Here is a 72,089-nt window from a genome sequence, read left to right on the forward strand (position 1 = left end):
GAAGAAAAATGTGATAAAAGATTCTTTAGGAGGCTGAGCGTCTAAAGGTTAGGCTACTATAAGAGAGTTAAATGTGTGTTGTTTCATGCTTGAGATTCAGTTGAAGAGAACCAATTAGAAGATCATTTAGTTTCTGTCACACCTGAACCTGAGCACCAAGAGAGAAACATCAAGATGACCCTGACAACAGCAAATAAATGTAGACAGATTTCTTCATTTCTTATCCTCTGCCGCCCTCTTAAGGCCAATTTGTGGTACAGCAGCACATATTTTATACACATAGTAAAAGCCTTTATAACTGGATCATGTCCAGTGAAGAAACACTCCCAAAAATATTAGATATATAGACATATAGACAGTATTCTTCCTGCTCAAAGTGAGGCTGAGGTGGTACTTCCATTTCCCCAAGCTGTTCTCCCAGAGAACATTTTGAGCATCAAACACCTCAGAAAATTGTGTCACAAAAACACCTGTCAGACTTTGATGAGGGGAGGAATAAATATGACCACCGCTTCATTGTATGTGTAGGAAAAACTCGTAGACACAGTGTTAAACCAAACGCACACAAAAAAGGTCTCCGACAGTCAAACACTAAAACCAATCAGAGCTCACCATAGGGATATTTAGTGTCCAGCCGGTCGTCTGCAGAGCGGGACCATGGCAGCAGGTCATCATCACAGCCGTTTGGCATCCCGTTATAACCGATCCCCACGATCTTATTCTCCTGGTTCACTATACAGGCGCCCACCTGCACACAAAACACAGGTGCTACTGTTACAGACGCTTTCTGTGGTTTCTACAAGCAGCTGTGACGAATAGGCTTAGACTGATTAAAATCACATGGAGGGTATATAATCCATAATCTTTGTAGCTCATACAGAGATATCAGTTTTCAAACTCCTTGAAGCATGTATAAAACAAAAAAGACATTTTGTGTGTATTGTGTATAAACTACAGACTACACACTACAGAGGGCTGTAAATCACCAGTTTCATCACGTTACCATATTACATCAATTCTTTGGACAGCAAATTTTTGCTTTCACACATAGTCCACAAATATGAATTAATAGATACAATCAATTTATCGTTTTTCTAGTCTTCTGACTACTCAGAGCACTTTTACACCTACACATTCACACACTGATGGCAGAGGTCACTATGTAAAGTGACTCACATCAGAAGTAACTAACCCCATTTATACGCATTCATACGCCGCCCCCGATCAGCGGGAGTAAGCCTGTCTCGACAAGGACACATCGGACATTTGGCAAAAGGAGCTGGGGATTGAACCCCAGACCTTCCAGTCGAGAGACTACCGGCTCTACCAAATGAGCCACAGCCACCCTACTCCCACTACCATAGTGAAGGATGGAAAGCGAGTGGTTACCGTTTTTTTAGTCTGAATAGGATCTTGTGTGGCTATCGTACAAGGACTATATATAACTACACACACACCTGAGAACTGGGGTCTTTACTCCTCTGTGCTGACAGGAAAGCCACAGCCATGAAGTACTCTGGCCACTCCAGGTAGTCCTCTCTCTTTCTGGTCGTGCTGCTGCAGGATAAACACACAACGACACAACAGGGGTATGAAATACAAGAGGACATGAATCACACTGTCTGGATTCTTGTGTTTTTATTTAACTTGTGTCTTCTCCTGAGAAGGAGCTCAACGTACAGTGGGTACGGAAAGTATTCAGACCCCTTTACATTTTTCACTCTTTGTTTCATTGCAGCCATTTGCTAAAATCAAAAAAGTTCATTTTATTTCTCATTAATGTACACTCAGCACCCCATCGTGACAGAAAAAAAACAGAAATGTAGACATTTTTGCAAATTCATTAAAAAAGAAAAACTGAAATATCACATGGTCATAAGTATTCAGACCCTTTGCTCAGTATTGAGTAGAAGCACCCTTTTGAGCTAGTACAGCCATGAGTCTTCTTGGGAATGATGCAACAAGTTTTTCACACCTGGATTTGGGGATCCTCTGCCATTCTTCCTTGCAGATCCTCTCCAGTTCTGTCAGGTTGGATGATGAACGTTGGTGGACAGCCATTTTCAGGTCTCTCCAGAGATGCTCAATTGGGTTTAGGTCAGGGCTCTGGCTGGGCCAGTCAAGAATGGTCACAGTTGTTCCGAAGCCACTCCTTTGTTATTTTAGCTGTGTGCTTAGGGTCATTGTCTTGTTGGAAGGTGAACCGTCGGCCCAGTCTGAGGTCCTGAGCACTCTGGAAGAGGTTTTCTTCCAGGATATCTCTTGGCCGCATTCATCTTTCCTTCAATTGCAACCAGTCGTCCTGTCCCTGCAGCTGAAAAACACCCCCATAGCATGATGCTGCCACCACCATGTTTCACTGTTGGGATTGTATTGGGCAGGTGATGAGCAGTGCCTGGTTTTCTCCACACATACCACTTAGAATTAAAGCCAAAAATTTCAATCTTGGTCTCATCAGACCAGAGAAACTTCTTTCTCATAGTCTGGGAGTCCTTCATGTGTTTTTCGGCAAACTCTGTGCAGGCTTTCATATGTCTTGCACTGAGTCGGGCCACTCTGCCATAAAGTCCCGACTGGTGGAGGGCTGCAGTGATAGTTGACTTTGTGGAACTTTCTCCCATCTCTCTACTGCATCTCTGGAGCTCAGCCACAGTGATCTTTGGGTTCTTCTTTACCTCTCTCACCAAGGCTCTTCTCCCACGATTGCTCAGTTTGGTTGGACGGCCAGGTCTAGGAAGAGTTCTGGTCATCCCAAACTTCTTCCATTTAAGGATTATGGAGGCCACTGTGATCTTAAGAACCTTGAGTGCTGCAGAAATTCTTTTGTAACCTTGGCCAGATCTGTGCCTTGCCACAATTCTGTCTCTGAGCTCCTTGGGCAGTTCCTTCGACCTCATGATTCTCATTTGCTCTAACATGCACTGTGAGCTGTAAGGTCTTATATAGACAGGTGTGTGCCTTTCCTAATCAAGTCCAATCCGTTTAATTAAACACAGCTGGACTCCAATGAAGGAGCAGAACCATCTCAAGGAGGATCAGAAGAAATGGACAGCATCTGAGTTAAATATGAGTGTCACAGCAAAGGGTCTGAATACTTATGACCATGTGATATTTCAGTTTTTCTTTTTTAATAAATTTGCAAAAATTTCTACATTTCTGTTTTTTTTCTGTCGAGATGGGGTGCTGAGTGTACATTAAGGAGAAATAAAATGAACTTTTTTGATTTTAGCAAATGGCTGCAATGACACAGAGTGAAAAATGTAAAGGGGTCTGAATACTTTCCGTACCCACTGTATATAAATGTCTCCTCTCTAAAAGGCACCAGGGGAGCAGACTGCAAAACCTGCCTGCTGTTCTTTGTGCACAAGATTTGCTCAGAAATAAGTAAATGGGGCCACATTTTACTAAATTAAAATCATGGTGTATTGAAGAAGACTAGAAACTAGAGATTGAGGCAATGCACTCGGAAATTCGGAATCGTTTTACTGAGGGAATAAATCAATTTATAAGTAGGAACATTTTATCACAGACTTCACCATCAGACTGCTTTTCACAACCAGTGGAGTCGCACCCTTCTGGACATCAGAAAGAATGCAGGTTGAGGCACAAGGTTTTAATTTTAGATAATAAGAACACATTTAGAATTAACATCTTTATTTGTGTATTTCATGACAGTACAGTCATAAAACACACTGAATGCATAGTAAATATTTAAATGTTTGTACTTCTACTGGACTGTGGTACGGTTTTATTTCCGCTTTTATTAAAAATAAATGAGACACATTCTTCCTCCAACCTTACAAAAAATGTGAAGTTTACCATCAAGACTGTTTGAATATGTAGATGCTGTTGACAGAATACTTGATAAATGTGTCAGACAGCAGGATAAAGTTTAAGTTTTTACCCGTTCAGAAGAGCAGGCTTCGCCTGCTGAATGTCCTCCATCCTTTTCCAGTTAAAACTCAGAAGTTAGTCGATGTTTTCCCTGCTTCTCCTGCGACTGTGGCTGTGGTGGAGTCAGACACGCCGCACTGTCTCCTATGTCAACAGGAACCCGGAAGGAAACTCCCGCGCTTTTTCATCGTTTTTTTTAAGCCCTGAACTATGCCTGCCAGGAACAAACAATGAAAGCTTAGCTATAAAAAAAAAACAAAAAAAACTCAGTAACAACCATAGTGATACAAAAAGTGTAGCATTTACTTCCAATAATCACACACTCTGTTTAAGGGACGTAAAAACAACAGGAAAGTAGGTTTGTCCTGCCTGGTAAGGTAAACTCGGGGACATATTTTACATTGTAGTTTCACCATTGGTTCCATTGGTTCGCATCATCGCATACGCTTGCTGCATTCATGTAGTGTCGGACACATCGGAAAAAAGAGTTGCCCGGTTGTAAAATGCACATGAACACCTGCTCAGTGCTCAAGCCGGAACAACAACTTGGTAAAGAATCCGACCTCGACCCTCTGCTGCATATCATCCCCCACTCTCACCTCCCAACATGTCCTTTCTCTCTTAAGCTGTCCTATCCACTAAACGCAAAAACGGCCCCAAAAACCACAAATAGCCTACTTTTAGCATGTGATAAAATTGGTAGGCCTAATTGTCAAATGATTATCCAGTATATATTCAAGAAGTTTGTTTGAGGCGTCTGGTGGTTGCGCACACCCCATGTGTGAAGGCTGGTTCTCCGGCTGGTCAGCCCGGGTTTGGGCCCGGCCTGTGGCTCATTTGCCACGTGCCCCTTTGCAGCACCCGCTCTTTCTCTCTCCCCAATTTCTGACTCTACCCGCTTTCCTGTCTTTAAATAAACCTTTAAAAATGTAGGCCTATATAGGCTATTCTAAAAGCAGAGTAGTATCAAAGTGCAGAAGCCCCGGGTGTGACAAAGAAAGCCCGGGGTTCAAGCAGCAAGTGTTAAACATCCATAAAACATCAACAAGCTATTACATAATGTGTTTCTGTAAATACATCCTCTTTTATCAGATTTCATCACATTCTCTAAAACATGAAGTCAGGGATCAGTCATCTGGAGCATTTTGAACATGTTACCGTTCAATATGTCAATCATTTTTCAAAAATGGAAGACAGATCAAATTGATTTTTCATTGAAAGAAAACAACCTGAACTAAATCATCCTGTTTACACGATGAAAGGAGAAACACATTTTAACAAGCTGCAGTTTAAAGAGTGAAGAATTTTATTGTTTGGAGGACTGAACTTTTTTTTTTTTTTTTTTTACTGTAGCCCTAAATGTAATTTAATTCAAACAATATTTGTTCTTTAGAAGTTAGAATCACGTTTAGGTATTGTCCAGTTTATTAATCATAAAACACCAAAAACAAGCAGATAGATACATTTAATAAAAATACAATTTTAATATGAAATCAACATAAAAGCGTGTGCTTAAGTTTGACGTTATTTTTTGTGATGATTTATTTAATACAAAATATTGATTGTAATTGAGTAATAAATTATATTTTGATGTTTCACTTACAAAAACTTTGACCAATGTGACTCAGATTTTTTATTTAGAAAACCTCTTTTAGGAAGATTGAGACAATAAAGTCGATATCTTTACTCTAAAGTTCTCAGAGGAGATTTAAAGGTGAGAGCAGGTGTTGACTTCAGTTCTACATTGAAGAGGTGAACTTGTTTTCACTGTGTACCGGTAATCGGATAACAAAGATGTTAACTTGCAGTTCATTCTGTCAATTAATAACTGAAGGTGTTGGCAGAAAAAAAAACAAATTTTTAAAACAAATGTACATACAACAGAACCCTAAAGGAAGGGGGAATACAAAAGATCGGATGTGATTTAGTGAGGGGTCATTTTGTTGTTGTTTTTTAAAGATATTTATTGGATATCAAAACACGTTACAAAAATGAGAATCGAACACCAGGTGGAAGACAAACCATAGATATAAGGAATATTTAAAGTAAAGAATATAAACGAAAAGAAAAAAAACAAGACACCAAATTCCATGAACACATTTTTTTATTTTATTGTTTTAGCATGATTACAACAAGGATTGTCACAATACCAGAATCATAACTTCCATACAAGTCTAGTAAAAATCAAATTATATCATTATGTTTCAATACCATGGCAACTAAAATAATCATCCTCAGGCCATATATCGGATAATGTCGGGTTTTTAATTAACAAGAATTTCAGGTTAATACCCTGCACACGGTCTAAATTACACAAATACATCGACAACTATTCAGTAGCAAAATGTTGACAATGTTTTTATGCTCTCCGGTCCAGTTCAGACTGACTGTTCAAGGTGGGACATTTACGCCCCTGTGACGTTTCTCCTTCACTATGAATGATAAGGAGGTGTAACGGGGGGACGAAGTGATCCCACCTCTGTGCCGCCATTGGAGGTAGTAAAGGAGGCGATACAGGTGTGAGACAGGATCAGCGGAGCCAGAAGGGGAGAGCAGCCAGTGTGTGTGTGTCTGTTTGTATCTGTGTGTGTGATTTCAGAAAGAGACACCAATATCATGCTGTTGCTGAATAACCATGAAAGGACAAGACGTTATGACGATGGAGCTACATTATGGCGCTGCTGCCCAACTGAAAAAGGCTTCCTTCTGTTTGGAAGAGACGGAAATGTAACTTAATGCCAGAAGAACTTAAAAATCACCAGACGACTTGTTTAATTGAATTGACTCCCACTGCTTTCTGTCTTTTGCTCGCTGCAGCCTTTGGTTACAAATATGACTGACAGCTGACGATGTTGATCGTCCCTATATGTTTTTCTTCTGAAATTGCGTTTAATCACGCAAGTTTCTGTGCGATCTTGTGTCTGTGAAATCGTTACTTCAAACGGCAGGTGTGTGGTCTCCCACGCTCTGGCAGAGTCGTCTAGTGTGCGCGTTCTGAGGATTATAATATTAAAAATCCCTAGAAACTGCCCGTATGTCTGTGTTTTTAAAATCAGTTAAGAATTTGAAATCGTCTAGTGTGTGGCCATCTTTAGTTGCATAAAACCAAACAATAAAACAAGAATCACATTCAGTGGAAATTAAATTTGTCACTTTTTGTGCCTTGACAGCAAGCTTAAAATCTACCCGTTTCCAAAATAAAAAGATTTACTGAAAACTTCCAGCGTTAATGTTAAAGGTCCCATAAATTAATTTCAAAGTGCCTTGTTTGAAGGAGAAAGAAAAGCAGGTGTCAGGTGTTCCCCTGTGCAGACAGGCGGGAGCGTGCCTATGTTCCCACATTTCCTTTTTCATAAATTTGTATCAGATTTTATCCCCCTTTCTTCCAATGTGGTAGCCAATTACACCCAATTTATTATCCAGTGGCAATGAACTACATATGGAATGTAGCTTTTAGCTAAATCTGGTGCGCCCATCTCTTTGTTTATTGCAAACATTTAATGTAAGTGCACATTGTCCTTTTAAATAAACAAACTAAACTAAGTAGCACAGAGGCCTCGCATTGACTAGCTTCCAGTCAGATCAGTCGAATGAAGCGCAGCAACTGGACGCAAACCATAGTTTGCAGTGCATCAATACCTCTGGAAAGCCGGGTTGGCATAGAGAGGGGGTGCTCCTGGGATGCTCGGAGTCACTTTCCAGCCCTCTGGAGGCGTCATAGGCTCATGGATAGAAATGTGGGAACATAGGGCTGACCCCCTGACAGACATGACACGATCTGATCCACAAAGATTAAAAATCAACAGCCCCCCTGTTTCCTTCACCCCTACGTGATTTTTAAAGAAAAAAAGCAGGACATATAGACCCTCCACCACCGACCGTAAAATTATCTTGAATCAAAATATCAAAAGACACCGAAGTCGAGGTGCCCTTGAGTTTTTCTTTGGACAAAGCAGGGGGCAAGAAGACCTGCAGGAACGAGGCATCAAAATCCCTTTCAGTCTCCTCCTCTTTCCCCTCTTCCTCTCCTCGTTCAGCAGCTCCCCTAAGTGGGCCGTTTCCTTTATGTCTCTTGGGTCGGTTGGTTCGACATTTAACTGCTGGTAATGGAACTGAAATTAATGACAATCTCAGTCCTCTTGGGCACGAACAGCCTGCAAGAACACACAGAGAGAAGAAAACAACACACACACAAAGTCACACGTGGAAAAACACAGAAGACATGCAAAAAGATGCATTGCACCCATATTTTAAATTTCTGCACACTCAGTTGAATGGATGCACCGGTGTTCACCGTGGACCACATGCGGGACCCATAACATCTATTTCACATTGCTGTTGCCGGTCACTGTAGCTGCACCCCGTTTAATCTCAGATGCATCCCAAGTCATTTTTTTCTAGATCCAGGGCTACTTTACATAAATGTGATGTTTAATATAACATATTCTCAAAAAGAGTGCAGAAAAGAGTATAAAGCAGCTTCATTACGTGCAGACAAAGATCAAACAGGTAATGTAAACGTCATCACCTGCTCCCGCTCGCTGGCGGTGAATTTTCCTGAATATTTCCTGCTCATTTTAAACATCAGCTCATTGCTAAGAGGCTTGCATGACAAACTCTGGGTAAAGTCGGGGTGAATAGTTCAGCTGTTTGTTGTTCACACATACAGCTCACCTGTTTGGTGCATGTGTGAACACACCAATAATGAATTCAGGAACATTTAAAGTGATGATGCAAAGGACAGAAGTAGCTGTTTTTAGATATGCACTCCTTTTTTAAAAAATTTTTTAGAGACAATACACTTACGATACAACACAAGAGACAATTACAGTGAGCACAGGCCAGAAAAGGGGTATATTCATGTTTAACTTGAGGTTAAAGATTTTACTGAGGTGCTCGAATTGGATGTTCGTGGCTATCTCAACGAACCGCAATATAGTGGCGAGGCAGTTGCTGCAGCCGCCACAGCCGAGTGCATTCTGGGAGTTGAGCCAAAAAGACACTTTCTGCCTTTTCTCGGTCAAGAAGGCACCCACCTTCAAAACGTATCTCACATTTCTACTACATATATGACCTAATGTCAATACAGATTCACGTTTCAACGGGTGAAGTATCCCTTTAACAAGTTGGCACAGGTGATGAAAGTTTAGAAAAGATTTGGTGCAACAAAAGAGGTCCATTACAAAGACAACATAAAAAAATAGTACTCATGTATCTGAGTGTTGTTCTTCAAGGTAAGAAAGCAGAGTAGTTGACTTACCTGTGCTGAATTTTTGCCACGTCCAGCATCTTTTTGGAGGCTTTAAACTCATCCCTGTCTTTGTACTTATCAGAGAGATAAATCACTTCCTTTATACCTGGACAGAGGGAGGAAACAGGACTGTAAAATTTTGTTTTACTGTGTGGTGCAATCATATTTACAGGTACTATAAAAATAAAAAATGTTTTGATGTTAACACACACACCTCCCTGGATGATGAGCTTGGCACACTCGTTGCAGGGAAACAGAGTCACGTACATGCTGCATCCTTTCACATCAGCACTGTTAGTGTTCATGATGGCGTTCAGCTCTGCGTGGCACACTGAGAGACACACAAAAGAAGAAGACTTCAAACTTGCTGGTAAATCATTGCAAACAAGGACACGGATAGCTCTAGCTACAGGTCTTAAATTAAAGCTTTGGAGAGAAGCAGGAACAAAGTATGGGAACATGTCTCCTGAAGAAGACAAAGAAGTAGAAAAATATGATAAAAGATTCTTTAGGAGACAGTTTTACAATGAAATCTAATACGTCAACAAAACTTAAGACCTGCAAACTCACTTTAATATGTGACTCAAATGATTTTACAGCCTTTCTCTTTCAAACAAGTGAGAACAAAGTTTAACCAAACTGCGAGTAACTCAGAAAAGTCTAAATAATCTGTAAACTGTTTGAATTGACTTTAAAATGTGTTGTCTGAATTGCTCAACAAGCATAATTTGACGCGTTTAGATCTTCTGAGGGATAAATGGGAAACAGACTTGGATGAACCAATTTCAGAAGCAGTTTGGCACAAAATAATACAGTCAATTTTCTCCCCTTCCATATGTCTTAGACATGCTGTTATTCAATTCAAAATTGCACACAGTCTACATTGGTCTAAAGCCAGGCTTTCTAAGATAAACGCAGACATAGATCCCACATGTGAGTGATGCAAGCGGGCGCCAGCCACTCTGTTACATATGTTTAGGACATGCCCAAAACTCACATTTTGGCAAACCATCTTTGAGACTTTCTCTAAGATAGGGAAAACAGTGGAACCATCTCCAGTCATTGCACTATTTGGTGTGGCCCCAGTAGAAGCCCCTCTAAATAGATGGGAAATCAACATGCTCACCTTTTACTCTCCTAGCCAGGAGACTGGTACTATTTCAATGGAAAGACCCTATCCCACCGTTGATAATACAACATTAAAGTGTAACAGTTAAACACTGAAAGCTAGAATTATGTCTGGGGGGCTGTCCTCCCACAGAATATTTTTAAGCATCAAACACCTTGGCTCTGTTTACACGGCAACAATTTCAGCTGAAAACGGTAACCTTTTGTTGCGTTTGGTTGATGGTTTGCAAATTTTGTTCTGATATGTTTTTTTTTTAAACTAAACTAGTAGTGCCTTAAATAATAAGATTTGTAACAACTGTAGGTATAATAAGCTAAAGCTTCAGCCTAAACCTTTTCCGTCAAAATGTTCTTCTTGTCTTTTCATGAATGCACATGCCTTTGAAAATTTTGTATTTATTTTTTTATTCTAGCATTTCCTAATGGAAAACTGTATATGTTGACCGAAATAAATTACTACTACTACTATTACTACTGAATCAACAATGGAAGAAAGTAGTCGGCTAACATTAAGTGAGTAGTCGGCCTGTGGAAATCCCTGCTAGAATACGTCGGCATGCCAAAGCTTTTAATGAAAATGCTGAAACTAAGGCATGAGGGCATTGATTATGAAACTAAAACGATTTAAACGTAGGCTATATCGTACAAGATGTTGATGGAGAAAGAGGAAGAAAAACAGAAGACAGAGAACATTAAAGTACGCACAGAAACAAAAATAGAACATCTGATCAAAAAACCTGCTGCTTGCCGGCAGGTCTAACTCTCAGATCGACCAGTAAGATGATTGAAATCCACTGCAGTCTGCTAACACCAGGGACACTGGAAGTCTTTTTTAGTTGGGGGTGCTGAGAGAAGTAAATCTATTTGATGACGTCATACTAAGTGCTGCGCAAAATCCCATTTTATTTATAATTTTGTAAATTCAGTATCAACAGCAGCTCATACAGATTAAACAACATTTCAACAGACATCAACCCTCACACTGAAAGTTAAGGAGTGGCATAAGACCAGTTTATAGTCCCTCTCAAGTACGGACCCACTGTTATCTATAAATACAGGTTTTTTACATAATAAGGGAGAGAAAATGGTGATCTAATGTTTAGTAAATAAACCTTAAGTGCAGTTTTAATGAAAAGACTCCTACATTCAAAGGTGAGCAGTGGAGCTGTGCACTGTGTCTTTAGGCTAATTGGAAGAAGTCAGAAGTTGTTCTACCTCTGAATGCATGCACATCTATCAAGAAGCTTAAAATGGCTTTGAGTTGTATCACTCTGCAGGAGGTATTAAAAAACATGCATACTGTTTAGGCTGTAGGCTACTTTGAATGCTGCCGGCAGGCCAGTCTTGTGTTGCGGCGGCCGGCGACGCCCCCGGCGGCCAGCGGCCGCAGCAGCCAAGACACAAGACCGGCCTGTTGGCAGCAGCCGTCTCGCCGCTATATTTATATTTTTTCGCCATTATCAGCTTTCTCCATAGAGCCTGTTAGCATAGCTTCCAAGCAATATGGCGGACGTTAAGATTCGATTCTGGGACTTTTCAGACTAAGAAATACAAAGATTTCCCATCTCAGGAGGAAATGAGGGCTGGATGCACGACCATTCAAAAATACTACCAGGTTTCTAATGATACAAAGCTTAATGCAAATGGGTGAAGTATCCCTTTAAGGACAATTCAGTGATTGTTGGATTTTTGTATGGGGCATGTCAACAACAGGAACCCAGGAAAATGAACTTCTTCTTCTCCTTTCTCTTTCTTCATCTTTCGTGATTCTGCCAGCACATTTTTATCTTGCAAAGGACTGATTACGATGACAAACTGCCTCCACATCGGCGTAATGAAAACACTTGTCAGACTTTGACGAGGGCTGTGGGCAGAAAGAAATATAATGGAGGTGGTGGACCAGTGGCTACTTTGTTTTAGGCCCAATATGTAGAAAAAACCTGTACACAGTGTTAAACCAATACAAAAAAAGTGTCAGACAGTCAAATATTAAAATAAATCAGATCTCACCGTAGAAATGTTTATTTTTCAGTTTATCTTCTTCAGTGCGGGCCCATGGCAGCTTGTCATCATCACAGCCGTTTGGCATCCCGTTATGACCGATCCCCACGATCTTGTTCTCCTGGTTCACTATACAGGCGCCCACCTGCACACACAACACAGGTGCTACTGTTACAGACGCTTTCTGTGGTTAGTCTGAAAAAGACATTGAGTGTAGTGTGTATAAACGATAGTGACTACACACTACTCACACACACAGAGCTGTAAATCACCAGTTTCATCATGATACCATATTTAAATTCTTTGGATAACGATTACATTTTTACTTTCACACAAAGTCCACAAATAGGAATTAATAGATACAATCAATTTATCGCTCAGTCACACTACTTTAGTGAAGGGTAGAAAGCAAGGGGTTACCTTTTTTGTTATCTGTATAGGATCTTCTTTTGCGATCGTATAAGGATTTTAAAAAATCGCAGAATATGGTAGTTAAATAAATGTGGGTGTTCTGTCCAGGTGTAATCTATGTGGTGGGATTTACAAATTATAGAAGTATCTTTAAAATGATGATGTTGATCGATTTGATCGCTGTCAAACCAATCAGTGTATTGATCCAGATCGATGGATAGACACACACACCACACACACACACACACACACACACACACACACACACACACACACACACACACACACACACACACACACACACACACCTGAGTATTGGGGTCTTTACTCCTCTGTGCAGCCAGGAGAGCCACAGCCATGAAGTACTCAGAATCCTCCAGGTAGTTCTTTCTCCTTCAGGTCAAAACAGATGTATAAAATACAAGAGGACATGAATCACACAGTCTGGATTCTTACCTTTTAATTCAGCTTGTCTGTATATCAGACAATGATTTGTGACAAAATAACCTTAAAACAGTCATCTAAAAAACAGTCATCTCATGAGAAAAAGCTTTTGTGAATCATTTCCAGTAAAATCTTCAACATGTCTCCTCTCTAACAGACACCAGGGGAGCAGCCTGCAGTTTAATTAGGTTAATATTATATAAGATATAGAATATCTGTTGCCAGCTCTCACTCTAAAATCGTACATCTTGGTGAGGAGATGTGTGCTATTACTTTTCTTGGTGATAAAATGTTACAGTGATTTTATCACTCAATGTGTAACACCGCTGCTCAGGCACTCTAATGGTCTGATTCCGGAGACTTACGGGGTATCTCATTTATGATGGAAACATGTTCCTGTGGTGGTTAGAATTTGTATTAAGTTGTATTAAGATGGAGATTTCATACCATTTAACCCTCAGGTGGTGCTGCAGAAACAATAATACACACTTATCTTTTGTTGTCTTTTTAAACTTGATGAATAACTTCTTCAACAAAATTTTCCAGAAATACTTGCATTTGGTTCTTATTGCTCCACCCTTTGGCTGCTTGTAATACACTTTTGCCTTTTAAGAGAAAGCTTAAATTGTATATTTAAGTTTAATATATAACAGAAAGGCTTTGTTCATGTTTTCATTTTTTCAAATCGAAACAATTTCTAGTATCTAGTAAAACTGTAAACATTGCATAAGGAACAGTAAAAAAACAAAACGTAAAAGTTATATTAATAGCCAGGCTTTTATTAACTTCGGCCTATGAAATGATCCTGCCTTTATTTGGGACAGGCGTCAATAAGAGACAGGACTTTGATTATTTTCCATAAAAAGTTGTGCACACCGAAGTTTAGAAAGATTATAAAATTGTAAATTTAGAGCAGAAATAATATTCAACTGTGTACAATCAGTATCGAATGCTGTGCTGGTCTATGCTGGTTGTTACCCAGTTGTAAGAGCCATCCTTTTCCAGATGAAATCAAAGAAGTGAATCGATGTTGTCCCTGCTTCTCCTGCGATGTTGCTGTGTTTGAGTCAGACACTCAACACTGTCTCACATATATAGGTGCTATGCACATGAGGTCACAGCGGGTGGAGTCGCCAGCGAGTGGATGCCAATAGTTGACCTGGAACTGTGAGTATTCCAGTTTCTGAGTTTTATATCCCTGATGTTCCTAGATGCCACAGGGCTAAAAGAAAAAGTATATTTATGGCAAAAATTGTGAATAAATGTGTGTCATTGACTATTTGAAGAGCCACAGTTACCTCAATGTTTGTCAATGTTTGCACAATTGGGCTTGAATTAAAATAAAAAATGCCCCCTTTAAAATGATACCAAACACACGAAAACTGTATGTTGACCGTAATAAATTACTACTACTACTGAATCAACAAAGGAAGAAAGTAGTCGGCTAACATTAAGTGAGTAGTCGGCTGTTTGGCCGACAGCTGGCGCCTGTGGAAATCCCTGCTAGAATACGTCGACATGCCAAAGCTTTTAATGAAAATGCTGAAACTAAGGCATGAGGGCATTGATTATGAAACTAAAACGATTTAAACGTAGGCTATATCGTACAAGATGTTGATGGAGAAAGAGGAAGAAAAACAGAAGACAGAGAACATTAAAGTACGCACAGAAACAAAAACAGAACATTTGATCAGAAAACCTGCTGCTTGCCGGCAGGTCTAACTCTCAGATTGACCAGTAAGATGATTGAAATCCACTGCAGTCTGCTAACACCAGGGACACTGGAAGTCTTTTTTAGTTGGGGGTGCTGAGAGAAGTAAATCTATTTGATGACGTCATACTAAGTGCTGCGCAAAATCCCATTTTATTTATAATTTTGTAAATTCAGTATCAACAGCAGCTCATACAGATTAAACAACATTTCAACAGACATCAACCCTCACACTGAAAGTTAAGGAGTGGCATAAGACCAGTTTATAGTCCCTCTCAAGTACGGACCCACTGTTATCTATAAATACAGGTTTTTTACATAATAAGGGAGAGAAAATGGTGATCTAATGTTTAGTAAATAAACCTTAAGTGCAGTTTTAATGAAAAGACTCCTACATTCAAAGGTGAGCAGTGGAGCTGTGCACTGTGTCTTTAGGCTAATTGGAAGAAGTCAGAAGTTGTTCTACCTCTGAATGCATGCACATCTATCAAGAAGCTTAAAATGGCTTTGAGTTGTATCACTCTGCAGGAGGTATTAAAAAACATGCATACTGTTTAGGCTGTAGGCTACTTTGAATGCTGCCGACAGGCCAGTCTTGTGTTGCGGCGGCCGGCGACGCCCCCGGCGGCCAGCGGCCGCAGCAGCCAAGACACAAGACCGGCCTGTTGGCAGCAGCCGTCTCGCCGCTATATTTATATTTTTTCGCCATTATCAGCTTTCTCCATAGAGCCTGTTAGCATAGCTTCCAAGCAATATAGCGGACGTTAAGATTCGATTCTGGGACTTTTCAGACTAAGAAATACAAAGATTTCCCATCTCAGTTTAAAGAGTGAATCATTTTATAGTTTGGAGGACTGAACTTTCTTCAGCCCGGACTTTCTTTTACTGTAAATGTTATTTCATTCAAACAATATTTGTTCTTTAGAAGTTAGAATCACGTTTGTTCAGTTTATTGCCAAGTTTATAATCATAAAACACCAAAAACAGGCAGATGGATACATTTAATAAAAATACATTTTTAATATGAAAGTAAAATAAAAATGTGCTTAAGTCATGACATTAGATCAAACAAGAAAAATTATTATTTATATTAGATTATTTGCAGTCTGTTGTAGAGGATTCAGAGTTCTTCAGCAGGCTGGAGGTGCTCTTCATCCTACACACACACACACACACACACACACACACACACACACACACACACACACACACACACACACACACACACACCTGAGTATTGGGGTCTTTACTCCTCTGTGCAGCCAGGAGAGCCACAGCCATGAAGTACTCAGAATCCTCCAGGTAGTTCTTTCTCCTTCAGGTCAAAACAGATGTATAAAATACAAGAGGACATGAATCACACAGTCTGGATTCTTACCTTTTAATTCAGCTTGTCTGTATATCAGACAATGATTTGTGACAAAATAACCTTAAAACAGTCATCTAAAAAACAGTCATCTCATGAGAAAAAGCTTTTGTGAATCATTTCCAGTAAAATCTTCAACATGTCTCCTCTCTAACAGACACCAGGGGAGCAGCCTGCAGTTTAATTAGGTTAATATTATATAAGATATAGAATATCTGTTGCCAGCTCTCACTCTAAAATCGTACATCTTGGTGAGGAGATGTGTGCTATTACTTTTCTTGGTGATAAAATGTTACAGTGATTTTATCACTCAATGTGTAACACCGCTGCTCAGGCACTCTAATGGTCTGATTCCGGAGACTTACGGGGTATCTCATTTATGATGGAAACATGTTCCTGTGGTGGTTAGAATTTGTATTAAGTTGTATTAAGATGGAGATTTCATACCATTTAACCCTCAGGTGGTGCTGCAGAAACAATAATACACACTTATCTTTTGTTGTCTTTTTAAACTTGATGAATAACTTCTTCAACAAAATTTTCCAGAAATACTTGCATTTGGTTCTTATTGCTCCACCCTTTGGCTGCTTGTAATACACTTTTGCCTTTTAAGAGAAAGCTTAAATTGTATATTTAAGTTTAATATATAACAGAAAGGCTTTGTTCATGTTTTCATTTTTTCAAATCGAAACAATTTCTAGTATCTAGTAAAACTGTAAACATTGCATAAGGAACAGTAAAAAAACAAAACGTAAAAGTTCTATTAATAGCCAGGCTTTTATTAACTTCGGCCTATGAAATGATCCTGCCTTTATTTGGGACAGGCGTCAATAAGAGACAGGACTTTGATTATTTTCCATAAAAAGTTGTGCACACCGAAGTTTAGAAAGATTATAAAGTGAGTAGTTGGCTACTCAAGACAATAAACCCAACAATAATCCTCTTCGCTGATGTTGATTGAATTAAGTTAAAAATGTTTGGGGGAAAAAATAGCTGAAATTATCATGTAAGATTTGACACAACTATCAACAAAAATGGTCAGTTTTACTTTGTCATTAAGCCTGCACCAGGTGTGGTTCATCTGGGTGTGTTTGTCAAACAGATAGGCTTTGTTTATTAGTTCAACGCCCTGTTATTAACATTGGTCACGCAAAAGAAATGTGTATCTCTGCTCAGGGCAGGTTGGTAAGCAATGCAAATCAGTATGTAAATTAGCAATGCCTACATCCTCCTCTGTGATATCTGCAAGACAAAACAAGTGAAGCCCATGACACACAAGGGCCCTTTTTCAAACCCTAGGGTAGAAATACAGCGGCAGGCTTTGGGACAAACTTCCCTCTCTCACACGGAAACAGGAACTGTATGTTACCATGGTTACTCAGCGGTATCTTGCGGGAACAGCTTTTTTTTGTAGCTAATGCATTTTGTACAAATATTTATGTAGCCTAGATTATTGTTCTTCTTCTTTAGTAAATTATATTAGTGTAGATTTATAACAAAACTATTAGATTGAGCCTACATTGTTTAATGTAATTTATAATTTCAGTTAAGTTACTGTAATTTTTAGAACAGGGTGTCCTAAATTAATGCAAAGACAAGGATAATATTGTTGAACATCAGAGCAGCAAAAAGTGTCTTCTTTTGTTGTTGAATTGAGATTTCACAAAGACATAAAAAGTAGAAAAATAAGAAATAAATATTAACAGCGAAAAGTTGTCTGCAACATGATTTAATATTCTTTTGTTTTTGCAACAGTCCCTGTAAATATAAAACACTTTACAATAAATAAACATATATTTGATCCTCAGTACACATTTGAAGTTGTTAACGTCTGTATGACGATATTAAATGTCTATCTTAGTTGGAGCAGTGTTTGAACTCACAGGTTGCTTCATCCATGACGACCGGACACAATAGGCGTTGCACGTGATCCGAAAGTCGGCATCGGTGCACACTCGCTGGTGGAGGGTTTTATAACCCACTACCACACCCCGCTAATTAGTTTGGGACGGACTTAATATGGCGGACCCTCCGCGGGGACGCGCAAACGGAGGCATAGTGGGTAGAGGTAGGGTGTAGTGGCAGGTTTGAAAAAGGGCCAAGGACTTTTTAGATGAACTGACAGCCCTGCTATGAGGGACTGACAAGGACGGATGTTCCCAGCAACAGCAGCAGGAGCTATGACCATCTTCTTTTTGCCATCGCAGTACCCACAGATCCAAGCAAGAAGGCCACACAAGGGTGAAAAAAGTGTCCGGCTGCAGCCTAGAGCCTACAGCCTATGTTTGTCTATCATTTTGATAGAATTAGTGGGGGGTTTGAAGGGCTATGCTCTTCTTCCACCTTAATGAAACCATAGGCCCACTTACGTGGTACCTTTTTGTAAATGTGCAGTGTTTTGTTTACTGGGGGAACATAACACAAATGTCCTTTTATATATTTCCATTTAAAGGTGAGGTTGTGCTGAAAAAAATGATATCAGGCACTTATATGGTAAACATTTTTGATGTAGTATAGCCTACATAAGTAAAATGACAATTATAGCAAAACGGCCAAAATAGCCTCAGACCTCAAAGGGTTCATGTCCAACCGCCTAGGAACCAATGAAAATGATGTAATACATTGCCAAAATGAACATATGTATTTGATCTTGGCACAAATAATCATCTAGTCATCTAGGTATTTTAATGCATTCCTTGACCCGGAAAATGTATATATTGACACCAAGATTCACTTTCTAAGTGGCTTGGAAGACATATCGGCGCTGCCATCTTTGAACCGCCATCTTGATGAAGTGGCTCCCCCCCAAAATTGAAAGCTATTGTGATGGAGACAGATGTGGAAAAAATGTGGTGCTTTTGTCCAGCGTGTCCCCATTCTTCCCAAATCTGGTCCTAAGCCGCCTGACTAAAGATATCAGTACACTTGTATTAGACATGCACTGTAAATACTAACTGAATAAGCCTGACTGATGTCACCCATATGTTCCTGCAGGGGGCTCTGGAGACTCATCAGCAGCAGCCACCATGCTGGAAATCCTGTCTCAACCTCACTTTCAGTCAACCTAACGACAGGCTGAGATATAATAAATAACATGAAAGGAAATCCTCTGATCATGGAACAATGTATGCAATTTTGCCATGGAAAATTAGCATAAGGAATATAAGAGAGGAATTGTTTAGGCTTCTTAAGCAGATCTGACTTTTATTTTTTATTTGATATATTTTATAAATTCAGATTTTATACTTTGTTATTGAGAGACATGCATCTCACACACATGGACATGCATTAACGGAGAGATGATACACACTGAGCGCACCAGAGCAGTTGGTGGTTCGGTGCCCTGGTACCTACCTACCAGACCAACTTCTTTATTAATTATCCACACCTGGTCCCTACGGACTGAGCTACTGCCGCCTACATAACTCAGAGATCAAGTAAGTTAGAAGACCTCCTTTAAACAAAATATCAAGGTGGGGTTTTAAAAGCACCTGCGAGGTGAGGGTCACAATTCAATATGTGCCAATGTTTGCTCACTCATTTTTAATAGACTGAGAAATAGGACCGTGTGTAGGTACAAATGCCACTGAAGAGGTGTCCATGGAGCTGGGATTGACTTAAGTCAGATTGCGCAACCTGTCGCAGATGATTGTCAAGTAATATCCTCTCAGTTTAAAAGCATCACAAAGACTTGGGCGCTGGATGGCCAAGTGGTTATGTCACACGTCCCATGCACAGAAGATACAGCCCTCGTCGCAGTGGCTGTTTGTTCAAATCCGAACCTTGGCCCATTGCTGCATGTCATCCCCCCACTCTCTCCTCCCAACATTTCCTGTCTCTCTTCAGCTGTCCTATCCAAGAAAGGCAAAAATGGGCCAATACAAATATAACAAAAAGAAATGAAAGCATCACAAAGACTTTTAGAATGACATGAAATGCTCATTTAAATGATTACCTTTTATATATTTAAAAAGCCTATTTTGCTTTGCCTTCCCTCAAGTAGTGCGGATTCGGGTCCAGCCGCGTGTTATTCCCCGCTCTCTCTCTCCAACTACAACAAAGTGTTTCTGTAAATACATCCTCTTTTATCGGATTTCATCACATTCTCTAAAACATGAAGTCAGGGATCAGTCATCTGGAGCATTTTGAACATGTTACCGTTCAATATGTCAATCATTTTTGAAAAATGGAAGACAGAACAAAATGATTTTTCATTGAAAGAAAACAACCTGAACTAAATCATCCTGTTTACACGATGAAAGGAGAAACACATTTTAACAAGCTGCAGTTTAAAGAGTGAATCATTTTATAGTTTGGAGGACTGAACTTTCTTCAGCCCGGACTTTCTTTTACTGTAAATGTTATTTCATTCAAACAATATTTGTTCTTTAGAAGTTAGAATCACGTTTGTCCAGTTTATTACCAAGTTTATAATCATAAAACACCAAAAACAGGCAGATGGATACATTTAATAAAAATACATTTTTAATATGAAAGTAACATAAAAATGTGCTTAAGTCATGACATTAGATCAAACAAGAAAAATGATTATTTATATTAGATTATTTGCAGTCTGTTGTAGAGGATTCAGAGTTCTTCAGCAGGCTGGAGGTGCTCTTCATCCTACACACACACACACACACACACACACACACACACACACACACACACACACACACACACACACACACACACACACACACACACACACACACACACACACCTGAGTATTGGGGTCTTTACTCCTCTGTGCAGCCAGGAGAGCCACAGCCATGAAGTACTCAGAATCCTCCAGGTAGTTCTTTCTCCTTCAGGTCAAAACAGATGTATAAAATACAAGAGGACATGAATCACACAGTCTGGATTCTTACCTTTTAATTCAGCTTGTCTGTATATCAGACAATGATTTGTGACAAAATAACCTTAAAACAGTCATCTAAAAAACAGTCATCTCATGAGAAAAAGCTTTTGTGAATCATTTCCAGTAAAATCTTCAACATGTCTCCTCTCTAACAGACACCAGGGGAGCAGCCTGCAGTTTAATTAGGTTAATATTATATAAGATATAGAATATCTGTTGCCAGCTCTCACTCTAAAATCGTACATCTTGGTGAGGAGATGTGTGCTATTACTTTTCTTGGTGATAAAATGTTACAGTGATTTTATCACTCAATGTGTAACACCGCTGCTCAGGCACTCTAATGGTCTGATTCCGGAGACTTACGGGGTATCTCATTTATGATGGAAACATGTTCCTGTGGTGGTTAGAATTTGTATTAAGTTGTATTAAGATGGAGATTTCATACCATTTAACCCTCAGGTGGTGCTGCAGAAACAATAATACACACTTATCTTTTGTTGTCTTTTTAAACTTGATGAATAACTTCTTCAACAAAATTTTCCAGAAATACTTGCATTTGGTTCTTATTGCTCCACCCTTTGGCTGCTTGTAATACACTTTTGCCTTTTAAGAGAAAGCTTAAATTGTATATTTAAGTTTAATATATAACAGAAAGGCTTTGTTCATGTTTTCATTTTTTCAAATCGAAACAATTTCTAGTATCTAGTAAAACTGTAAACATTGCATAAGGAACAGTAAAAAAACAAAACGTAAAAGTTCTATTAATAGCCAGGCTTTTATTAACTTCGGCCTATGAAATGATCCTGCCTTTATTTGGGACAGGCGTCAATAAGAGACAGGACTTTGATTATTTTCCATAAAAAGTTGTGCACACCGAAGTTTAGAAAGATTATAAAGTGAGTAGTTGGCTACTCAAGACAATAAACCCAACAATAATCCTCTTCGCTGATGTTGATTGAATTAAGTTAAAAATGTTTGGGGGAAAAAATAGCTGAAATTATCATGTAAGATTTGACACAACTATCAACAAAAATGGTCAGTTTTACTTTGTCATTAAGCCTGCACCAGGTGTGGTTCATCTGGGTGTGTTTGTCAAACAGATAGGCTTTGTTTATTAGTTCAACGCCCTGTTATTAACATTGGTCACGCAAAAGAAATGTGTATCTCTGCTCAGGGCAGGTTGGTAAGCAATGCAAATCAGTATGTAAATTAGCAATGCCTACATCCTCCTCTGTGATATCTGCAAGACAAAACAAGTGAAGCCCATGACACACAAGGGCCCTTTTTCAAACCCTAGGGTAGAAATACAGCGGCAGGCTTTGGGACAAACTTCCCTCTCTCACACGGAAACAGGAACTGTATGTTACCATGGTTACTCAGCGGTATCTTGCGGGAACAGCTTTTTTTTGTAGCTAATGCATTTTGTACAAATATTTATGTAGCCTAGATTATTGTTCTTCTTCTTTAGTAAATTATATTAGTGTAGATTTATAACAAAACTATTAGATTGAGCCTACATTGTTTAATGTAATTTATAATTTCAGTTAAGTTACTGTAATTTTTAGAACAGGGTGTCCTAAATTAATGCAAAGACAAGGATAATATTGTTGAACATCAGAGCAGCAAAAAGTGTCTTCTTTTGTTGTTGAATTGAGATTTCACAAAGACATAAAAAGTAGAAAAATAAGAAATAAATATTAACAGCGAAAAGTTGTCTGCAACATGATTTAATATTCTTTTGTTTTTGCAACAGTCCCTGTAAATATAAAACACTTTACAATAAATAAACATATATTTGATCCTCAGTACACATTTGAAGTTGTTAACGTCTGTATGACGATATTAAATGTCTATCTTAGTTGGAGCATTGTTTGAACTCACAGGTTGCTTCATCCATGACGACCGGACACAATAGGCGTTGCACGTGATCCGAAAGTCGGCATCGGTGCACACTCGCTGGTGGAGGGTTTTATAACCCACTACCACACCCCGCTAATTAGTTTGGGACGGACTTAATATGGCGGACCCTCCGCGGGGACGCGCAAACGGAGGCATAGTGGGTAGAGGTAGGGTGTAGTGGCAGGTTTGAAAAAGGGCCAAGGACTTTTTAGATGAACTGACAGCCCTGCTATGAGGGACAGACAAGGACGGATGTTCCCAGCAACAGCAGCAGGAGCTATGACCATCTTCTTTTTGCCATCGCAGTACCCACAGATCCAAGCAAGAAGGCCACACAAGGGTGAAAAAAGTGTCCGGCTGCAGCCTAGAGCCTACAGCCTATGTTTGTCTATCATTTTGATAGAATTAGTGGGGGGTTTGAAGGGCTATGCTCTTCTTCCACCTTAATGAAACCATAGGCCCACTTACGTGGTACCTTTTTGTAAATGTGCAGTGTTTTGTTTACTGGGGGAACATAACACAAATGTCCTTTTATATATTTCCATTTAAAGGTGAGGTTGTGCTGAAAAAAATGATATCAGGCACTTATATGGTAAACATTTTTGATGTAGTATAGCCTACATAAGTAAAATGACAATTATAGCAAAACGGCCAAAATAGCCTCAGACCTCAAAGGGTTCATGTCCAACCGCCTAGGAACCAATGAAAATGATGTAATACATTGCCAAAATGAACATATGTATTTGATCTTGGCACAAATAATCATCTAGTCATCTAGGTATTTTAATGCATTCCTTGACCCGGAAAATGTATATATTGACACCAAGATTCACTTTCTAAGTGGCTTGGAAGACATATTGGCGCTGCCATCTTTGAACCGCCATCTTGATGAAGTGGCTCCCCCCCAAAATTGAAAGCTATTGTGATGGAGACAGATGTGGAAAAAATGTGGTGCTTTTGTCCAGCGTGTCCCCATTCTTCCCAAATCTGGTCCTAAGCCGCCTGACTAAAGATATCAGTACACTTGTATTAGACATGCACTGTAAATACTAACTGAATAAGCCTGACTGATGTCACCCATCTGTTCCTGCAGGGGGCTCTGGAGACTCATCAGCAGCAGCCACCATGCTGGAAATCCTGTCTCAACCTCACTTTCAGTCAACCTAACGACAGGCTGAGATATAATAAATAACATGAAAGGAAATCCTCTGATCATGGAACAATGTATGCAATTTTGCCATGGAAAATTAGCATAAGGAATATAAGAGAGGAATTGTTTAGGCTTCTTAAGCAGATCTGACTTTTATTTTTTATTTGATATATTTTATAAATTCAGATTTTATACTTTGTTATTGAGAGACATGCATCTCACACACATGGACATGCATTAACGGAGAGATGATACACACTGAGCGCACCAGAGCAGTTGGTGGTTCGGTGCCCTGGTACCTACCTACCAGACCAACTTCTTTATTAATTATCCACACCTGGTCCCTACGGACTGAGCTACTGCCGCCTACATAACTCAGAGATCAAGTAAGTTAGAAGACCTCCTTTAAACAAAATATCAAGGTGGGGTTTTAAAAGCACCTGCGAGGTGAGGGTCACAATTCAATATGTGCCAATGTTTGCTCACTCATTTTTAATAGACTGAGAAATAGGACCGTGTGTAGGTACAAATGCCACTGAAGAGGTGTCCATGGAGCTGGGATTGACTTAAGTCAGATTGCGCAACCTGTCGCAGATGATTGTCAAGTAATATCCTCTCAGTTTAAAAGCATCACAAAGACTTGGGCGCTGGATGGCCAAGTGGTTATGTCACACGTCCCATGCACAGAAGATACAGCCCTCGTCGCAGTGGCTGTTTGTTCAAATCCGAACCTTGGCCCATTGCTGCATGTCATCCCCCCACTCTCTCCTCCCAACATTTCCTGTCTCTCTTCAGCTGTCCTATCCAAGAAAGGCAAAAATGGGCCAATACAAATATAACAAAAAGAAATGAAAGCATCACAAAGACTTTTAGAATGACATGAAATGCTCATTTAAATGATTACCTTTTATATATTTAAAAAGCCTATTTTGCTTTGCCTTCCCTCAAGTAGTGCGGATTCGGGTCCAGCCGCGTGTTATTCCCCGCTCTCTCTCTCCAACTACAACAAAGTGTTTCTGTAAATACATCCTCTTTTATCGGATTTCATCACATTCTCTAAAACATGAAGTCAGGGATCAGTCATCTGGAGCATTTTGAACATGTTACCGTTCAATATGTCAATCATTTTTGAAAAATGGAAGACAGAACAAAATGATTTTTCATTGAAAGAAAACAACCTGAACTAAATCATCCTGTTTACACGATGAAAGGAGAAACACATTTTAACAAGCTGCAGTTTAAAGAGTGAATCATTTTATAGTTTGGAGGACTGAACTTTCTTCAGCCCGGACTTTCTTTTACTGTAAATGTTATTTCATTCAAACAATATTTGTTCTTTAGAAGTTAGAATCACGTTTGTCCAGTTTATTACCAAGTTTATAATCATAAAACACCAAAAACAGGCAGATGGATACATTTAATAAAAATACATTTTTAATATGAAAGTAACATAAAAATGTGCTTAAGTCATGACATTAGATCAAACAAGAAAAATGATTATTTATATTAGATTATTTGCAGTCTGTTGTAGAGGATTCAGAGTTCTTCAGCAGGCTGGAGGTGCTCTTCATCCTACACACACACACACACACACACACACACACACACACACACACACACACACACACACACACACACACACACACACACACACACACACACACACACACACCTGAGTATTGGGGTCTTTACTCCTCTGTGCAGCCAGGAGAGCCACAGCCATGAAGTACTCAGAATCCTCCAGGTAGTTCTTTCTCCTTCAGGTCAAAACAGATGTATAAAATACAAGAGGACATGAATCACACAGTCTGGATTCTTACCTTTTAATTCAGCTTGTCTGTATATCAGACAATGATTTGTGACAAAATAACCTTAAAACAGTCATCTCATGAGAAAAAGCTTTTGTGAATCATTTCCAGTAAAATCTTCAACATGTCTCCTCTCTAACAGACACCAGGGGAGCAGCCTGCAGTTTAATTAGGTTAATATTATATAAGATATAGAATATCTGTTGCCAGCTCTCACTCTAAAATCGTACATCTTGGTGAGGAGATGTGTGCTATTACTTTTCTTGGTGATAAAATGTTACAGTGATTTTATCACTCAATGTGTAACACCGCTGCTCAGGCACTCTAATGGTCTGATTCCGGAGACTTACGGGGTATCTCATTTATGATGGAAACATGTTCCTGTGGTGGTTAGAATTTGTATTAAGTTGTATTAAGATGGAGATTTCATACCATTTAACCCTCAGGTGGTGCTGCAGAAACAATAATACACACTTATCTTTTGTTGTCTTTTTAAACTTGATGAATAACTTCTTCAACAAAATTTTCCAGAAATACTTGCATTTGGTTCTTATTGCTCCACCCTTTGGCTGCTTGTAATACACTTTTGCCTTTTAAGAGAAAGCTTAAATTGTATATTTAAGTTTAATATATAACAGAAAGGCTTTGTTCATGTTTTCATTTTTTCAAATCGAAACAATTTCTAGTATCTAGTAAAACTGTAAACATTGCATAAGGAACAGTAAAAAAACAAAACGTAAAAGTTCTATTAATAGCCAGGCTTTTATTAACTTCGGCCTATGAAATGATCCTGCCTTTATTTGGGACAGGCGTCAATAAGAGACAGGACTTTGATTATTTTCCATAAAAAGTTGTGCACACCGAAGTTTAGAAAGATTATAAAGTGAGTAGTTGGCTACTCAAGACAATAAACCCAACAATAATCCTCTTCGCTGATGTTGATTGAATTAAGTTAAAAATGTTTGGGGGAAAAAATAGCTGAAATTATCATGTAAGATTTGACACAACTATCAACAAAAATGGTCAGTTTTACTTTGTCATTAAGCCTGCACCAGGTGTGGTTCATCTGGGTGTGTTTGTCAAACAGATAGGCTTTGTTTATTAGTTCAACGCCCTGTTATTAACATTGGTCACGCAAAAGAAATGTGTATCTCTGCTCAGGGCAGGTTGGTAAGCAATGCAAATCAGTATGTAAATTAGCAATGCCTACATCCTCCTCTGTGATATCTGCAAGACAAAACAAGTGAAGCCCATGACACACAAGGGCCCTTTTTCAAACCCTAGGGTAGAAATACAGCGGCAGGCTTTGGGACAAACTTCCCTCTCTCACACGGAAACAGGAACTGTATGTTACCATGGTTACTCAGCGGTATCTTGCGGGAACAGCTTTTTTTTGTAGCTAATGCATTTTGTACAAATATTTATGTAGCCTAGATTATTGTTCTTCTTCTTTAGTAAATTATATTAGTGTAGATTTATAACAAAACTATTAGATTGAGCCTACATTGTTTAATGTAATTTATAATTTCAGTTAAGTTACTGTAATTTTTAGAACAGGGTGTCCTAAATTAATGCAAAGACAAGGATAATATTGTTGAACATCAGAGCAGCAAAAAGTGTCTTCTTTTGTTGTTGAATTGAGATTTCACAAAGACATAAAAAGTAGAAAAATAAGAAATAAATATTAACAGCGAAAAGTTGTCTGCAACATGATTTAATATTCTTTTGTTTTTGCAACAGTCCCTGTAAATATAAAACACTTTACAATAAATAAACATATATTTGATCCTCAGTACACATTTGAAGTTGTTAACGTCTGTATGACGATATTAAATGTCTATCTTAGTTGGAGCAGTGTTTGAACTCACAGGTTGCTTCATCCATGACGACCGGACACAATAGGCGTTGCACGTGATCCGAAAGTCGGCATCGGTGCACACTCGCTGGTGGAGGGTTTTATAACCCACTACCACACCCCGCTAATTAGTTTGGGACGGACTTAATATGGCGGACCCTCCGCGGGGACGCGCAAACGGAGGCATAGTGGGTAGAGGTAGGGTGTAGTGGCAGGTTTGAAAAAGGGCCAAGGACTTTTTAGATGAACTGACAGCCCTGCTATGAGGGACTGACAAGGACGGATGTTCCCAGCAACAGCAGCAGGAGCTATGACCATCTTCTTTTTGCCATCGCAGTACCCACAGATCCAAGCAAGAAGGCCACACAAGGGTGAAAAAAGTGTCCGGCTGCAGCCTAGAGCCTACAGCCTATGTTTGTCTATCATTTTGATAGAATTAGTGGGGGGTTTGAAGGGCTATGCTCTTCTTCCACCTTAATGAAACCATAGGCCCACTTACGTGGTACCTTTTTGTAAATGTGCAGTGTTTTGTTTACTGGGGGAACATAACACAAATGTCCTTTTATATATTTCCATTTAAAGGTGAGGTTGTGCTGAAAAAAATGATATCAGGCACTTATATGGTAAACATTTTTGATGTAGTATAGCCTACATAAGTAAAATGACAATTATAGCAAAACGGCCAAAATAGCCTCAGACCTCAAAGGGTTCATGTCCAACCGCCTAGGAACCAATGAAAATGATGTAATACATTGCCAAAATGAACATATGTATTTGATCTTGGCACAAATAATCATCTAGTCATCTAGGTATTTTAATGCATTCCTTGACCCAGAAAATGTATATATTGACACCAAGATTCACTTTCTAAGTGGCTTGGAAGACATATTGGCGCTGCCATCTTTGAACCGCCATCTTGATGAAGTGGCTCCCCCCCAAAATTGAAAGCTATTGTGATGGAGACAGATGTGGAAAAAATGTGGTGCTTTTGTCCAGCGTGTCCCCATTCTTCCCAAATCTGGTCCTAAGCCGCCTGACTAAAGATATCAGTACACTTGTATTAGACATGCACTGTAAATACTAACTGAATAAGCCTGACTGATGTCACCCATCTGTTCCTGCAGGGGGCTCTGGAGACTCATCAGCAGCAGCCACCATGCTGGAAATCCTGTCTCAACCTCACTTTCAGTCAACCTAACGACAGGCTGAGATATAATAAATAACATGAAAGGAAAGCCTCTGATCATGGAACAATGTATGCAATTTTGCCATGGAAAATTAGCATAAGGAATATAAGAGAGGAATTGTTTAGGCTTCTTAAGCAGATCTGACTTTTATTTTTTATTTGATATACTTTATAAATTCAGATTTTATACTTTGTTATTGAGAGACATGCATCTCACACACATGGACATGCATTAACGGAGAGATGATACACACTGAGCGCACCAGAGCAGTTGGTGGTTCGGTGCCCTGGTACCTACCTACCAGACCAACTTCTTTATTAATTATCCACACCTGGTCCCTACGGACTGAGCTACTGCCGCCTACATAACTCAGAGATCAAGTAAGTTAGAAGACCTCCTTTAAACAAAATATCAAGGTGGGGTTTTAAAAGCACCTGCGAGGTGAGGGTCACAATTCAATATGTGCCAATGTTTGCTCACTCATTTTTAATAGACTGAGAAATAGGACCGTGTGTAGGTACAAATGCCACTGAAGAGGTGTCCATGGAGCTGGGATTGACTTAAGTCAGATTGCTCAACCTGTCGCAGATGATTGTCAAGTAATATCCTCTCAGTTTAAAAGCATCACAAAGACTTGGGCGCTGGATGGCCAAGTGGTTATGTCACACGTCCCATGCACAGAAGATATAGCCCTCGTCGCAGTGGCTGTTTGTTCAAATCCGAACCTTGGCCCATTGCTGCATGTCATCCCCCCACTCTCTCCTCCCAACATTTCCTGTCTCTCTTCAGCTGTCCTATTCAAGAAAGGCAAAAATGGGCCAATACAAATATAACAAAAAGAAATGAAAGCATCACAAAGACTTTTAGAATGACATGAAATGCTCATTTAAATGATTACCTTTTATATATTTAAAAAGCCTATTTTGCTTTGCCTTCCCTCAAGTAGTGCGGATTCGGGTCCAGCCGCGTGTTATTCCCCGCTCTCTCTCTCCAACTACAACAAAGTGTTTCTGTAAATACATCCTCTTTTATCGGATTTCATCACATTCTCTAAAACATGAAGTCAGGGATCAGTCATCTGGAGCATTTTGAACATGTTACCGTTCAATATGTCAATCATTTTTGAAAAATGGAAGACAGAACAAAATGATTTTTCATTGAAAGAAAACAACCTGAACTAAATCATCCTGTTTACACGATGAAAGGAGAAACACATTTTAACAAGCTGCAGTTTAAAGAGTGAATCATTTTATAGTTTGGAGGACTGAACTTTCTTCAGCCCGGACTTTCTTTTACTGTAAATGTTATTTCATTCAAACAATATTTGTTCTTTAGAAGTTAGAATCACGTTTGTCCAGTTTATTACCAAGTTTATAATCATAAAACACCAAAAACAAGCAGATGGATACATTTAATAAAAATAATTTTTTAATATGAAAGCAACATAAAAATGTGCTTAAGTCATGACATTAGATCAAACAAGAAAAATGATTTATATTAGATTATTTGCAGTCTGTTGTAGAGGATTCAGAGTTCTTCAGCAGGCTGGAGGTGCTCTTCATCCTACACACACACACACACACACACACACACACACACACACACACACACACACACACACACACACACACACACACACACACACACACACACACACACACACACACACACACACACACACACACACACACACCTGAGTATTGGGGTCTTTACTCCTCTGTGCAGCCAGGAGAGCCACAGCCATGAAGTACTCAGAATCCTCCAGGTAGTTCTTTCTCCTTCAGGTCAAAACAGATGTATAAAATACAAGAGGACATGAATCACACAGTCTGGATTCTTACCTTTTAATTCAGCTTGTCTGTATATCAGACAATGATTTGTGACAAAATAACCTTAAAACAGTCATCTAAAAAACAGTCATCTCATGAGAAAAAGCTTTTGTGAATCATTTCCAGTAAAATCTTCAACATGTCTCCTCTCTAACAGACACCAGGGGAGCAGCCTGCAGTTTAATTAGGTTAATATTATATAAGATATAGAATATCTGTTGCCAGCTCTCACTCTAAAATCGTACATCTTGGTGAGGAGATGTGTGCCATTACTTTTCTTGGTGATAAAATGTTACAGTGATTTTATCACTCAATGTGTAACACCGCTGCTCAGGCACTCTAATGGTCTGATTCCGGAGACTTACGGGGTATCTCATTTATGATGGAAACATGTTCCTGTGGTGGTTAGAATTTGTATTAAGTTGTATTAAGATGGAGATTTCATACCATTTAACCCTCAGGTGGTGCTGCAGAAACAATAATACACACTTATCTTTTGTTGTCTTTTTAAACTTGATGAATAACTTCTTCAACAAAATTTTCCAGAAATACTTGCATTTGGTTCTTATTGCTCCACCCTTTGGCTGCTTGTAATACACTTTTGCCTTTTAAGAGAAAGCTTAAATTGTATATTTAAGTTTAATATATAACAGAAAGGCTTTGTTCATGTTTTCATTTTTTCAAATCGAAACAATTTCTAGTATCTAGTAAAACTGTAAACATTGCATAAGGAACAGTAAAAAAACAAAACGTAAAAGTTCTATTAATAGCCAGGCTTTTATTAACTTCGGCCTATGAAATGATCCTGCCTTTATTTGGGACAGGCGTCAATAAGAGACAGGACTTTGATTATTTTCCATAAAAAGTTGTGCACACCGAAGTTTAGAAAGATTATAAAGTGAGTAGTTGGCTACTCAAGACAATAAACCCAACAATAATCCTCTTCGCTGATGTTGATTGAATTAAGTTAAAAATGTTTGGGGGAAAAAATAGCTGAAATTATCATGTAAGATTTGACACAACTATCAACAAAAATGGTCAGTTTTACTTTGTCATTAAGCCTGCACCAGGTGTGGTTCATCTGGGTGTGTTTGTCAAACAGATAGGCTTTGTTTATTAGTTCAACGCCCTGTTATTAACATTGGTCACGCAAAAGCAATGTGTATCTCTGCTCAGGGCAGGTTGGTAAGCAATGCAAATCAGTATGTAAATTAGCAATGCCTACATCCTCCTCTGTGATATCTGCAAGACAAAACAAGTGAAGCCCATGACACACAAGGGCCCTTTTTCAAACCCTAGGGTAGAAATACAGCGGCAGGCTTTGGGACAAACTTCCCTCTCTCACACGGAAACAGGAACTGTATGTTACCATGGTTACTCAGCGGTATCTTGCGGGAACAGCTTTTTTTTGTAGCTAATGCATTCTGTACAAATATTTATGTAGCCTAGATTATTGTTCTTCTTCTTTAGTAAATTATATTAGTGTAGATTTATAACAAAACTATTAGATTGAGCCTACATTGTTTAATGTAATTTATAATTTCAGTTAAGTTACTGTAATTTTTAGAACAGGGTGTCCTAAATTAATGCAAAGACAAGGATAATATTGTTGAACATCAGAGCAGCAAAAAGTGTCTTCTTTTGTTGTTGAATTGAGATTTCACAAAGACATAAAAAGTAGAAAAATAAGAAATAAATATTAACAGCGAAAAGTTGTCTGCAACATGATTTAATATTCTTTTGTTTTTGCAACAGTCCCTGTAAATATAAAACACTTTACAATAAATAAACATATATTTGATCCTCAGTACACATTTGAAGTTGTTAACGTCTGTATGACGATATTAAATGTCTATCTTAGTTGGAGCAGTGTTTGAACTCACAGGTTGCTTCATCCATGACGACCGGACACAATAGGCGTTGCACGTGATCCGAAAGTCGGCATCGGTGCACACTCGCTGGTGGAGGGTTTTATAACCCACTACCACACCCCGCTAATTAGTTTGGGACGGACTTAATATGGCGGACCCTCCGCGGGGACGCGCAAACGGAGGCATAGTGGGTAGAGGTAGGGTGTAGTGGCAGGTTTGAAAAAGGGCCAAGGACTTTTTAGATGAACTGACAGCCCTGCTATGAGGGACAGACAAGGACGGATGTTCCCAGCAACAGCAGCAGGAGCTATAACCATCTTCTTTTTGCCATCGCAGTACCCACAGATCCAAGCAAGAAGGCCACACAAGGGTGAAAAAAGTGTCCGGCTGCAGCCTAGAGCCTACAGCCTATGTTTGTCTATCATTTTGATAGAATTAGTGGGGGGTTTGAAGGGCTATGCTCTTCTTCCACCTTAATGAAACCATAGGCCCACTTACGTGGTACCTTTTTGTAAATGTGCAGTGTTTTGTTTACTGGGGGAACATAACACAAATGTCCTTTTATATATTTCCATTTAAAGGTGAGGTTGTGCTGAAAAAAATGATATCAGGCACTTATATGGTAAACATTTTTGATGTAGTATAGCCTACATAAGTAAAATGACAATTATAGCAAAACGGCCAAAATAGCCTCAGACCTCAAAGGGTTCATGTCCAACCGCCTAGGAACCAATGAAAATGATGTAATACATTGCCAAAATGAACATATGTATTTGATCTTGGCACAAATAATCATCTAGTCATCTAGGTATTTTAATGCATTCCTTGACCCAGAAAATGTATATATTGACACCAAGATTCACTTTCTAAGTGGCTTGGAAGACATATTGGCGCTGCCATCTTTGAACCGCCATCTTGATGAAGTGGCTCCCCCCCAAAATTGAAAGCTATTGTGATGGAGACAGATGTGGAAAAAATGTGGTGCTTTTGTCCAGCGTGTCCCCATTCTTCCCAAATCTGGTCCTAAGCCGCCTGACTAAAGATATCAGTACACTTGTATTAGACATGCACTGTAAATACTAACTGAATAAGCCTGACTGATGTCACCCATATGTTCCTGCAGGGGGCTCTGGAGACTCATCAGCAGCAGCCACCATGCTGGAAATCCTGTCTCAACCTCACTTTCAGTCAACCTAACGACAGGCTGAGATATAATAAATAACATGAAAGGAAAGCCTCTGATCATGGAACAATGTATGCAATTTTGCCATGGAAAATTAGCATAAGGAATATAAGAGAGGAATTGTTTAGGCTTCTTAAGCAGATCTGACTTTTATTTTTTATTTGATATACTTTATAAATTCAGATTTTATACTTTGTTATTGAGAGACATGCATCTCACACACATGGACATGCATTAACGGAGAGATGATACACACTGAGCGCACCAGAGCAGTTGGTGGTTCGGTGCCCTGGTACCTACCTACCAGACCAACTTCTTTATTAATTATCCACACCTGGTCCCTACGGACTGAGCTACTGCCGCCTACATAACTCAGAGATCAAGTAAGTTAGAAGACCTCCTTTAAACAAAATATCAAGGTGGGGTTTTAAAAGCACCTGCGAGGTGAGGGTCACAATTCAATATGTGCCAATGTTTGCTCACTCATTTTTAATAGACTGAGAAATAGGACCGTGTGTAGGTACAAATGCCACTGAAGAGGTGTCCATGGAGCTGGGATTGACTTAAGTCAGATTGCTCAACCTGTCGCAGATGATTGTCAAGTAATATCCTCTCAGTTTAAAAGCATCACAAAGACTTGGGCGCTGGATGGCCAAGTGGTTATGTCACACGTCCCATGCACAGAAGATATAGCCCTCGTCGCAGTGGCTGTTTGTTCAAATCCGAACCTTGGCCCATTGCTGCATGTCATCCCCCCACTCTCTCCTCCCAACATTTCCTGTCTCTCTTCAGCTGTCCTATTCAAGAAAGGCAAAAATGGGCCAATACAAATATAACAAAAAGAAATGAAAGCATCACAAAGACTTTTAGAATGACATGAAATGCTCATTTAAATGATTACCTTTTATATATTTAAAAAGCCTATTTTGCTTTGCCTTCCCTCAAGTAGTGCGGATTCGGGTCCAGCCGCGTGTTATTCCCCGCTCTCTCTCTCCAACTACAACAAAGTGTTTCTGTAAATACATCCTCTTTTATCGGATTTCATCACATTCTCTAAAACATGAAGTCAGGGATCAGTCATCTGGAGCATTTTGAACATGTTACCGTTCAATATGTCAATCATTTTTGAAAAATGGAAGACAGAACAAAATGATTTTTCATTGAAAGAAAACAACCTGAACTAAATCATCCTGTTTACACGATGAAAGGAGAAACACATTTTAACAAGCTGCAGTTTAAAGAGTGAATCATTTTATAGTTTGGAGGACTGAACTTTCTTCAGCCCGGACTTTCTTTTACTGTAAATGTTATTTCATTCAAACAATATTTGTTCTTTAGAAGTTAGAATCACGTTTGTCCAGTTTATTACCAAGTTTATAATCATAAAACACCAAAAACAAGCAGATGGATACATTTAATAAAAATAATTTTTTAATATGAAAGCAACATAAAAATGTGCTTAAGTCATGACATTAGATCAAACAAGAAAAATGATTTATATTAGATTATTTGCAGTCTGTTGTAGAGGATTCAGAGTTCTTCAGCAGGCTGGAGGTGCTCTTCATCCTACACACACACACACACACACACACACACACACACACACACACACACACACACACACACACACACACACACACACACACACACACACACACACACACACACACACACACACACACACACACACACACACACACACACACACACACACACACACACACACACACACACACACACACACACACACACACACACACACACACACACACACACACACACACACACACACACACACACACACACACACACACACACACACACACACACACACACACACACACACACACACACACACACACACACACACACACACACACACACACACACGTTGTGTTAGAAACTATATGGACAACTTTATAAACCTCTTTTTTAGTGATATCATGATTTATTTTTTATATTTTTGATTTTCTCCTCATCCAGAAGCTCTCCCTGAGGTTTTGTAGAAAAGAAAAGACTAAGTATGAAGAAATGAAAAAGGAACATACATGTTTGTTATCCTCTCCAGCCTCTCTTTCAGATCCTCCTGGATATTAACAGACAATAAAAGAAAGGAGGTTAAAACATTAAACTCCCAAACTTATCATTTTCAATGTGGACTATAGAAAGTTTCACCGCGGTTAAATAAAAAGCCTCAAAGTGTTACATGCGCAAAGATAACACGTTTCCTTTCTTAAGAATTGGTTACATAAATCAGACACATTTATCTGTTAGTCCAATAGTCAAACACAGCGTTATGTGTTACAGAAAAAAACACAAGCTCAAGTTTGTTTCATGATGAATCATGATAATAACATTTGTATAATCTGTTTGAAGAAGACAAAATCAGAAGCTTGAACAAATACTGAATGACATTTGATAATTTAGTAAGCATGACTAATCTGACATCTGACATGTTGTTGATCGGACAGGATGTCATGAAATGATTGGACAGTCTGAGAGCAGAGTGTTCAGCTCACCTTAGAGGCATCAGACATGTTGGAGAAGGCGGAGGACGAGGACGCACATGGCGGTGGGACACTGAGCTGAGAGAGACAGGGCAGGAACAGAGATCAGTCTGAGAAATGGATCAGTGCTAGAATAAGCTTCACTACATTTGTAACATTTGACGTTTCTACATATAATCTGAGTTTACAGCTGGGTATGTGTGATGAAGAAGCTCCTCCATGTTTCTCTGTTCCTCACTAACATGTACTTTTCATTAAACTGGGTTTGTCCCATTCAGGGCAGAAATGGCGTTTTGTTATTAGCTCGATGTGACGTCTCTTTCTAACAAACAGGAGGTGAGCTGAATGTACTGTGGGTGGTGCTGCAGTGGGCCAGAGGGGATTATTATAGTTTTTATTTTCACTTTTGATTTCTCCCTCTGAAAACAGAATACTAATGACAAATTCTCAAAAATAGAAACAAGAAGGCCAGGACATCTTTTCAGACAAACCTAGAGGGAATCTTCTGGAGACTATTTAATCAGGGTAAAGGAAAGGGTTGACTTATAATTCTGCATTGACTCTACGTCGTAGTGGCCTATGCTGTCATGAACACTACATACTTGTGTGTTGGTGTGTCTGCATAGCTCTGCAATACGCCACCTACCGGTTCCACCACATTCTCTGCTTGTTTGTGTACAGGAAACAATGGCGAATGAAATCAAGCACATTATGTTCATGTTGAGTAGCAGAAAATGAATCATTGACAATAATCAGGCATTTTATTAATCACCCTTCATATTGTCGAAGCACAGAGTGTTTTAGTATTTAATCTGGAGAAAGTGTGTCGGAATTGTTTACATGTTTGTATCTGTGTGGCCATCTCACCTTTAATGATTATATTTCTGTATGTTTGGTCTTTTTTCAAAGCAGGTTACCAACTATGTGTGTAAAAAAGCTTACTTCGTTTATATATTTTCTAAATGCCCTGACTGCCCTGAAGTTTAACTTCTGCAACATCTAAATGGTTTTTCTTCATCTGAGGTAGAAACTGTTGCTCTCGCTCAGATTGGAATCTCTAAAAGCTTGTAATCAGAACATACCTGCACATGTTCCCATGATTAGGTTTGTATACAGACAGTCAGTATAAGTAAAGAGATACATGAAGGTGAGGTACCTGTGTGTCTCTAAGTTCTGATTGAGTTTCCAGAAGAACGACTCTGCTCATCAGGTTCTCCCAGCTCTCTCTGGAGACGATCACCACGTCACCTTCACTCTGTGAGAAACATTTCATAAAGAACATTTCCTCTGCTGTCTGACCGATGAGGGAAATAACTGATGATAAAGAGTGTGTGCTGAACCTTATTTGTGTGTCTCCGTCTCTCCAGGTCTTCCAGGCGTCTCTCCAGGACTCTGATCCGGTCCAGTCCAGGCTGTAGCTGGGCCTCCAGAGCTGAGAGTCGTCCCTCTAGCTCTGAGTGAGACTGAGACACAGACTGATTTTATATCCAGAAGAGTAGTATGAGTAGTATATAAATAAAAACAGAATGTGATGATATGCAAAACAGTAATGCCCCATATTTCACTGAAAATAGCTCAAAGACAACATTACAAATGTTGAAATGAAATATTTCACTGTTTTGGGAAAATGATATGCTCATTTTTAATGTGATGCCAGATCCATCCATCCATCCATTATCATGTCAGAGAAGCCAGCACTTCAACTGGCAGCACTGTGAGGGTCATGTTCTTTGACTTCTCCAATGCCTTCAACACCATCCAGCCTGCACTGCTCAGGGGGAAGCTAGAAAGGGCGGGAGTAGACTGTCACCTGGCTGCATGGACAACGGACTACCTCACCAACAGACCACAGTATGTGAGGCTTCAGGACTGTGAGTCTGACATGGTGGTCTGCAGTACAGGGGCCCCGCAGGGGACAGTTCTCTCCGCTTTTCTTTTCACCCTGTACACCTCGGACTTCTGTTACAACTCTGGGAGCTGCCACCTGCAGAAGTTCTCCGATGACACAGCCATCGTGGGGTGTGTGTCTAAGGGGAGCGAACAGGAGTACAGGCAGGTCATCATGGACTTTGTCGACTGGAGTGAGCTCAACCACCTTCAGCTCAACGCCAGCAAGACAAAGGAGATGGTGATTGACTTCCGCATGTTTCCTTAATGTCTGATCATATAGTAAGCTCACTTTATCATTTCATTCAGTTGATATTTAATATATTGCTCCTTAAAATATGGTTGGCTATCTGTCAAAGATGATCAACTAGAATTCTCTTTACAATAATGAAAGTGAAATGTTTTCTTAATTTATTTAAGTGCAGTGTGGTGCTGAGAACTGCTATACCTTTAACAGCCACCAGATGTCGCTGTGTTTGCATAGATTGAGGTAATGAATAATTTTCGGCACAGAGAGAAAACTTCATCAGGCCCGTCACTATATTTATCTGATTCAGAGACTCACCTGAAGGCGGTCGCCGCCGCCCTCCTCCTCCTCCTCCTCCTCCTCCTCCTCCTCCTCCTCATCTGCCTCCTCCTCTGTGATCATGTTTCCAGGAGAACTGGAGGAGAACCTTTCTGCATGAAAGGTGGATTGATATTCTGTGTGATTCACTACGAGCGGCTGATCAGGCACCTGAAAAACAAACACAAAGGCATTAAACTGAAGAAAATGAACTTAGCTCACTGATTAAGAAGTCTAATAGACGACCTGTCTGACTCGTCTCACCTGATTAAAGCACTGATTTAAGAAAGCAACCTTCTACACTCCACTTACGATTAGTGTGGGCTGAACTTCTCCTCTGCCGTCCGGCCTGCCCTCCTTGTTCTGGGCCGGACATCTGACTCTGGGCTACAAAAAACAAGAAAACACACACACATGTTGAAAGGTTGGATCATGAAGGGGTAATGTAAAAGTACCAGGTGGACAAGAGAGGGGAGAAGGAGGGATAAAAACATAATGGATGGAGGGACGGATAAAGACACAATGAATACAGGATGAGGAGGCAGGTAGTGATAACGGAGAGATACTGTTTTTTTTTTTGTTTTTTGAAACAGAAAAGTCATTTACTTGTGACAGCAGCTAAATAAACATGTGCCATACCAGTCATCCTTGTGGCGACACTGGTAACGTTATCTTTCAGAATATTGGTGATGTGTTTTTTATTTTTGCTTGTCTTTTAAATGTTTTTTAATGGACTCCTGAGTCTTGCAATAGAGAAGATGATGATGAAACAGTGTGAAGGTTCAACTAGCAGTTGATCCCCCCAACAACAATACTTTAAGGCCCCCTTAAAGCTCCACCTAGCGTTTTATCGTACCAGAAAAGCGCTGGTTGTGCACTCGGGGGCATTAGCATGAAGCGTTTGTGCACAGAGAAGAAAAGCGCTGCACATCTGTCCATGGCAACAGTCAGCTGACAACGGCAGCTGCTTGACCGACACTGCTCTGTTACTTTTTACTGTATGTTTTTTATTTCAGATTGTTTATTTCTCGATCAAACACAAAGAGGATGTGGGTACAAGACATGATCCGTAGGCGGTAAAACTACGGGGGATATTATATATTTGGTAAAAGAGTGCCGGTGGCGTCAACAGCGCCTTTCTGAAAAGTTGAGGGGTTCTCAACTTGAGCGCTCGGTGTGACCGCACAAAAAAGGAGAAGGGCGCTGCGCCTTTTCTCCAGGCGGCCGCTTTCTGCTGCGCACACTGTCTGCTCATTGAAAACAACGCTAGGTGGACACGGGGCCTAACAAAATGTAGACAGCAAAAAATAAATCAACATAAGAAAAAAAATGGTGTGTAGAATACAAATATGACCCTTTTCTACATGACAGATACATTCCAGAAAAAATATCACTAAAATAATGGGTGCAATATTTACATTTATACGTGGATTTCCTCTTTTAATTTTCTTAAATCCATCAATTTTGAACATTAAGTTCTATTATTATGTTTAAAGCACAATAGCAAAAATACAAACATGCAAAGACAGCAGATGTGATTCTTTGATCTCGGATTGTTCTTTCATACAGAAACAGGAAGTCCTCTGATGGTAGAGATCAAATAACAACTTTTATGAAGAAGTGACATTATTCAAACCTTCTTCAGCTGGTTGTGTTTCTGCTGCACAAAGTTAATGACGTCACACACCACAGAGATTTTCCTCTGAGAGAAACCCCACTGCAGGAACTGCTGCTTGGTCAGGACGGGCTTATAGTGGAAGATATCTCTCAGCACCTACACACAAACACAGCAGAACACACACACACACACACGTTAACAACCACTACAGACTGCTAGATTTACAGTGAGGTAGAGAAACAGTGGAGGGTTTCCAGTTTGGGGAGTTCAGAAATGTATCCCTGCTTTATGCAGATGATGTTGTTCAGAGTTGGCTTCTTCAATCTGGGACCTGGAGCAGGCCTTGGGGCGGTTTGAAGCCGAGTCAGAAGAAGTCGGGATGAGGGTCAGCACCTCCAATGTCTGAGGCAATGGTTGTATGTCTGAAAAACGTTGGATTGCTCCCACCGCGTGGGGAGTGAGCGCCTGCCTCAGCTCAAGGAGTTGAAGTATCTCGGGGTCTTGTTCTCGAGGAAAGGAAAAAAGGATTGTGAGACTGACAGTCAGATTGGGACAACGTCAGCAGTATTGTGCCAGACCGTCGTTGTGAAGAGGGAGCTGAGTCGAAAGCTTTCAATTTACCGGTTGATCTACATTTCAATCCTTACCTATGGTCATGAGCTATGGGTAGTGATGAAAGAATAAGATAGTGAATAAAAGCGGCTGAAATAAGTTTCCTCCAGAGGAGGGCTGGGCTCAGCCTTAGAGGTAGGGTGAGGAGCTCAGATATCCGGAAGGAGCACAGAGAAGAGTCGCAGCTCCTTCGCATTGGAAGGGGCCAGTAAAGGTGGTTCGGGCATGTGATGCCTTCTGGGCGCCTTCCTTTGAAAGTCTTCTGGGCATGTAGAACTGGGAGGAGACCAAGAACGTGCTTGATGGATTATATATCCCTTCTGGCCTGGGAGCACCTCAGGATCCCCCAGGAGGAGCTACAAAATGTTGCTGAGGGACAACTAGGGCAGCCACTGCCACCTGGCCCAAGATAAGCGAAAGAAAATTGAATGGAATGTAAAGAAACATGGCGCTCAGAGTGTGTGTTACCTTGTAAAAAGTGTCGGTGAAGCGGAGGTCGGTTTTGCCCGTCAACTCGAATCCTGTCGCCGTCAGCTGCTCGGCGAAAGGTGGAGAGAAGGAGGTGAGGGTGAAGCTCACGATGGGAAGGAAAGCAGAGGGGTCTCCTTTGGACAGGCTGCAGGAGCAAACAAAAAAGTGCAATAAGAACAACAATACCTTATGTCTACATATTTCTGTCACTGCTTATCGGAGATCTTGAATCAAAATTACACAAAGTTGTGTTGAGGAAGAGAGTGGCAGCTGCTTCTTAAAAGGACGAGGTCATTTCTCATTTTTAACTTATCAATCTCAATAAAGATTCAAAATATAAATGTATTCAAAAATACATCATATTCTTTGTGTTTTATTGTCTTTTTAATTTGGGGTTTTTGACAGGGGAGATCTGCTGTTAGTTAGTGTAAATCTACTTGGCAATAACCCACCAATCTTATTCAGACTCTTATAAGCTCTTTGGCAATTTACTGTGATCAACATTTTAGAAACTATTGACATAAATAAATATGATTCTTGTTCACATACACAGGATAAGATACAGAAAAACGTGTTTGTGTCGCATACATTAAAAGCAAACAAATCAAAACTGTGTCTTGTTGTCAAAAATGTCAAAGTGATATTTCTGTTTGAATAAAGTGTGTATGAGGGCGAGTCTGCATTTAAGAGCAGGAGTGGAATATAGTGACACCTTGTGGTGGACAGGCCACATTACAACAGCTATTTGTTGGGGGGCAACGGGACTCTAATTGGACAAGTTCAGTTTATTTATCAAAAAAATCAGAGCAAACTTTAAGGAGAAGTATTTACCTGTGGCATTGATGGGAAGAAAATGTTTGGAAAGGTCCCTTAAACTGTGACTTTGTTTAATTTTAGTGTTAAAAGGCAGTGATGTCGTTCTTAAATGGGGTTAGGGTTGTCCCGAATACCAGAATAAAAAACTTCAATATGATTCTAGTAAAAATCAATCATTTTATTGAACAATAAGTATAATAAAATATTCAATCCAAATTCCTATCTGAACAAATGGAAGGTGTACTAAATGTGTACAGTTTGTATAAATGCTGTTATCCCTGTTGTTTGTATTTGTATCTAACTATATTTCTCTTTCCTTTACTCTACAACTTGACATGTTGTAACAGGTGAATATTACTCAGTGAGCCATCAATAAAGTGTGTCTTATCATGTCTTTATATGATAACAGAGTAGGCTGAAGTCTGGATTGGCTCTTGTTCTAACTTTATGTAACATTATACAAACTGTAAGGTAAATATTAACTTCTGGTGTAGGAGCTCTATCACCAAAACAAATCGTTATTTTGTGGCTGGTTTTTGAGCTCCCTAAAAGCAGTTTGACTAGGCTTATATAGGTTGTCTTGCTGTTTGCAGTGTGTTGTAACCTTAATATCTACAGTCTATGGTTGTAACAGTGTTATAATCAGAAACAGTGGCTGTGTCATGACCTACCTGTTGTAGTCGACCTGTCCTGGGTATTTTATCACTCGCAGGAGAGTCTCTAGTTTACGGAGACAACCTTGGACGTCTCCGGTGGACAGCATCTTTACCTTTAAATGTTGAAATTTTTCAACATTTTCGGTCATCGATATACTGTAGAAAAATATTAGTTTTAACGTCAGGTTAAGAAAGGTCACATTATTCTAATAACCGGTGTTTCTGTTAATTGAGTGACCGTGTTAACTGGAGACTTTTAGCCGAATGCCAATGGTTACCATAGTTACAACAGTGTTGAAAGCGTAAAGTGTCCTCGCGAATGTCTCTTTGTTTGGTTTATTATTAAAAAATATATACAGTATATATAAATATTTGGACAGGCATTTGTTACGACGCTTTACGTCTTCAACATGTACTGTAAAACTGCAACCAAGGGAACGTATCTGACTGAAAGTCGCCAGTTAACACGGTAACTCGTTAAACCAAAACACCGGAATCAGCGTTAGCTCTTACCTGAGATGCGGCCACACAAATGAGGTAGAAGACGTGAAATAACGACTCACTCCGAGCTACTTTAAAGCTAATTTACTTAAAACATCGATGTCATTTTTAAGGTACTAATCTTAATTCCTCTAAAAGGTGAAATCGCTCTAAATTGTTTCTCTAAAGCTAACGCTTCCTACTTAGCTGGTTTTGTTTCTCCCGGGTGATCAACAGCACGGAGCATGATTGGCTGTTACACACATGACGTGGGGATTCCTCACGAGCTGACGTCACTGACGTTACAAGCGGGCAGGCTGCTTATACTTTTTGTTTCAGGTTTCCCAGATCTCCCAGCTCGTGTTTCCCTAATATTTACAGTCTATAGTGTTTCCACGAAGAAAATGAACACGTTAAAGAAATATATATATTAAAAAAGTAATATAATTTGATGCATCTGCCTGTGTAAGGAGAGGGTGAGAGGAAGGGGGCGTATCAGAGAGTTGACAGGGGCAGAGATGGGAATTTTGGCTCTTGTGAGTGATTCGGATATTTTGGCTCAGCTCAGCAAAAAGAACCGACTCTTTTAGCTCTCCATTCAACAAGACTTCTTGTTTTTATAATTCTGTAAAGTGAATCAGTGTTTTTACCTAAAAACCTTTATGTAGGCCTACGCACAGATATATGTTAAATGATTTTGTATTATGTTATTTCCGGAACACTACAATTTTACACAGTTTGATATGAACACCTTTAACATTATTTTACATGTGTATAACTGCAATATCATGAATATGCAATAAATACAGTCAGTATATTTATCTTCACAACACTGAATTATCTTGTTATTGATTATCTAAAAATAGAATATTTAAGATGTAAATTCCTATAATCATTTAATCTAATAAAATGAATGATTAAAAAGGTAGGATATTTTAAGAATACATTTAAATTTTTGTACAACAAAAACAACACTCTACTCAAAGAAATAAGAATTTTACAACTTAATTGGTATGCGATACAATGAAACAAAAAATCTGGTTTGTTAAGAAATGCCTATATCCTAAGTAATAATACTTTTATTGCTTTTAAAATGCTCTGGAAAAATATGGGGGTATGTTTTGAATGGAAGCCCTAAGAAGACATACCTCCATAAATGTTATACTACGCTGATTTAACAACTGAAATTTCACTTTAAAACAGAGTAAAATAAAATGCATTGATGCATCTAAATGTATGAGCTTCTGTGGTTCGGAGAATATTTAAAAAATAAGTACGGAGCTCGGGAGTGAAGCTGTGTAATAGTATAAATGTTGAACTCAAGCAAAGTCCAAACATGAAGCAGTTTAATAATGGTTATAAAAATGTGATTTTCACGAGGTACCGTGATGATGAAGGACTTTGTTTACATGGATTATTGTTTGCATATTTATTTATTTAAAAATAAGTGCTTTGTCTTTTTTCCTTCTGTCTTCTTTTATTTTATTTTATTCTGTTTTCTAAATAAGAATGTACATGTAAATATGTAATATAAGTTTTTTAAGGTTATAGGCCACACACCATTAGGCTATAGGCTATGTGTATGTATAAATATAAGGTAACTATATATTGTAAACTTTATAGTTTTATATTTAAAAACATACATATTTATACTAAGAGTAATATAAAAATTATGAACTAATGGAGAAGGGGTGGGATTAAACAAATTTCCTTTTCGGAAGTGTAAATCGAGGTAGAAAGTATTTGAGAGCTTCTTGTGGTGTCTTTCATTGTTTGTAGCCTACATATTCTTCTTCATCTTCTTATTTTAAGTTTTCTTTACTCTTTTTTTTTTACATGTTCAAAATAAACTTAAACTTCAAACTACTTGAACTACTTTTTTTAAAGACGAATATTTAGGCTCTGCTCGGTCACTTTTAGGAGTCGGTTCTTAGAGTCACTTTTAGGAGTCGGTTCTTAGAGTCACTTTTAGGAGACGGTTCTTAGAGCCGTTTTTAGGAGTCGGTTCTTAGAGTCGCTTTTAGGAGACGGTTCTTAGAGCCACTTTTAGGAGTCAGTTCTTAGAGTCGCTTTTAGGAGTCGGTTCTTAGAGTCGCTTTTAGGAGACGGTTCTTAGAGCCACTTTTAGGAGACGGTTCTTAGAGCCACTTTTAGGAGTCGGTTCTTAGAGCCGAATCGTTCTTGATCTTCCCATCACTCGACCGGAGGAGGCGGAGGAGGAGGAGGATGAAAACACATGATAACTGTGTTACAGTATGAAAGGTTCCTCCCGAAACACAGGAGCTGTTGCTCTGTTTTTATTCGTACTTGGCTGAATGAAATGTCAGCGGGATTCGTTTGAAAGCAGAGAAACGGAGTCTCCAGCTATCCGTGTGCGCAGGCCGGGTTGTCAGAGGAATTATTTAACTCAGGTAGGTAATGTTAGCTCGGGTTACCGCGCTGTGTGGCTCTCAGCGGGAAACACCGTACCTTACTTTTACATCAAACAGAAGAAATGTACTCAATTATGGCTAAAATATTAAACCGTTTGGCTTGACAATGTCTTCTTCAACTTAAACTAGCTCTGTAAGCTAACTGTAAAATAACTCGGGGAAGACAGCTGGCTCAACCAATCGTGTTCCGTTTTGACAACTGCTCTGATAAGTGTTACCAATGGGATTAGCGGGGAGGCGGGACTACACGTCAGACTAGCTTGCTTGCTCCACTTTCCAGCGTTGATGTTTACAACAGTGTGATGGATTTGTTTATGCAACACGGCTGACGTTAGACAGGCTGAGAGGGAAAGCACGGAGAAAACACCGGACACCGAGCTCATTTTAAAGCTCATCACTATCACAGTGCTTCGAGGACATTCTGGTATTACTGTGTCAGTAAATACAGACTATGTCAGTGGTTAGTTTATAATCTGGAGCACTAAAGATGTTTTATTTATGATTCAATCTGAAATCACCTAGAAAGTTTATTAAAATAATACAAAATATAGCTGCCAATTGTTTACTAAATTGACTTTCGTTTTACAGACTAAAGTACATTTCAAACATTCAGTTTTAATATAAAGTTAACTTAAAAATATCTGTATAAAAATGAGAGAAAAGGCTGTTTTGAAATAATGAAGTCTTGTTTATTTATTTTTATTTTTAATTTATTTTACCAGGAAAAAAACGTATTTTAAAGATAAAAATATCTATTTTTAAAGAGTGTCCTGGCCAAGACAGGCAGCAGCACAATGAACAGAGTTTCAGACAAACAACGCACAAACATACAAATTTAACAAATGTACACAATTGACAAGATTAAAAGACACAAAATAAAACAATTTCAAACAGCATATATTTTGTCAAGATCGCACACAATCATAAACATATCAGAGAAAACATCTACAGCCAGATGTGTCCACCTCCACATTGACATCTGTTTAAAAGTATCCAATCAGAGCAGCTCGTTAAGTTTCAGCTCTTCTTGTAATTCTTTCCAAGTGAAAGTTGCAACAAACTTACAAGCTTTTTTCACCAGTTCAGTTCTGACTTGTGAAACAGACAGTAAGAAAAAATCCTGGGGTCGAAGATTTTCAGTTCCTGTAGTCTTCTGTCTGATGACGGTCAGAAAGTATGAAAGAAGCAGACCTAAAATAGACTTGTAGATAAGTATACTCCAGTGTTTAAGTTCGAACAAAGAAGTCCATCCTACACAACTGCATAGTTCAAGAGGCCTTGCATCGACTTGGCTTTGTTTTAAGTATTGTACTTTGCTACATTTGAAATTACATCCGTTACTGAGTAAACAAAAATGTACCACCCTAAGGGTTTTAAATATCATGTGTCAACATGTTTTATTTTGTTGTTGTGCTTTAATTTATAAAGAAAAATTAAAATTAAAAATTAAAAAAAAAATAGTTTGAGATTGAAATCCTCGTATCCTCTTTGCTCTACACAGGAGAGACCTTTTGTTAAAAAAGTAACAAAGTAACTTTTATTTAAAGGCTTTACATGTGATTTTTCACACTTAAATATAATAGAAATCAAGTATATCCTCTGAAAATAACTCTGTGAGTAATGACTGTCTACAATGGGTGTAACACCCGAGTCCCACTGTCTGTGATGTTTTCTGAGTTTTCCGAGTCATATTTTCAGTTTGTTTACATCGCCGGGATGGCCGGCTGACTCCTCCCCTCGCAAATAAAAGTTGTTTAATTGAGGGACTAGAGAAAAGAAGAATAACATACTGTACTCACTGCTTAACTGTGTTTCTAGATCACGCTCATTTTGGGTAAATTTACATGCAGTGTGAAGATACGAGCATAATAAAGATCGCTAGCATTAGCATGCTAACCCACAATGCACCGCGAGTTGTTTTGGTTTCATGCTGGTGCTCAAGGGCGACATCTACTGGATCAAAAAATCGCATATAAAGCCTTTAAACATACAATATATATATATATTTCCCCACCAGGGGGCTCTCAATCAAAACAATAACAAAAGATGACGTTGAGGCTAGCGGGGAATCATCGGAGTTGTCTCTGCAACAACTACTGTATTCAATGGCAGAATTAATGTTAGCTTATTATATTTTCTCGGTTAAGGTTATTTCAATGTACAGAGCCAGGCCTTAAAAACAACAGCGATCTTATAACATCCATACAGAGTTAATAGTATTAAGCTGTTTGGTCTCAGGGTTTTACTCTGTATCAGTGAATACTCATGTCATGGTATCTAAATCTGTAATGTGAAGAATAAAAACTGAGCCAAAACATCCCTAGCTGGTAGTTACACTTATAATCCTGAGTAGTACTTGAGCTGTGAGGTAAAATACTGTTATTATTTGTCATGAATTAAGTGATGTGTTTTTGTTGTGTTTGTGTAGATGGGTCAGGCACTGTGGAGGCTGCCTCCCAGACAACAGCAGCAGCTTCAGGAAGAGCTCGCAGAGCACCTGGCTGACCGAGGGGAGGGAGGACGACGAGAGCCAGGTAACCAGAAACTAGAGATGCACCAATCCCACTTGTTGAGGTCACATACCGATACAATACTTGGCCTATGGGTAGCTGCCAATACTGATACAGAGCTGATCTGATACCAGATATAAATTAATAATCTGTATTCTTCACTGTGAAGATGGAACTGGGAATCATTTGTGTGTATGGCAGCATCAGGTTTTCCCAACTTTGTAAAACTACTTTAAATAAATAGAAACATACAAACTATTGCCACAACCTCACCTATATTCTGTGGACCAATTCAATAGCATCACTGACGTAATTAAACGGCTGCGTTACATTTTCTGTTCACCAGTATGTTGTTCTCCACTCTTTTGTTGATGTTGTCGTTCCATTGGACTACACATAGCATTGATATAAAGGCAAATATTGTCATTATAGCGTCGTATAGCAGACTCTGTTCCATCGTCCATTACTTCCGCGTTGTTTTTTTTAAGGTCACGTCTTACCTCAGGATCACATTAACAACTTAAAAAAGTGGACAAGAACATACTGATGAACAGAAAACAGTGCAGCAGTTCAGATACGTGCATGGAGAGCGTACAGGTCGTGCTTACAATCGCTGGTCCGCACCCATCACAGGGAATAAACGTCACAACCCCCTCCCACCCACTCCCTCAAGGTAAATCTCCCGATTATATCCTGCTGCTTTCTCACATCAGCTCGCTCGAACTTCATGTGAAAACAAAGAATCTAGGCGGCTTGCATTAGAAACTCTCCCGATAAAGTCTGAGTGAAGAATGTGTTTGCACCCCTCAAACTTCTCTGGTTTGAATTTGCAAGTGCTGTGTTGTGAATTGGCCTCCAGTGTCAGAGTTCAATGAGAATGAAAAGGACCGAATCGTCTTTAAAGTTTCTGTTGCCTTGCTGGATTCTCAAATTGGTTTGTCCTATCACATAAGAAGTCGTGTTTTTGGGCAGAAAATGACATGAATTAAACCAGAAGCAGTTTCCAGGCACGTTATAAGTGGAACACTCCAGCTGTCGGCCTCGGGTTAAGGCCACAAGTGAAACTGATGAGACTATTGGTGTGGATGAAAATGCAAAGGATGTAGATGTACAGCAGTTGATCAGTTAATGGCTTATTAAAATGTACCAAAGAACAAAAATGTGCTGATGGACACCAGTTAGAGCACTATGTATCAAAATCTGATTAACTACGAGTCAAGTCTCTGTAACTGATTTATCATCAGGTCAAATAATCACACTTACTAAGTGTGTCTGGTCTGTAGTCACGTGTTAAACAGCTGTTAAAAGTGAAATGTATGAATGTGTGAATTGATGAAGAAAAAGTCCTTATGTTTGTTCATTTGATTTCTGTCTCAGGGAGGGATGGAGGTCCTCAGAGGAGAGCGCCTCCGCACTGTCACGGCCCGGACATCTACCACCTGCTGAGAACACGCATTGGAGGTTGGAACACGCTAACACACAATTAGAAGACCAGATACTGCTAACCGTGTGTTTGAACTGTACTGCTCAATCCACTGTCTTACTTTCTTTATGAGGCCCTGTTGACACACAGGCACAGATTTTACAGAGTGCGTCCTCTTCTGTACATTAGCTGCTTCTCCTTTTTCAATTGGCTGAAAGTCCAAATGTTCCAAAGTTACATTCTGTTCAGCGAGCTAATGTAAGCAGCGCGGCTTCACCGTCTGCTTTGGTGTAAAAAGGAAGGTGGAGAGTAAGGCTGGGCGACCAATCAGGTTTTTAAGGTGTATCAATATATTTTCAAACAACCTATCGGGTAAGACAATATCGTTCATATCAGTATAGTTTTTGTTGCGTTAAAATAAGGTTTTCGTTTCTCACTTAGAGACGCCAGCCCGTCTATTTCTCCTCTCACTGTCTGTCCCTCTTCACCCCGCTCCTGCTCTCTCCGCCTCTAAGCATAACTCACCTCAACCTCAAAACACACCGCTGTGTGTGTTTGTTTTATGAAAGGAACATTTTTAATGGATATTAATGTATTGAAGTAGCATTATTATTTAATATAAATAATTACTAAAGAGGCTGGTAACAGAGGGGTCCATGGGATTTTGGTCCCAATGGGCCAGAGAGAAAGGTCTTAATTGTACTTGTCCGGGGAGAGAGGGGTGAGCCTGCACGCCTCAGGGTCCTGGAGGTTGACAGGTCGTGGAGGGATTGAAGATTGCTGCCAATCACCCTCTTTGCAGTGATCTATAGTATCGAAAAGGCATGGCAAATATAACGTATCTGTCTCCGTGTGTCTGCAGGTAAAGAGCGGCACGGTTTCATAGATCTAGAGATGCTTCCTCCTGAATTAGGCATCACCATACTGTCGTACCTGAACGCCACCGACCTGTGCCTGGCCGGCTGCGTGTGGCAGGACCTGGGGAACGATGAGTACCTGTGGCAGGGGTGAGTTCACCTGTGGCTCCTTTCTTTATAGCGTCCACTGTGTAGCCGGCCTTAAAACGTTTGGTAACGCCCGTCTCTCGCTGCTACACACTCATTAAATCAACAGATAAAAATAATAATCCCACAATAAAACGAACAGATGTTAATAAGTATTCAAAATCAATCACATGTTTTTTGACGACTCTGTTGATTCTTTTAACTGTCTTCTTTGTTCCTTTGTTCAACACATGTAAAGTCAAGTTTTATTGACTCCTTTTTATTTGTTTTCCCCTTCATTTTGTGTGCGCGTGTGTGCAGACTGTGTAAGTCCACATGGGGACACTGCTCCATCTACAACAGAAGACTCCCCGCTGGTTTCTCGTACAGGAGACTTTACCTGCAGCTGGATGAAGGAAGCCTGACGTTCAACGCTAACCCACAGGAGGTAAAACACACATGCACGCATGCACACACACACACCACCTCTAACTTATATATGTGTGTATTTGTGCGAATGTTTGGACCATGATGTCACTGTCCAGACGTGTTTTTTGATGATGTCGTTGATTTCGGCGTCTGGAGTTTCACTTCAACATCAGAGTGTTGTGCGTCTGGATTAGTTTCAATAAGATGGATCCTTTTTGAAGATTTATTATTCCCTCTCTCTCTCTCTCTCTCTCTCTCTCTCTCTCTCTCTCTGTATGTGTGTGTATAGGGTATCAGCTACTTCATGTCTAAAGGCATTCTTGTCGATCATCCCACCGAGTTGGCCAAATTCATATTCTACACCAGACGGCTCAACTGGAAGATGCTGAGGATTTATTTAGATGAGAGGTAGAAAAGCATGAAACAGTCCTCTTGTTACTCACAGCAGTTTGTAATGATGAAAAGTTGACAGCCTCTTGTTTGAAATACTTGAGTCTACACAGTCTGCTGTTTGATGTTTTACTACATCAACTTCAAACATTTAAAAGAAAAAGACTTAGCTCTCCTTTTATTCCACCATTATATTGTATTTGTGTGTATTTGTGTGTATTTGTGTGTGTTTGCAGGAGGGATGTGCTGGACGAGTTGGTGACCCTCCATAACTTCAGTAACCAGTTCCTCCCCAACGCCCTGCGGGACTTCTTCAGACACATCCACGCCCCCGAGGAGAGAGGAGAGTACCTGGAGACGCTCATCACCAAGTTCAGCCACAGGTTCTGTGCCTGCAACCCGGTACTCGTCCGGGACCTGGGCCTCAGTCCTGGTCAGTACACACATGCACATCTGCTTCTATAAAATCCTCATTCAAGAGTATTTGAAATAGTTTTATATCTTGTTTTTATTTTGTCCTTTTTATCTTTTTTTAATTTCTAAAAAAGTTTTGTTGTTTTACTGTATTCTTTTTATCCTTTAAAAGTTTCATGAAGTGTTGTCAATTTCTTTTCTTGTTTCCAAGTTTGTTTGTTTTTTTGTGAAGTCTGGGTAATTTTATGAGATTTGCTTTATCGATAACGTGTAGTTTATAGAACTAGAAGATAAAGATAGTACAGAGGATTTTCATTTTTTCAGAAAGGACTTTAAAGCCCACATTTCTGTTGAAACTGCCAAGAAGTGAGGCTCAATTTATTTAATTTCACGTATTTATTTATTATTTTAACCTGGCAGACAAAAAAAAGAGTTTAAAAATATAAATAAGAAAATCCAAAAATGTGTTTTCTGGACACATAATGTTCCTATTACCAGGCAGTGCAGTTAGATAATATTTTATAAATGCGCTAAAGTCACGATAGAAGAGTGTGTGTGCGTGGGTTTGTGCAGGTTTGATGATATTTTTACTTATTTCTATCCTATCATACTTTGAGCTTCACTCAGGCTGTGCAACAGAACTTCATTGTTTACACCTGCACAATGACAATAAATATGACATACAAATATTTGAGTATAAAAAAAAGAAATACATGGTTTGACCAAGATGGGAACTGTTAACATGTTACAGAGATTCAATAGTTCTCTTCATAATCTCCAAACTCTTTAATGACTCTGATTCTTAATCAAAACAAACATATTCTCAGCTTTTTATAACGTCGTTTCTCACTGTTTATCATCCAACATGTAAATATAGACTATACACTGTAATCACCCAAAATCATCCAGAGTGTCGAGTCGGGTATGGCTGCATCCTCGAGCTCTCTCGTCTGTGTGCTCTCGTCTCATGAGCTCTGGCGCCCCGCTCCTCCAGAAATTTACAACGGCTAGTGCACTGGGTCAAGAAGAAGTTTACGAACTTGCGCATTAATTAATATTTACAGTCTATGATTCATTCAAACATTACCACCACGCCAAAAGAAGACAGGAGTGTAGAAGACTGTGAAGAAGATGGAGTCACGCGCCCAAGGTTTACAAGAAGCCCAAATGATTGTATGAATGAAAAGACATTCAAATGAGTCACGCAGAGGGAGAGTTAGAGCGCCGTTGTTTTTTTTCAACAGCTGAACCGACACTGCTGATTGAGCTGTGTGTTCATATATATAACTAAAAAAGCACATATACATATAGAATGGCGAAATTGCTTATTTTTTATTTCGTCTTGAATGTATAAGCACCTAGTATGTTTGTAATAAAAGACATATCACATGTACACTACAGATATTTTTATTTCTGGAGCTTTATGTTGGAAATTAGAAGCTCAGGGGGCTCGGCATCAGGCATCCAGGCGAGAGCACACAGACGAGAGCAGCGAGGCTGCAGACATACAGTCTTGGGAGTTTCACAGCTGTTTTCTCACATTGTGATATTTTGACCTGAAGGTGGCGCAAGAGGAAAGCTCTTCAAAAGAAAGAGGCCTCATCCTCTGGACCCTGTTTGCTAAAGAGCAATGTAACTAGATCAAAGCTGTCAGGCTGGATCAAGAGGAAAAATGAAGGAAATGATTCTAAAGTTTGATAAAAACAGATATCCAGTTTTGAGCAGTGATTGTGATACCTTTGATGAATCCTATTTTTTTAATCAGAGGGCTGATTCTGACTGAACTACAGGGAAATAATGTAAGAAAACTCTTTCAGGTCAGTCAAACAAAGCATCATTTGTACTCTGAAGTTTTTACTTCAGACATTTTTTTTATTTTGCTCCTGAATTCTTGAATTGAGACAGCACACTTTGAAGCAGTTAAACTCCTGACCCTCTGATCCAGCCAGGTTTTATTTGAAGTAATCCGTGGCTAAAGTATCATCAGTGAGCCATGCATTTACCGACTAAAAGCTTTGTTAACATCAGCAGACCGTTCAGAAACCGATCCCTGACTCTGGTCCTGTGAAGCACTCGGACCTGCTGCTGTGATTAGCAGGATTAGTGTAATGGTTCGGAGCCCGAGGCTGCAGATGGACGGGGGGGCTGCAGTCAGCCTGCTGTGGAGATGATACGACAGAGCTGAGGGACACTTCATTAGGAGCACAGTTTACATTCATGTGACTAGTTCATCATAATTATATTTGATTTAGGGGAAATACGTTTTTAGTACGCTGCTGCTCTTGTTTGTTCCGTGCATGTTTTCTTCCTCTGTTTTTAAGAGGTTAAGGATCTATACTATGTAGAAGTGACAAAGTAGTTGTACATTAACTTTGCTCCAATGTGTACACTCAAATAAAAAATTTAAAAGTTGAAAATACAAAAAAATCTATCAAAAACTTTGATGAAAATTCAAAAAAGAAATTAATAATTACAATTACGAGAAAGTTTAAGAGAAAGTATTAAAGATGAAAATCCCCTACAAGGGCCGACTAAAAATTTCTAAACTTTTTCAGGAAATTTTCCGACATAAGAAATTGCACACAAAACCTACCCACAAAATTTCCCCCCCAAAAATGTAGTTTATTCAATGAAATCGAAAGAAATTTGCTTATAAAATATTTGCTTATATTTCCGGAAAATCTTGAAGAAGAACAAAAGTCCCCACCAAAATTTCAGTTGAAATTTTCTAACTAAAATAATTCCCATTAAAAATTTCAGAAAAGTGAACTTAAAAAATCCCAAACTTCCTGTAAAATGTTCCTGCAATTCCCCCCAGAAATAATTCCAAAATATCCCAGATATTTCCGACACAAATTCATGAACATTTCTAAGGTAAAGATTCTAAAATGTTCAGAAAATATTCTCAGAAAAATTTAAATTTCTAGTGGCAACTTCTAAAAACATTGTGACACAAATGGCGGACATCATTTTCTCTAGACAACTCTTCACGCAGTTTCCCTTTCTGTTTGTCTTTAGAGGTCGTCTTTCTTTCTTCATGTTACGACTGTCCAGTTTGTTATTGGTTCACAGAAATATTATTTTCTATGTTAGAATGTAAAAAATCCTCTTTGAATGCTTGAGTTAAAGGCTTTACATGTGATTTCACACTAAATGTAATAGAAATCAAGTATATCCTCTGAAAATAACTCTGAGTGTAACACCCGAGTCCCACCGTTTGTGATGCTTTCAGAGTTTTCCGAGTCCTGTCTTCAGTTTGTTTACATCAGTTTGATGACCGGCTGACTCCTCCCCTCGCAAATAAAAGTTGTTTAATTGAGGGACTAGAGAAAAGAAGAATAACATACTGTACTCACTGCTTAACTGTGTTTCTAGATCACGCTCATTTCAGGTAAATTTACATGCAGTGTGAAGATACGAGCATAAAGATCGCTAGCATTAGCATGCTAACACAACAATGTACCGCGAGTTGTTTTGGTTTCATGCTGGTGCTCAAGGGCGACATCTGCTGGATCAAAAAATCGCATATAAAGCCTTTAAAGTAACGAGCCTGTTTGAATATCACGTTTTGACAATGTTGGTTTCTCCTCTGTGCAGACGCCGTGTACGTTCTGTGCTACAGTCTCATCCTGCTGTCCATCGACTTGACGAGCCCTCACGTCAAGAACAAAATGTCCAAGAGGGAGTTCATCAGGAACACTCGGCGAGCGGCTCACAATGTCTCCGACGACTTCGTGGGCCACCTCTACGACAACATTTACCTGATCGGACACGTGGCTGCTTAGCTCTGCCTACCAGCAGAAACCCTCACACTGCACTGAAGAAGAGAAGGGGAAGGAAGCTTTGGACGTTGTGGAATGAAATCTGAACAATAAAACAATGAATAGATCTTAATAGAAAGATTAGAAATGACAGAACTCACCTCTGCACTGTGACACAGACTGTGATGTCGTTACCTTTAAACCCAAGGTGTGAAACGTCTTTATATCCGAGTCGTTGCAAAGAATGAGATTTTAAAGTGCAAACATGAAGACAAGCTCTGATTCTGCACTGACGGACAAGTACTACTGAGGAGGAGGAGCCTGACACTTTCAGGCTGGTTTCTGATTGGACAGCTTCACGCTCACCTGTCGGATAAACACTGGGACTTCAATGAAGGAACAGAAACGGAGGACGTTAAGACGAAGTCACTTATCATTTATTCACCAGTTTGACTTAGGACAGAGAAACACAGAAGTCGACATTTGATTTGTCCATCATTCTGGCGTTCTCTGTCTTTTTCTTTCAAGAGTAAAACGAGCAAATCGACAGCACTAAGAAAATGTTCGTATCCTCCGACACTCTTTGTTTACTGTGAGGTTTGATTTAAAGGAAACCAAACTCTGCTAACTGCACTAATACAATTTAACAAGTCTCACCATGATGAATGTCACCTGTGCATTACGCTTTTTCATTAGTTTAATCATACCACTAAAATTGCCAACAAAGGCAACCTGTTCCCCTTCGACTGTCAGCACTTTCATTCATAACATAATGTGTCATCTGGACATTGCACTATTTTTCTCCTTTATTTAAAACTTTGAGCTTCAATCTGAAGTTGAAGGCTTCAGTTGTTTCCAAAAAATGATGAAAGCAGTCGAACAGGGATAAAATACTGCTGGCATCAACATAGAATAGAATAGAATTACTTTATTGATCCCAAACTGGGAAATTGTGGAACATGTTATTAATGCCTGACAAATAATTTATTTAGGGAGATATTCATATTTTATTCTTAAATTAAAAATAAATCCCTTCTGTGATTGACTTTGCAGTCAGTGGAAAACAAAGTCGGACTTTATTTCGGGACACTGCCGGTTCGCTGCGTACCTGTTCCTGTTAAAAACCAGAACAATAAAAATATACATAAATAAATAAATAACTTCTTTATTTTCTTTTGATTGACAATCTTAGTGGTTTCACAGGAATAATGTATGCAACATTGAGCAGTGAAAAGAGTGAGTGCTGTCAGATGGGGCCCCCGTAGGGAGGTTTCCTGCTGTCACTGCAAACTTTGCACATATTGAGTCACTGATTTGGTTTAAAGTTTGTCAGCTCTCAGGGGCCCCCTTGTGGCCTGGGACCCCAAAGCAGTTACCTGCCCTGCCAGGATTGCAAAATAAAAACCCATTAATTTGACTCCGTCATGGGGTTGATTTCATGATTTCTTTCTCACAAAATAACTACTGCGACTGTAATTCTGTCAATCTCTTTTGAATAAGAGGTATGAGGTATGACGCACCTGTAACTAACAGCAAACGTCAGTTAAGACACTAAACATTTAAAAATGTTATCAGCTAAACTCAACAATGGCGCCCATCAGATTGTCACTTTGTGCTAGTAGCTCCACCGCTGAGTCCCAGAAGCTAGCATGTAGCCGCAGCTAACAGTCAGGTGTCTCTGAATGTAACCATAGCAACAGACAGGTGAAGCTGTTTTGTATTTGCATCTTTTTTTAATAAAAGGGGTTTGTATCATAACTTAGATACTTGCAATACCAATAATTATTTATTTCTGAATTATTTTGTTTTCTATCCAGTTAAGATCTTGTTCAAAGAGCCTCTTCATTTATGATTCACTTTATTGATTATTGCCGATGATGCACACTGACGTTTTCTTGATCTTATGAAGGAAATTCACCTCCGGTAGTGTTTTTTGTGGGCACTAGAGGACTTATGACTGACAACATGTACTGAGAAAACGTTTGAAATATTTGACTCATTATTTGATTTTACTCACATGTTTTGACCACTTGCAGTTTTACAGTTTAATGTAATAAAAGATAGAAATCATGCACGGCTCTTTTTGTTTCATCTGTTACATGCAACCTTTATGTATTTCAGCGATAGATTATGTTCTTCTGATGTGAGCTCTTCACGTTTGGAAATAAGAAGTCACTTCAAACACCTGATTTCTTTCTCATGTCCAGCAGTGGGCGACTCCACAGTTTCGTTATTTAAAGATAAAATCTTTCTACGTGTCAGGTGATTTATTCCCTCTGTAAACGCTTTCCTAACGAGTTTATTGTCTCAATCTCTACTTTCAAGCCTTCTTCAACACAGCATGGTATTTTCTTTAGTAAATTATTGAATTATGGATGCTACTTGCTAACCAATTTGCACTTGTAACTATTTCAGCTTCACCCTCTTGTCCAAATATGGTCAGCGGGGTACACTTATATGGCTAGATATGATTGTTGATGTTGCTACACTGAAAAGCATTGTATTCAGCATTGGGTAGTATTTAGAAACTCTGAGGAGTCTACTGGTAAATTTCTCAGGAAATGTTTTTTGTTAAAGCCTGTTTTTACCAAAACAACTTGTAGTTATTGTCATGGTACATGTAGGGCTGGGAATCTTTGGGTGTCTTAACGATTCGATTTTGATTCCCGGGGTCACAATTTGATTCAGAGTCTATTTTCGATACAAAACGATTCTGGATTCATGATTCAAAGTCTATTTTTGAATTAGTACATACTCAGGATCTAATCCAGTCATCTGTCAGACTGGCTGAATTTCTTGCTGCTCCATTTTACATTCTACTGAGTTATAGAGCTAGCCTTAGCACTTAGCAGGGAGTGACTGATTAGCCCAAAAAAAAAAAAAAAAAAAAAAAAAGTTTTTGGAAGTTATGAATCTATTTAAAATCTCACAAGATAAGAATCTTGATTTTTACATTACATATGCTACTTGATAAACTAAGCTAGTGCTAGCTTTAGCTTAAGGTGTTTTCACTGTTTGTTACCCATCGCATTTCTCCGTTTCGATCCAACCATGTGGACGATTCTCCCACCAAGAATCGTCCAAATAAGGTCTCTCCTGGCTCTCATGAATTAAAATGGCAACTGGTAACATGCTTCATCTTATGTTAATCGTCTACAGCTCTTTCCATACATGCACTCCTTAAAATACTTATACATTTCCAGAACAGCCTGCCCCGGAAATCTCCCGGAGTTTCTCTTTCAAGTCATTGTAATCTTAACAACATAACCAAGATGGCTGATCAAGCAGAGAAGTCTGGCACTATAATGACGTTTTTTAACATTTTGATCAATTGAATGTGCAATCACAGTTTCAGTGAACTATTAGAAGAGTATGGAAGCCCTAAGAGGACATGCATCCATACTCGGTTAACCTGTGGTAACGACTACATTTCAGTTGTTTTAATGAGGTCTCAACTTTTTAATCTAGTCACCTTGAGATAACAATATTGGTTTTGGCTTGATAACGTGTCAATTCAGTTGTTTCCTCGAGCTCTCGAGATATTAATTTGGCAAACAAAGAGTTGTGACCGAAATAAAACACTCATTCCCTACTTTTTATATGGGGAGTTCCCTGTAGTGAACTGCTTCTGTACACTAAACTCATCATCATTAGGACAAAAAAACATTACTCTGATGGTGAGAATCCTTTTTAAGATTTCGGTTAAAATGCCTCCAAATATGAACTTTTTTCTGTTTCTGTGTTTCTGTGTTTATGATGGTTTCTCCTCTCATCTGTCTGAGGGCATTCAAACTTTCAGCAAAAAGCTTGAACCTGGATAGTGACCATCGGCTGAACACTACTTTCCACAATGAGTGCACTGTATGAGGTATGATATTGCTCTCTCAATATATATTGAATAGAGTGTGATTTCAGGCAAAGACCAAGTCTTGCTTTTTTTTCATACAGAAATACAGAAATACTTTAACTCTCTCATCCAGGTCTACACTCCCTCCCGGCCACCACGCTCTGCCAATGAAAGGCGTCTGATCCAACCTTCTCCTCTGTTGCCCCCCGGTGGTGGAATGAACTTCCAAACTCCATTCGATCTGCAGAGTCCCTCTGTACCTTTAAGAAAAAGCTAAAGACCCAGCTCTTTCATGAATACCTACTAACTTAATGATGATGGTCTCGATATCATTGATGATGATGATGATGGTTGTGACGATGGTTTTGTTGATAACGATGACTTTTAAGATGGTTACTATACTGATTAGAGCTCTCAAGAACTGCCATCAATGTTGTGCTTTGCCTCTGTGCAATGCCTGTCAGCACCTGTGTGTCCAATGGGACTCAAAGCTGATCGTTTGCTCTTACTGACATTGTTCCCTTTTTTCTAGATCCTTGCTTGTGTTGTACTTACTCACTGATGTACGTCGCTTTGGATAAAAGCGTCTGCTCAGTGAATTGTAAACAGGTCACACACTGCTTCTTCCAAATGTATGAGCGGAGCACGTGTGTGTGTGTGTTTGAGATCAAACAGCCAAAAACCCTCGCCAGACACAATATGACCTTTGACAATTGACCTCTATGAGTGTGTGTGTGTGTGTGTGTGTGTGTGTGTGTGTGTGTGTGTGTGTGTGTGTGTGTGTGTGTGTGTGTGTGTGTGTGTGTGTGTGACCTCTCCCCGGGTGCTGTTTGGTTTATGTACTGCAAATGAAAAGAGAGCAGAGGGCAGAGATACATGACCCAAACATTAAACAAGAAAACACACAAACTCCTGATCTCAGACAAATCATCTCAACATTTTAATCTTTATTCCGTTTGACTCTACGTCTCTAACTAAAATTGAAGTCTATATGAGATGACAAAAAGTCAAGAAACGCATCTGCTGACCTTTGACTTTGAACGCACCACCACTGCTCTCTCTCTCTTTTGGTTACAAATACGGCTGAAGATCTGTATTTTCTTTTAAAGCTTCGTTACTTTTTAATACAATGACTTAGGAATCACAGAGATAGTATCGTTAAAAACATGTGGTATCAAAGTGTTTGGAAACTTTAACAACATTAGTCAGTGGTTACATGTGTGGAAAAATTCTTTAAAGGTGAGAAATATTCTGTAAAAAAAGTTTGATATCAGTGTTTTATTTGACAGAGCGAGGAATCAAAAGGTGACGGCGGGTCATTTGTCTTCTGATTGTAAGAAGTGAATATGTGAACAGCAATCACAGCTAGGTCAGAGTTACCTTCCTCGTACTATTATTTTAATTACAACACCTTAATTGAACACCGTGCCATGATCACTATGATGATGATGATGAAGGCTCTGGTGTTTATTTGGTCCGTCTCAGAGCGGCGGGCCGCCGGGTCTGGTGGCGTCCCCCGTCCTGAGAGACTCACTTAAGCCTGATGGAGATGATGGATGTCCTCCTGAGCCCCCCGACTCCTGCTCTTCATCACCGCTGCTGCTGACACACACACACACACACACACACACACACACACACACACACGGCTGCTACTGTTACTATGGTTACAAACACTTTTCTTTGACCTGCTACACATACCTTATTAGAATACTTTGTCAAATCTGCCGTTATGATGTCATCATGATTATATTTATATTTCATACGATCAGAGCACATTGATAAAACTACTAAATATAAACATGCCTGCTCACATGCGTACTCTGAAGGGAACAATGAGAAGAATGATTTCATTTTTTGGTGAACATTATTCGAATCCATGCAACTTTTTATGAACACAAATCCATAGACATGACGGTAGATCCCAAGTTCTGTGTATTTTTAACGAGTTTCTGTCTGACATAAAAGCCAAATGAAAAATGCAAGGGGACTTTTTAGTGTTATAGAAGAAAACAAATTAAAGAAAGGACCTGACTCTTTAAATTACTTATTTTATTATTAGCATTATTGTATTGGTCTGTTCTTTTTTTCCTGACTGTTCTGGATTTGCACATGCACCTTTTTATATATTTTGGAAGATGTTAGTGCCATGTTGTTTGTATATGCATTCTTGATTAATAAAATTAATAACAATAATAAAAACATGAGGCGCCGGACTTAACTGCTAAGCCAGTGTTTTTCAAAGTGGGGGTCCATACCCGCTGGGGGGTCGGCAGAGAGTGCTAGGGAAGTCTCGGAAACTTGGATGAAAGAGGGAGTAAAATGGAAAAAAAATAAAAAAACATAACGATCTGGGATCTGTCTTTTTAGAGGATTGTTGCACCACTGAAAACTAGCGACCTGCCTCCTCGTTAGAAGGAAACATTACTAAAAGAAGCGACCACAAGAAACCTGAACATGACGGAACCCCTGTGCCTAGCCATCCAACGTGCCAAAGTTCTGACTTCCTTCTAAAATGATGAAACATGTTTGTTCACCACGACTCTTTAATTAGTGCTTACAGACGACGGTCTTGTGTCTGTCATCTCCATCATTAGAATAACTAAAATCACTCCGTCATAAATCCTTCAATCTTTATTAAAACAGCTTCTAGACTTCAGTAACTGACCATCAGGTGTTCACTATACTTTCACAATGCATTGTGGGATACAATAAGTGCACCATATAGAGTGTAATAATGCTCACTAACAATTTGGACAACAGCAAAAAAACAGCGTGCTCCCTGCAAAGTGATTTCAGACACAGCCATGAATAGAAATGTTGTTATTATAATAACTGAAATTGAAAGTTTTCCTCTTTTGAGACTTCAAATTTGAAAACTTCAAAGTGAATTCATCAAAATGGAATCAAGGAAAACTCTGAGCTTCTTCTTTGCAACCAAGAGGCCCGCTTTGAGGGGCCCTGACGACCATCTTTGGAGAAAGAAACATCTTAACTACCCAGCGTTAAACTTTACTTCCTTTCTCGTTTGTTCCAGCTTCATATTGAAGTAAAAACTTTTTATGATGTTTTTGTTTCATGTCATGAGAAACAAATTCATTACTCCTGAGTTCAAATCTGTTGTTGTGACGTCTGCAACACCAGAATAAATCACTGCAAAAACTCAAATATCACAAAGTGGATTCCTCTGATTTCTAGTCAAAAAACATCTCTTTACACATTCACCTGATGAGTCCAGATAAACATCTTATTATGGGATATCTCGAGCAGAATGAGGCCATAGAGCTTAGAATATCTACCAATGCAGCAAGAAAAATAACTTCATTTTCTTTGAACAGTACATCTCATTTAAAGACACTTAACAAGCTCATTTAGTTTGCTGCATTGGCGGACACGTTTACTTATCACTAATACTAATTTTCTCTCCTTATCTTGACTCATCACTTATAGAAAGTGTAATGAGATATTTTAGACAATAACTAACCACATTATAAGACCAGATTTTTTGCAGTGAATTATTCTGGTGTTGCAGAAATCAAGACTTTAGCAGTTTTGTAGAAAACTTCAGACATTTATTTTTACTGAAACAAAGAAATGTTTTTAAAAACTAACTGAAGAAGAAAGTTAAACGCTGGACCGTTGAAAGAGCAAACTTTGGATTTCATGCGCTACATCTCTTTACTTTGTTTTTGCCTATTACTTTTTTCTAGCTTAAATTAAAATGTATTCCTAATAAAGTCTGAGAAATTAAATTGCCATAATAAATTCTGCAGCGTATAGATTAGAAATGTTAAGATGCATCCCAGTAATATCGTAGAAGTGCACATTAAGAAATGAAAATCTCTCAGTTAATTTCATTAACTTGCTTTAGAAAAGTTTTTGCATTTGTAGTGGACTTAGAGAAAGTTTAGTTTCAGAGGTTTGGAAAAACATATTGAAGCTGTGAGAGAAGTCACCAAGAGAGCTCAAGCAAAAAAAAGAGCGACTCTTAAATAAAAAGCTTGTCAAGGTGAAATTAACCTGGAGACGCAATTAGAAAAAGAGAGAGTGTGTGAGAGAGAGGGAGAGAAAGAGAGAGAGCGTCGACAAAACTAAACTATGACAGAAAAGGAAAAGGAATAACTCTCCATCAGAACAATAAACTACAACAAAGATATTTTCCCGCCATGTTTTTCTCTTTGATCTGCTGACAAGTGAATCAAATGTAAACTGACATCATAAACTCACTCGTGATCTTCACTTTTATTGATTGCCTTTTTGATCCATCAAAAATATATTTTAATCAGGGCGCTGGTGGCGCAGTGGTTAGTGTGTGCGCGCGTCATGATTGGAGGCTCTAGTCCTCCAAGCGGGCGGCCCAGGCTCGAATCCAGCTTGTGGCTCCTTTCCCGCATGTCATTCCCCTCTCTCTCTCTCTCTGATTTCAGACTCTATCCACTGTCCTATCTCTACAAATGTTTCAAGTTTTTTTTTAATATTTTGACATTTTGTAAAAATGTTTTTTTGATTTTCTTTAAACTTTTTACGTCTTTTGAAACGTTTCATTAAGTCTTTAACACATTTTACAATAACATATTTTTACGCTTTTTGAAAGATTTTAGCATTTCATTGATAAAATTAATTAATAATTATGTTTCTTTACATAATTTGACATTTTGTGGAAGGTTTTGCATTTCATACATTTTCAGGTTTTTTTTAGGTTTTTAAGACACATTCTTTAACTTTGTGAAATGTTTTTAGGTTTTGTGAAGTGTTTTTTGTATTTCTTGATTTTTTTACTTTTAATAAAATTATTTTGCTCTCTTAAAAACATTTTTTTTATGATAATGTTTCATACTCATTCATTCTTTTATGATATGTTTTTTACATTTTGTAAGACATTTTTGCGATTAATTGAAATTTTTCATTTGAATAAATATGTGGCGTTCAGTCAGATGTTTATGAAATAAAATGAAATGTTTGTGTTTTTTACCTTCAGGGCCACCGTAATAAAGTCCCTTTACCTGTTGAATAAATCCAGAGTCAGAGCTCCAATGAAAACAAAACTTTTATTTACAGTCAACAGTTTTCATTTCGAGTCTGAAATGGAGGTTTATTTATCACAAAGTCACAGCGACACGAAAGATGACATTAGCCTGAATATTTCAGATTAACTCTCAGGATAGGAATATAGTTAGAATATAAGTATGTACAACAAGACATATGTACCAGGCATGTGACTATGAGTGTGTACAAAACGTACATCCTAAAATGAGAATGGACAGACATAAGGGTTGTGATCATTCATTAAATAAGAGAGAGGTGTATACGGCCGTGAAATAAGTTGAAGTGAATTAATATGACGGCTGGTAATTAGAGCAGTGAAACGAGTCCACAGGGCAGTCAGGGTGTCTGACTTGATGGATTTATTAATTATTAGTAATGTCTATTAATGTTTGGAAAATTGGATTTCAATCATGTGATATATTTTTTATGAAGAGTATTAGGCCTATTTACTTTACTCAGTCTTCAGATTTCAGATTGATGAAGTCACATTTAATAACTTAAGTTAGTTTGAGGTAAACGTTTAAAATGATGAAAAACACGACTGCACAGAGTGAAATTCTGGTTCAACAAAAAACTGTAAATGTCTCTCACACAGTCTGAGGAGTTAAAGAACTATAAACTGTCTGCCACATTATCACTTTCTGAGTGTAAACCTGCCAGTTGTGTGTATGGAAGTCACACTCACGGTGGAATAAAATCCTAAATTGTGTTATTAAACTGCAGGTTTGCGCTGTGAGACATTTCTAACACGCTTTAAAAACACCTTTGGCCTCTAAACTGCTGTTTCTGTCACTGTGAGCTAAATCAAAGCTGCAGAGGCATCGAACCACAGAAACCACGTCCTGCAAACATACCACCATTTAGTCTGTCTCTGTTTTCTGTCTGTCTGTGGCTCCAAGTCCTGTCTGTGTCTCTGCAGAGCCGCGCTCCGCAGTCTGTCTGCAGCCTCAGTCTGTCTGTTTGCAGCTTCAACCGTCTGACTACAACTCAGAAGCTTCAACCTCAGCTTCACTGCAGCATACCGTTAACAAATAACTCACTCTCGTACTTTTATAAACTCATACTTTTATACTAACAATGCTTCAAGAATTATCATCACACTTTTTGACTGTGAAAATATTGTAATTTTAAAAGCATATCATACCCTGAAATGTACTGTAAGATTCAGTCTACTGCTGTAAAGTTGGACATTTTACCATTGGGCTCTATGGAGATTGACTCCATGCAGAGGCAGCCTCTAGTGGACACTGGTGGATTTGTAAGAAAGCCCTGGAGGTTAGAGCTTGGTCACAACACCATCAGTATCCTTAAAAATAGCATTTAGCAAATAGCATTTCTAAGACACGGAAAATGGAAATGAGAGGACAACGTTCCTACAGGAGTTGTGTGTTTAAATGCTGAGGGGATTTATAATTGAGTCAACAATGACTCACTGAAGACAGAGTGGTGCTTCTAGGGACCTTGGTTCTTGTTTCTGATCTCTGAAGCCCCTTTTTGACCACAGGAACGTCCTACCAGAACTGAACTATGGACCTTTAGAGGAACTACATTTATACTGCAGGAACCAGGGTCTACATTTAGTTCTGGGGTAATTGCTTTTCCCCTTTAAAAAAAAAACCTGCTCAGGGGGTAGTATTTTCAAAAGGTCCAGGGACCTTGTGGGACAGGGCCTGTAGGTGCTGAACATCTCTGATTGGTCAGGCACTTGCAGAATTTTGAATCTGGTTTGCTACCAGCGCTCGTTTCGTTTCCAGTGTGGATTCAATGAACCCATTTGCAATGCACTACAGCCCAAGCTTAACCTCCACCATGCTAACAGGCTAACTGTATGTAGCAAAAATGATGATGGCATCATCTTTGTTGTATGGTTCATCTTCTTCTTACCAACACTTACTGGACTGTAGTTCTAGTGCAGTTACTTTATTGCTTCTCCATACGTCATTGGCCTGATTTGCATAATCCTTCCGGGATTTCAGGCCGCTGTAGAAATGCGGAAAAGGGTCTTATGAGGTTGCTAGGATTAGTACAACACATTTGTTTAAAGTAAAACTGCAGGATGATTTATGAAACAAATTGTCGCCTCATTAAATCTGCTACAAACAACAACCTTCTCCTCAGTATTTTCTTGTATTTTTGTTGTAGAAGCAGCTGTTGTCCACATTCTGAATGCTCGGCTGCCGTGCCTCTGCTTCTGTCACATGTTGAGAAACACTCAGCAGCAGCTGGCATGGCCTCGCAGCCCGAGCCGAGCCGCTCCCAATGATGATTTATAAGTTCAGAAGACACACGAGGACATGATCACTGTTAGATCACGTCTTCTATGCGCCTCCTCGAGTCCGTCTGCTGCCAGATTTACTGCGCCTGGTGCAGCTCCAGGACAGCATGGAGCTGCAAGCTCATGTTTTCATCCCCGACAGGAAGGAAGGAGGAAATTGAACGAGGTGAGCGCTGAGTATTATGTGAATGAAAAGAAGAAAAAAGTCCTTTTATCAGGATGAGACAAAAAAAATCCATTGAAGCAAGCAGAAGCTGATGTCTACCAAAAAAAAGACTCCTCCTACCTTTGCCCTGTTTGTTTTTTCTTCATAAACAGTGAAAATTAAAAAATCCACTTTGGAAACTTTCTGCTGCAAAACAACTTCATGGCAGAGCAGCTTTAACATAAGCGTGCAAACTCAGAGCTACAACACCGCCAACAATGAAATCAGAGCAGCTGAAACGCTCTGCACTTAAAGTTCCTGCAGCAGCGAGGCACTCCGCCAGCTGCAGTGCTAAGTGGGATAAGCTGAATAAGTCCGAGTTTCCACTTGGGAGAAGCTCCAGACTTTTCTTTTCCATCACAGAAATAGTGAGCGGTGACATCAGAGCACTTAGAGAGCTTAATGCTGCAGGTTTCTGCTCTCCTGTTATGTCTGTTCAGTGCTCTGGGATGGACGGAGACGAGAGGAAGCTCAGTGTTTCCACTTGTTCTTTATCGTTTGTGTGATGTGCAACATGCGCAGCATAAGTGTTGTGCTACTGTGTTTATGTGTTCATTAATCCTAGATTTGATTGTTTTGTAATTCAAATATTTCATCAGAGCCCGCTAAGTTTTTGCAGCTTTCATGTCTTGGACACATTTTTTCTACAGGGACAAGAATGTGTCCTATTGGATCAAAGTGGATTGTATCATTTTGTCTCGCGTCATATCTTATCTGTTGTATCGTATCGTGTCATTGTATTGTATCCTTTCCTATCCTTAATATTGAAAGATATCGTATCGTATCCTGTGGTATCCTTTTGTATGATGTCATGGTATCATATCACAGCATTGTTGGTTTCTTTTATTGTGATGTGTCATCGTAACACATGATATTAAATTATTGTATGGTATGCAAATCGTATCATATCGTATAGTTTCCTTTTGTGTCATGGTATGGTATCAAATCATATCGTACCATATTGTGTCATATGTTGTATCAAATACCATTGTATCATATCCTGTTATATCGGAGAATATTGTACTGTATCGGCTGTACAATAATTATATTGTATAGTAACATATTATATTCAAAACTATTGTATCTTATCGAGTGGTGTATTGTATCTGATGTATCGTATTGTATTTTATTGATAAATAGGTCTGAGTAAAATGTGTGCATCATTGAAGTCTGAGCCAAATTTCCCAAAAAGGTTTTATTTATTCATTATTTATTCTTTATTATATTGTATCATATCCTGTTCTCTACATATCCTCATACATCCTCTACAGGGACATTAAAGTGAATCATATCAATTACTACTTTTTTATCATATCATATTGTGATGCTCTGCGTTGAACTGCATTGTTTTGTATCGTATCGTACAGCTGAGGCTGACGGGAATACGGGACTGACTGAGCTTTGCAAATCTAAACATCCGCCCATCATCACATTCAACTTTCTTTTCACCAAAATGTCCTCTTGGTGGTGGAGACTTTACATCTCTATCACACAGTGTGTTAACACCAATCACCACAGAGTTATATCAAACTTAGCTTTGAGAGAAATGTGGCTCCGATCAAATCTGCTGATCAACAGAAACAAGTTTGTGTGTCAGGAGACGTGTTTCTAAGCAAACCGTTAGCTCCTGTGTTAGCCTGTTAGCTCGATATGATCTGCGGATGAGAAGCGGTTGCGCATGTTTTGGTGTGTGTGTGTGTGTGTGTGTGTGTGTGTGTCAGCTCAGAGCATCTGTTGGCCAGCTGTGGAATGATGTCTCAGATCAGATCATTCCCCCCTCTCTCTCTCTCTCTCTCTCTCTCTCTCTCTCTCTCTCTCTCTCTCTCTCTCTCTGACCCCTCCCCTCCCCTGGTGGAGGAAGAGGTGAGCTGAGCTAAGTGGTGCAGAGATACTTTATGGGTAAGAAAAACTCTGAGGAGCTTAGCTCACACACACCAGCACACACACACACACACACACACACACACACACACACACACACACACACACACACACACACACACACAAAGACACACACAAGCATTGTCTGTAAGTGTTATGAACAAAATCTGCACAAAGCGATAAATAAAACAGACAAAAAATCATCAAAAAGTAAACAATGTTAGGAACAACTAAATATGTCCAAATGTGCGCACAAATGGACACATTGTAACAAGAAACATATGTTGAGAATAAGAATGAATTAAATGGGGGGTTAGACTGATGAAATGCTGGAAATAAATGTGTTTTAGATTTAGTTTAAGAAAAGAGTCAACCTGTAAACTTGTGAAAATGAATGAAACCGTCTTAATTAAAAAAGCCACACAAAGGGTTAAATGCTCCCCTAACTGTACTGCAGAGCAAACAGCGTCTCTGAGCGCCGGGGCAGTTTGTGTGAATTTGAATGATTTGAAAATGTGCGCCATGCTATTTGTGTTTCGATACTTATTCAATACTACAAGAAAAGTTATTTCCCACAAACATCTGATTATGATAAAAGTATTTTTGCAGTAAATCTTTGACCTTTTGTCTGACCCGCCGAACATCGAAAGATTTAAATCTTCTTTATGAAGCGACCTGAAGACCTGAACCGACCTGCTCTGCTCTCCACCTCATTCACTCAGCTTTATTCTGTTTGATCCTGTGTGTGTGTGTGTGTGTGTGTGTGTGTGTGTGTGTGTGTGAGTGTGTGTGTGTGTGTGTGTGTGTGGGTTAAGGGAACCCTGTAACCTTTGACCTGAGAATGTATATTGTTTGGAAAGTCTTTGATGATTATTTCTGTTTTTCCCATGTGCACAAACCTCCTTAAGACATTTTAAGGAGTTTTGTGCACGTGGGAGCGCAAATGGCTGAACTTTTCATCCAGACTTCATCCAGACTTCTTCGTGCCAGCCCCCATAGAAACATATCTTTGTGAAGTCGGGGTGATGTGAGAACGCAGCAGAAAATATTCAGGAGAATTCATTGCGAGTAAGCAGGAGAGGGATGATGGTGTGCTACCAGTGTGGTGCGATCTCTGTGCACAAAAAAGCTTCACTACGTTTTCTGTTCGCGAGAATGTTCTTCTTCGCTCTTTTGATGCTGAATTAGTCAAACTACACATAGCATTGCTATGAAGGCAAAAGCTGTCATTTAGTGTCAGACTCTGTTGCCATTTCTACTGCGTCTGTGTACGCCATCTCCTGCCTCCTGAGACCCCGCCCCTCCCGTCTGACCTGCAGAGGATTTTCTGGCACAACTTCACCAACAAGGTGCATGAGGAGTGAAAGGCTTGAAAGAAGGTCAAGAAGCTCCAGCAACACTTTATTAACAAATTAGCCCTAAACTAGTTTGAAAAAGATGATCTTCATACTACAAGTGTTGCTGGAGCTCTTTGACCTCTTCACTCCCGTCTGACCTGAAAGCGTCCTGCTGTGAACAAGCAACTCAAGGAGATTTCAGGGTCAGGATATCTAGAATTTCGAGCAATGCATGTGTGTAAACAACGACTTCAGGGTAGTTATGCTTCTTTCCAGTCCATCTACAGTCCGTTCTCTCTTACTATTTCATTGGGGGCATGTTTCCCTGTTCTGTTTGTCCCTTTTTTCCCGTCTGTTGTCTCTCCAGCTCTGCAGGTGGTTGTCATCGAGGTGCACCCAGCCATAGATGCTTAAAACCCTGATTGTGGACTTTGGACTGGGGGGGGGTCCTGGTGTGCAGAGACTGTTGTTTTCAGCCTCTCAGACAGATTCAAAGCTTTGTCTGTGTTATTATTTTTGATAATTGAGTCCTTTGATCGTTGTTCTTTGTGTCAGATGATAATAAATCTCCTGGATTTGAGAGTTTTACTGTGCTTAATGTGGTTCATTGTTGCTCAATTTGTGGATCGTTGTTTACCGCCTCAGGGTGGGGGCTTAACATCTATTTAAAACATAAAGCTTCTCTTATAACTAAGGAAAACCTAAAAAAGAAATGCATCAGCACTTTTATTTAACCCTGTTTTCTTGTGATAAAAAATAAAACTTTGAGATCTCCAAGCTCGACCAACATTGGTTTATAATTCCAGCCGTATTCTTGAGATCTTCACTGATTTTATATATCCAGATAATAATTTCAATCTTTTCTCAAATCAGATCATATCAGAATATAAAACGCTGGTTTTCTGTGATACTTAATTTCAGCCGTCATCTTGAGTTGTCAAGTCATTTCTATCATTAACTCTGGATAACAGGTATATCTAGGGTTTTTTCCAGAGGTCTCAACTGATTGATCGTGTTTTATCAATGTAGACTTTCTGTGATGCCGACTTCATTTCACCTTTTCTATATGATCTCAATGAATTGATCTCTTAAATCTCGGGATAAGAAGTCAACTTTGGTTGTTTTCTCGAGATCTCAATAAATGTATCTCATTGTCCCGCCATAATATTTTTATTGTAGACTCGAGATCTCATCGGATCTCGGGCACACAAGTAAACTTTGGTTGTTTTCTTGACATTTAATAGTTTATCTCGTTTTCGAGATTGAAGTATTTCAATCTTTTGTCACCATCTAAACAAATGTATTGTATCTGGATAAAAATGTGAGTTCTCCCATGAACCAAAACTAATTTTAGATGTGATCTAGAGATCTCAAATAGTTTTTTTTTATCAATACCTCAGGATAAAAAGAAAGTTTGATGTTTGTCTTGAGATCTCATGTTGGCTATAGGCCATTATCTCGTGAAAACAAGTAGGCCTACATTTCAGTTGTTTTCTCAAGATCTCATCTTATTGATGTCTTCATATCGGGTTAACAAACAAATTTTAAATGTTTTGTTGCGATATCAATGAATTTATCTTATTATATCGGGATAAAAACTACTTTTTTGGTTGTTGTCTTGAGACCTCTTTTAATTTATGTCGAGATCCTGAGTGACAAGCAAACTTATTTTCTCACAATCTATACTAATCAATG

General features: G+C 39.1%; 4 protein-coding genes across 5 annotated transcripts in view; 1 reads left to right on the top strand and 3 right to left on the bottom strand.

Moving 5' to 3' along the window:
• Nucleotides 1–4,061, bottom strand: part of dctd (dCMP deaminase) — a 9,519-nt gene extending 5,458 nt beyond the window's left edge. Inside the window, exons 1-3 of the mRNA XM_061052958.1 lie at nt 3,905–4,061; nt 1,458–1,557; nt 613–748 (exon numbers count right to left, since the gene is read on the bottom strand). Coding sequence (XP_060908941.1) covers nt 613–748; nt 1,458–1,557; nt 3,905–3,945 — 277 coding nt within the window. The 5' untranslated portion in view covers nt 3,946–4,061. The remainder of the gene's footprint in view (nt 1–612; nt 749–1,457; nt 1,558–3,904) is intronic.
• Nucleotides 4,062–5,980: 1,919 nt separating this feature from the next.
• On the bottom strand, nt 5,981–14,224 carry LOC132986319 (deoxycytidylate deaminase-like). Its single transcript, XM_061052959.1, has 6 exons — nt 14,108–14,224; nt 12,994–13,078; nt 12,284–12,419; nt 9,360–9,476; nt 9,155–9,251; nt 5,981–8,048 (listed from the first exon to the last, which is right to left on the bottom strand). Exons 1-6 carry the CDS (start codon nt 14,122–14,124, stop codon nt 7,988–7,990), a joined length of 513 nt encoding a protein of 170 aa, XP_060908942.1. The 5' UTR covers nt 14,125–14,224; the 3' UTR covers nt 5,981–7,987.
• An 11,384-nt stretch (nt 14,225–25,608) lies between these two features.
• Nucleotides 25,609–43,709, bottom strand: cep44 (centrosomal protein 44). 2 transcript variants are annotated; one of them, XM_061052962.1, is made up of 11 exons: nt 43,495–43,709; nt 42,997–43,137; nt 41,507–41,654; nt 40,445–40,582; nt 39,121–39,195; nt 38,809–38,979; nt 37,697–37,819; nt 37,513–37,611; nt 36,369–36,434; nt 35,898–35,935; nt 25,609–25,688 (listed from the first exon to the last, which is right to left on the bottom strand). In XM_061052962.1, the coding sequence occupies exons 2-11, from the start codon at nt 43,128–43,130 to the stop codon at nt 25,628–25,630; spliced, it is 1,053 nt and encodes a 350-aa protein (XP_060908945.1). In that variant the 5' UTR covers nt 43,131–43,137; nt 43,495–43,709; the 3' UTR covers nt 25,609–25,627. The 2 variants fall into 2 exon arrangements, with proteins under 2 accessions (XP_060908945.1, XP_060908943.1); XM_061052960.1 differs by lacking the exon at nt 25,609–25,688 and adding an exon at nt 35,340–35,415 and having other exon boundaries at nt 43,495–43,708.
• A 1,954-nt stretch (nt 43,710–45,663) lies between these two features.
• On the top strand, nt 45,664–57,873 carry fbxo8 (F-box protein 8). Its single transcript, XM_061052963.1, has 8 exons — nt 45,664–45,872; nt 48,322–48,427; nt 49,781–49,864; nt 50,689–50,833; nt 51,131–51,257; nt 51,528–51,646; nt 51,865–52,061; nt 55,640–57,873. Exons 1-8 carry the CDS (start codon nt 45,777–45,779, stop codon nt 55,825–55,827), a joined length of 1,062 nt encoding a protein of 353 aa, XP_060908946.1. The 5' UTR covers nt 45,664–45,776; the 3' UTR covers nt 55,828–57,873.
• Nucleotides 57,874–72,089: the final 14,216 nt, after the last annotated feature.

This window comes from Labrus mixtus, chromosome 2 (genome assembly GCF_963584025.1).
Source record: "Labrus mixtus chromosome 2, fLabMix1.1, whole genome shotgun sequence".
Classification (NCBI taxonomy): domain Eukaryota; kingdom Metazoa; phylum Chordata; class Actinopteri; order Labriformes; family Labridae; genus Labrus; species Labrus mixtus.

Coding starts and splice junctions, on each gene's coding strand:
- LOC132986319 (XM_061052959.1), bottom strand. Junction 12,420..12,993: donor GTAAAGACCCCAATACTCAG/GTGTGTGTGTGT, acceptor TTGTGTGTGCAG/GTGGGCGCCTGTATAGTGAA. Junction 8,049..9,154: donor GTGGCAAAAATTCAGCACAG/GTAAGTCAACTA, acceptor GTGTTCTTGCAG/GCTGTTCGTGCCCAAGAGGA.
- cep44 (XM_061052962.1), bottom strand. CDS start 43,130: ATGACCGAAAATGTTGAAAAATTTCAACATTTAAAGGTAAAGATGCTG. Junction 39,196..40,444: donor AACACAACCAGCTGAAGAAG/GTTTGAATAATG, acceptor TGTTTTTTGTAG/CCCAGAGTCAGATGTCCGGC. Junction 36,435..37,512: donor CAGAACTTAGAGACACACAG/GTACCTCACCTT, acceptor TGTCTCTCTCAG/CTCAGTGTCCCACCGCCATG.
- fbxo8 (XM_061052963.1), top strand. CDS start 45,777: ATGAAATGTCAGCGGGATTCGTTTGAAAGCAGAGAAACGGAGTCTCCA. Junction 45,873..48,321: donor AGAGGAATTATTTAACTCAG/GTAGGTAATGTT, acceptor GTGTTTGTGTAG/ATGGGTCAGGCACTGTGGAG. Junction 48,428..49,780: donor GGGAGGACGACGAGAGCCAG/GTAACCAGAAAC, acceptor TTTCTGTCTCAG/GGAGGGATGGAGGTCCTCAG.